Source organism: Cyprinus carpio, chromosome A15, assembly GCF_018340385.1.
Source record: "Cyprinus carpio isolate SPL01 chromosome A15, ASM1834038v1, whole genome shotgun sequence".
NCBI classification, from domain to species: Eukaryota; Metazoa; Chordata; class Actinopteri; order Cypriniformes; family Cyprinidae; genus Cyprinus; species Cyprinus carpio.
The window spans coordinates 22,652,890-22,722,746 of NC_056586.1; the positions used below are offsets into that span (position 1 = coordinate 22,652,890).

Sequence of the window (69,857 nt, forward strand, 5' to 3'; positions counted from 1 at the left end):
TTAGCACTTTAACATTTCAAATTGTTGCCAAGTCAGAATTTCTCATTTTTGTTTAAACTTAAGTTTCAGTTTTTCATCTAATATTTAAACTTTATTTTATTTATCAATTTTTATTAATTAATTAATAAAAATATATAAAATAAATCTATTATTAATTAATTATTTTATATAAAAAAAATAAAAGCTGATGATATTTCTTTGGCTCACCAGTGTGTGTGAAAACACACTTATAAATAAAAATCCTCCATCTTTTTTCCTTTATTTTTCTCTTTATGGTGGCCAGTTAAAACACTTTGACTCACCAGTGTGTGTGAAAAGTGCTGTATAAATAACTAGCCTTCATCACACTGGGCTGGATAATTGTTCCTGTGGAAACCCTGCAGAAGCTCTCGTCGTGTGGAGAGAAGGGCTGGATCTCACCAAATACAGAAAATGCATCTGAATATCATCATCTGTGTGCAGTGTTATCTGATGATGCAAATCAACCTCCCACACATCAATGAAGTGCTCATGTAGCTGTCTGTCTGTACCTGAGTCTGCTTCAGTTTGTCAGTCTGTCTGTGAACTAACACTGTGTGTGTGTGTGTGTGTGTGTGTGTGTGTGTGTGTGTGTAGGGATGAGGGAACTGTCTCCTCCTCCGCTGAATCTGAAGCGTCTGTACGGAGAGACTCTGGAGTCTGAGCCCATCTTACTGATCATCTCTGCCGGTGCGGATCCGTCTCAGGAGCTCCTGGAACTCGCCAGTCAGATAGTGGGCCGAGAAAAACTCCTGGAGTCCGACACACCGTCACTCACACACACACACACCCACACACACCACACCCACACACACACACACACCACGCATGCCGCACACATACTCACAACGCACGACGAACACACACGCACCTCACACGACACGCACACGCACACGCACACACAACTGCACAGTCACGCACGCACACCACACGGCACACACACACACACACATGCTGTTCACTACACACACACACACCACACACACCACACACAACACCACACACACACACACAACACTACTTTACACACACAACACACACACACACACACACACACACACACACCACCACGCACACACTCACACACCACACACAACACACACACACACACAGTATCACACCACACACACCACACACACACACAACACCACACACACACTCCACATGGCACACTCACACACACAACACACACACACACACCACACACACACCACACACACGACACAGACACCACACACACACTACCACACACACTCACATAACACACACACACACATCCACACCACACCAAACACCACACTCCAGTACACACACACACACCACAGCACACACACATCACACCTCACACGACTCCACAGACACACACACAGCACACACACACCCACACACCTAGCCACACGCACACACCACACACACACACACACACACACCCACACACACACCAACCCCCCATGCGATTACTATCAGCCATATTACCACCTCAGGGATTATTAAAGGTGACATTTAAATAAACATGTAGACATTAAAATATAATAAAAATAACAAAATTATTTCAGCTACTTGCCAAGGTGACATTTAAATAAACATGTAGACATTAAAATATAATAAAAATAACAAAACATTTAAATAAACATGTAGACATTAAAATATAATAAAAATAACAAAAGCATCAAAATTGCTAAACCTTTAAATAAAATTAAAATTAAACCATAAAATATGAAAATGAAATCTAAAAGATTTTTAAATGACTTTAAAAGAAGTCTCTTCTCCTAAAAAAAATAACTTTCAAATAACTGTTTTCTATGTGAATATATATTAAAATATAATTAATTCCTGTGATGCGCAGCTGTATTTTCAGCATCATTGCTCCAGTCTTCAGTGTCACATGATCTTCAGAAATCAGTCTAATATGATGATTTGCTGCTTAAGGAACATTTTTGATTATTATCAATGTTGAAAACATCACATATTTTTGGAAAAAACTATGAATCATTTTTTTTCACAGGATTCAGAGATGAATAGAAATTGAAATCTTTTGAAACATTATATATGTCTTTACTGTCACTTTTGGCCAATTTAATGAATCCTTTTTGACTAAAAGTATTAATCTCTGTAATAAAGCTGGCGATGGGTCAGGGTCAGGCTGACGTGGCTCTACAGACGCTCAGAGAGTGTGTTCGCTCCGGTGAATGGCTGTGCTTGAAGAACCTGCACCTGGTCACAGCGTGGCTCCCCCTGCTGGAGAAGGTCTGAACTCTCTCTCTCTCTCTCTCTCTCTCTCTCTCTCTGATTCATTGTGAAGTCTGTCTTTGTTTGTTATCTGTGCTGTGGAATTAATTACAGCTCAAATGACTGTTGTTGTAAAGCGAGAGTGAATCTGTGTGAGGAAGATTACTTGCAGATACTTTAATTGCTTTTTGTTTTAATTTCTCTGCTCGTTCTCAAAATGCAAGTGTGTGTGTCGTGTAGCGCTGCAGATCTGTAATGGGTTTGGAGTCGATGAGATGAGGCTGTGAGAGAATGAAACACATGCACGCACACACAGGAGAGACTGTTATTGGTTTGATGCTTTGCATTTATCGATTTAATTCATTGTAGTGAGACATCTAATGTGTGTGTGTGTGTGTGTGTGTGTGTGTGTGTGTGTGTGTGTGTGTGTGTGTGTGTGTGTGTGTGTGTGCAGGAGCTCAACAGTATGAAGCCCAAAGCCGGCTTCAGAGTCTGGTTGACTGCTGAGGTTCATGCAAAGTTCACTCCCATACTGCTCCAGTCCAGCCTGAAGGTCACCTATGAGGTCAGTGTGTGTCAAATGTAATGTATTCTCTTTTTAATGAACCGTTATTGACTCTTAAATCCCAAGACTGAACTTTTAATGCTGCATCAACAAAACTTCATTAAACATTATTTTTTAGCATGCTTCTTATTCAGTAATCACAATAAGCTTTGTGCTCATTACTTTTGATATCAAACAAAGTCAGATGCTGTCAATTTTATCACAAAATTCAAACAAAAAATGTCATTTTGATGCAGTTTCTGGGGGCCTTAAAAGGTTTAAAAATCTTAATTTGCCCTTCCAGGCATTTAAAACATCTTAAATCAGAGCAGAAAGTCTTCAGATGGCATTAAATGTTGCATGCACCGCAAAAAAAATAAATTATCTTCCTCCATATTTTTGTCTTGTTTTCCAATACAAATAATATCTGAATATCGTTAAATCAAGAGACTTATACTTGAGATGCAAAACGAAGATATAAAAAAATAGAAAACTAAAACCATAAAAAGAGTAACTTGAATAAAAATAACTTAAAATGAAGATATGAAAAAGTAACCTTATTTTATTCAGTGTTTCTTATTTTGATTTACTTCAACTTCATGTATTAAAACAACTAAAACATAAACTGAAGTAAAACTGAAACACGTAGATATATAATAAAAAAAAAAACTAAAACTAATAAAACTGACAAAAACACTTATATTTGAACTAAAATTAAAATGAAAACAGACAATATACAAATAAAAACTCATTCAGAATAGTCAAAAACTGTAATAGTGTAACACTGGTTGGAAGCTGGATTCTCGTTGCAGACGTTTGCATTTAGAGAACATATTGATGTTTTGTGTTTTCTTTAGCTGGTCTTAATAAGGTCTGAAAAAGCCTTAAATTTACCTTCTTACAACCTGCAGAGACCCTCTTTAATGAGGTGTAACAGAGCACTGTAGCCGTGAACCGATCTTGTCTTCCTCTTTACTGCTAGTTAAAGCACCAAATAAACATGAATGAACATCAGAAGGTGCTGAACGAAACTTATTCATGTCTCCTGTGATCAAAAATCAGTGTTTCAACTCTGGAAAGAGGTCAAGAGGTCAGCTTGTAACGTCACATTAACCTCAGGAGAGACGTTCAGTGTCCATATCAAATCAAATCAGAATCTCAACATAAAATCAACTCAAACAGAAATCCATTAATGATAACGTACGTATGCGTTCACCTGACTTTTTTTTTTTGTGTGTGTGTGTGTGTGTTCAGGCTCCTCCAGGCCTCAAGAAGAACCTGAAGCGCACGTATGAGTCCTGGAGCGCGGAGCAGATCAGTAAAGGCGGTCACCTGACTCGAGCTCAGTCGCTCTTATGTCTGGCCTGGTTCCACGCCGTGTGTCAGGAGAGACGCAACTACATTCCACAGGTACACACACCCGTCACATGACAGCAGACATCGCTGGAATTCACTCTCGGATCTGTTTGGGCAATTAATTCAGACTCTTTGAAGAGCTCCGTTTAATTAACTGAAGCTTCTGCTTTTCTCTTTTGTAATGTCTCTCGCTCACTTCATCTGTCTCTCTCTCTCTCCTGAAGTCTAATAAGCTGCGTAGGAGAAAACTAATTCATGGTGTCTCTTAAAAGGGTTCTGTGAAAGAAGCAGGATGTTTCTTGCTCCACAGTTAAATTGAATGCCATAAATGGTATTATTTTTATGATTATGATGTCACATAGGCTTCTTAACATATGGCCACATTAACACTAGTACTCAGTGATTTGATGTGATTATGAACTGTACATAGAGGTCAGGCAGTTAGCATCATGAAGATACAGTAGCAAAGAAGAGAAGTTTGGTGCAAGAGATGTTGGCTAACAGTGTTTGTGGAAAATGAAACGCTACAGAGTCGATCGTGTGCCTTCTGAAGGAAAAGGAAACCAAAGCTTTATAACAGCCGTTATTGGGAAACATGGTGTTATTTTCAGCAGGCATCTCGACACCCAGTCATCACAGCAGGGGTGCAGATTTCTGCCTCTCCAGGAATCATGGGACTTTTCTGTTCGGTAGATTTTACAGTGATACTACTGTAGTCAGATTTCACTAGTGCTCTCTCTGTACAAAAATTTAATAAAGTGTGTGTGTGTGTGTGTATGTATGTTTTTATATAATATATATATATATATTATATATATATATATATATATATATCTATATATATATATATTATATTTATAATATGTGTAGAAATATTATATATTTATTATTTTAATTATTACATAAGTGTCTATTATTTATATAGTAAATTAGATAATAAATTAGATAATAAATCAAGCAAGTATATAAAAAAATAAAAAAACGTATAAATTAAAAAAAATAAAATATATGCATAATTTAAGAATTATAATTATTATTTGTTTACTATTATAATAACACATTTTATTCTATAATAATATTTTTTTTTTTCATTTAATTATTTTTTTCATGTTTTCAACCCCCCCCCAAAAAAAAAAAAAAATATATATATATATATACATATAAACATATATATATATATATATATATATATATATATAATATATAATATATATATATATATATATATATATAAATTGTTGAAATATAATATTATGTGTAATACTTGAATATTGACTTACCAGTACTTTTAATATCAGAGGTATTTTTCTTTCAAACATCTGCTTTTATTAAATAATGCCTGTTCTGAAAAGACTGGGAACAATTTAGAGCCAAAGAAAAGATGAATGACTTCACTGCGTCCATGGAATTTCATGTCAAGCTTTTGAAAAACGACTCCATATTCAATCACGATTATGAGACTTTGATCTGAGTTTCTGCTGCACAGGCTAAATGAATAAAGATGAATTAAACTGATGATGATGAGGATGATGAGGATGTGTTTGTGTTGCACAGGGTTGGACGAAGTTCTACGAGTTCTCTCTGACATAACAGACAGCCTTCATATAAATCACCGACCGTCTGAATGAATGTGTGTGTGTTTGTGTGTGTGTGTGTGTGTGTGTGTGTGTGTGTGTGTGTGTGTGTGTGTGTCTGTGTAATCTACAAGAACTCGTCATCTGAGGGTTTTTATGTTTTTATATGTATTTGCATGTATTTACATGTTTTGGTTTGAGATTGTACTATAGTATTTTCTTTGTGTGTGTGTGTGTGTGTGTGTGTGTGTGTGTGTTTTGTGTGTTGTCAGTGTGTCAGGGTGGGAAGGCGTTTCACTAGTGGGAATTCGGCATGGTCTGTTTGGAGAAAATACTATAAAAAAGAACAAAACTCGGCGGCCGCATCGATAACGTGTGCGACCTGCGAGTCCTTCGCTCCAACCCACATCACAATCAAAAAAACACACACCTCATCGATAACGTGTGCGACCTGCGAGTCCTTCGCTCGTACCTACAGCAGTATTTTAACGCTCAGCTCCTCTCGCAGTCGCACACACACTCACGTGTCAAGAAAACACACACTTTCCCGGCTCAGATAACCCTGCCCAACTCCTGCAGCATAGCGGTTAGTGATCGTATACAGACTGCTCTGTGTGCTGTGTAGCTCATAAGAATTCAGATCTTATATCTGTGCATGCTTTTGGACTGATACTACCCACAGTCCTTTGCACTAGTGGATTAAAGTCTCCCCTCTGTGTGTGTGTGTGTGTGTGTGTGTGTGTGTGTGTGTGTGTGTGTGTGTGTGTTTAGGATTATCGTGCAGTGGTGGACGCTCTTCCTGAAGACGACAGACCCAGTTTCTTCGGCCTGCCTGCAAACATTGAGCGCTCTGCACAGAGAATCATCAGCTCACAGGTGTGTGTGTGTGTGTGTGTGTGTGTTTCTGCAGAGGTCATGAGGGGTCAGAGGTGTTTTGAGAACATTGTGCTGAGCAGGACATTCCTCAACATCAAAGGAGTGTGTGTGTGTGTGTGTGTGTGTGTGTGTGTGTGTGTGTGACTGTTGTTCTTTCCTGTGGGGTGGAGATCATAATGCGCTGACAGACAAAGCACATTCACACACATGGGTTAGTTTCACCATATTTCTGAGGACATCTCATTCTACTTTAGACATTATTTTGAATCAGATTATCTTGAAATGTTCTCAGTCAGTTTTTACTGTATTTGTGAGGATTTTTTCAAGTAGATTCGCATTTATTAAAGCAAGCAGCAGTGTTTGCGAGGTAGTGAATGAGAAGTTTTAGCTAAATATAGGTGTTTGGCTAAATTTAGCTATAATAATAATAATAATGTTTTATATAGTATTTTTAAATAATTTATATATATATATGTATGTAATCGTACCATATTTTAATTTTTTAAATAATATTAATTAAATAAGAATTCATAAGTATTCACAGTTTAATTTCCTTCTATTTTTGCAATGTTGTTATTAACTAAAACTAAAATATTAAAAATGGTTTCAAACATTTGAAAAAAAATCTTTAAAAAAATTAGTATTATTATAAAATTAGAAATGTTGTAAAACTGAATTGTGTAAATGAAATGCAGCAACTCTGTGTGTTATTACATGCAAAAAAGATGACCAATATGCAAATATGAAACCGCGTGATGATGTCGTTGTCACATACTAACAAAGTTCAACTATAAAGTTTTCAAACATGGATTGAATGGATTCTTTCGGTTGAGTGGCTCAAGCTGAATTACTTATGGTGTTAATTGTGGTTTTATGCTTGTGAAATAATTAAAAATATTAAATTTAATGCTTGCGATGATTGACTGTGCAAAACTCACCACCATAAATCTGTGTTCAGAGCTGTTGCCAGGGCGTCGCTATGCGGTTGCTACTGGCTGCATGAATATCCTGCTTTTTACTGAATGAAATACGTGAATCACTCTTATTCAGCTCACTGTCGCTCGCACACACACACACACACACACACACACACACACACACACACACACACACACACACACACACACACACACACACACTCTTTGTCTGTTCAGACTGTTAAGCTGCACTCCTATTTGTCATTGTCAGGTTTAGACTGATCTTTCTCACACACACACACACACACACACACACACACACACACACACACACATACACACACACAGAGAGCTTTAGAGACTGTGTGTTAGCTCTTGTAATGAGACCAATTTATCATGTGTAAGAGTCGCCCACACCTTCACTGCAGTTTGCTCCAATCACAGAGAGATGGAGGATAGTGTACAGTCAGATGTACTGCGCTCACCTCACCTCAGCTCTCTCTGTGTGTGTGTGTGTGTGTGTGTGTGTGTGTGTGTGTGTGTGTGTGTGTGGTGTGTGTGTGTGTGCAGGTGATCTCTCAGTTGAGGATTCTGAGCAGGTCTGTAGCAGCTGGCTCCAAATTTGACAGAGAGATCTGGTCTAATGCACTCTCACCTGTGCTCAACCTCTGGAAACGCCTCAACCAGGTAACGCATCGCCAGTTTAGTGTCATAATATAATTATTATATATATTTATATATAATCAAATATATTTTTTATATCTAATATATTTAAATATTTTTTATATTTAATATATCATTTTATATATACATTTATAAATAATTGTTATTTTAGTTTTTTTTAATAATAAATAATAAAAAATCATAATTTATTTTCCTTCTATTTTTGCAGTATTGTTAAAATGGAAACTGTTAAAAATTATTTCAGTAATATATATAATATATATATATATATATATATATATATTGTTTGCCTTGCTAACTAACTAGGTTCACATTGAAGTACCAGAATTACTAAAATTTAAAAAGAAAAAATGCTAAATAGAAAAAAATGAATAACAACGAGAAAAGCATGTAAAATTACTAAAAGATTAAATAAAATAATAAAAGATTAAATAACATCTGAAAATAACTCATTCAGAATATGAATAAATAATCTCTTTGACCCTTGCAATTAAAAGGGCTGTTTTTTTGCTATTGTCCCTTTACTGAAAGATGTGAAAGGAGTTTTCTGTCAGTTCAGTCTTGTTTTTATGCGCTCATCCTTCAATAACAGCCTATTGTGACAGATTCATAAAACAAGCAGAGCTGAAATGTGCCACTCAAATGCATCCTGTGAAGTCGTAAACACAGTTTTATCTCCGGGCAGACAGATACAAGCCTGTGTAGATTCACTACTGGACATTGAAAAAAAAAAAAAAAAAAATGTATTTTGCCAATTTGATATGCAACAGTCAGGTTCCACCAATTGTTTAATGTGCAGTATGCATTAAACATTCCGTAGGCGTGTCTTTATGCTGAGTCTAGATTGTGATTGGTTATTGATTCCTGCCGCTCTCTGATTGGCTCTTTCCTCTTATTCAGGGTTCCTCACTGATCCATCAGAAGGTGGCTCCCCCCAGCGAGGGCGTCGGCTCTCCCGTTCTCTCATTCATCCAGCTGGAGCAGTTTAATGCGGTGCGATTGGTCCAGAGCATTCACCATTCGCTGGCCTCGCTCAGTAAGGTCATCAGAGGCACGTCCCTCCTGACCGCTGACGTACACAAACTGGCCACTGCGCTTCTGAACCAAGAGGTGAGAGTGAACGCCGGCACCTGCTCGATTAATGAAGCAATACAATATGATCATTTTGTGATGCTGGTTCCAAAAACAGTGTCAGTTTTGTTCAAGCATGTCACACTTTCTCACAAAATATGATGCATTTCGTAGCATTTTTGCTGTTGACAACTATTTGTTAGGTGAAGATGCTTTGTATTTTTTTGTATACAGAAAAACTGCCACAAAGACTCAATTCTTGTCTCCTCTGAGCCACAATACAACAGTTTGTCCAATTCTCAGCCCATGTTCACATGCATAACTTTATCTTATGCATAATTCTATTCATAATTTTAAGGTTAGAATTATGAGCAGTGACAGAAGAAAATGCAAACATGAGCCAGATGAAAAAAAAAAGATGGCACAATATTCCACTGATTAGTGAAATACACACACACACACACACACACACATATATATATATTAGTAATTTTGTTGTTTTTTCTTGTCTTATTTTATTTATTAGTTTTATTTGTTTCAGACCATTTTTATTTTAGTAATTTTTTATTTTTTATTTTAATTAACACAGATGTTTTATATATATATATATATATATATATATATATATATATTAATATATATATATATATATATTTTTTTTTTTTTTTTTTTAAAATAATTTTTTTTTTTGTTAATGCTAACAATGCTGGATCATGACATCTTGTAGGAAAATGCACACATGTGAAACAGTATCTTATTGTATTAAAGAGAAAAAAGATGTTTCAAAATCGTACCAATTAGTGAGAAAAAAATTTAAATTAAAATGAAATATAAAATATATAAATATTTAAAGTAATTTTTTTTTTATTATTAGTTTTTTTCCCTTGTTTCTTTTTACTCTCTATTAATTTAAATTTTTAGTAATTTTGAGTAAATAAAAATGTGCACTGCTTATTGATAAGTGTATTAAAGCTGATACATATATATTTAAAAATATATATATTTATTCTTATTTTGTGAAAAAAAAAACTCTCTGATGGAAAGTTGTATTGACATTTTAACATCTTTCTCTGTCTCTCAGTGTCCGTTGAGTTGGCAGAATAAATGGGAAGGCCCTGAAGACCCGATGCAGTATTTGCGAGCCGTCGTGTCCCGAGCACTCGCGATTCAGGTAAACAAACTCCTGCTGTTGATCCAGAGGGCTGGAATGTGTTTGACCTCCTCCAGGTGTTCTCCAGTTTGTTTAGCCCTGTCTGTGAGAGCGTTATGATCCTAGAATGCGGGAATGCCACGAAGGAGCCATGTTTGTTCAGGATGCACCTGGCCTTATAAATCGCTGGCATATTTTCCTGCTGTAATAGGGCCACGCAGAGCGATCATCTGACCTAATGAGTCTCTGGAGACGTTAACCCGCACCGCTGTGGGTCTCCCGTCAGGCTCAACAGCAGACGCCGCCGCGTATGTCGAGGCATCTCTCATTGTTTTCCGAGCGTAAAGCCGTCGGAATGTAGGCCGCAGTGACTCATCTGATCATATGAGGGTTTTTCCAGCTCTGTGAAGCTCGTGACGTACCGTTTCTGATAACACGGGGTCTCAGCGCTCCGATGCCCGTATTCCTCAATGCAGTTTGGTGATTGAACAACTTTTCTATGAAGCATCATGTCATGTAGACATATAAAAATTCACAATGGTAGGTTATTGACTTTATTGTATTGTTACTGCAATAAAGCCACGTTAACTAGATTGGACCACACTGGCTGATAACCGATTAATCAACCGATATTCTTTTTTAAATGGATACTGTATCAAAACTAAAACAGTGCTTTATTTTATTACAAAGACACACCAAGTACTTTTTAAAATATTATGCACATTAACAATGATTTGGGACAAATATAATGTAATTTAATGTAAAACTGTGTGAATGGCGCTCTGCGGCGCAGCAGGATTTCTCTCGGCTGAATGAACACATCAAGGTGTTTTCTCATGTCACAGCTTTAAATCTGCAACTTCACTCGCTAATAAATGCATTCAAGTGGCCAGATAGATATAAACTAACACAAATTAATTGTAACAGTCATGACATTAAACATGTGGGTCGGACTTGCGTGTGTTTTGATCACACTGTTTAACCGCTTGAGGTTTGCATCCTCTCAGCCTTCATGCCAAACATACTATTTCTCTTTCTGTGCTAATGCAGCATCTAGTCAACAAATTAATTACTTTATAATGAAATGAAAACAGGAAACGGGAAACCTATCGGCATTGGATTTATAACATATAGTTCCAAAACCGATAAATCGGTCGACTTTTAATTATTATTATTGTATTTGATATTATTATTGTTTTTATTATTATTATTATTATTATTATTATTTAATATTTATTATTAAGAATAATTATAAAATATATTTTTCATAAAGAAAATAAAAAAAAAATGTTGTTATATAATAATAACAAGAATAAAAATAATATAAAAAGTAATAATATAACAAATACAACAATATAATAATAATAATAATTATTATTATTATTATTGCATTACAGCAGTAGTATTGAAATCTAATATTGTAATTTTATAAATTTAAACCGATAACAGTTTTTTTATTTTATTGTTGTTTTTATACCATAACAGCAATAATTAAAATTCTAAATTATTTAAAATGATAATAATTATAATTATTAGTGTTATATATTATTATTATTATTAGTATAAGTCGGAGTAGTATTTAAATAAAAATATATTATACATCGTGATTATATTTGTAGTAATTTCTTTTAATTTCCTTTAATAGTGCCTTTTATCTGATTTAAAAATATTTTTATTACAGTATTTTACTGTAATATAGTAGAAAGTTAACTTTATTATATCAGTTATGAATGTAAGAATGATAACTATTATAACAAATAAAAAAACTCTATTAAAACTCTATAAAAAAAAAAGGCTGCATATTCTTTGTGTAGAATGTGAGCTGGACATGTTTTCACGAGCTGGAAATGAGCCACCGTGTCCACAAAACACCTGTCACGTGTGTCCGATCCGGACGCCGCTGCTGATGTGAGTCAGTTTGACTGTAATTAGTCCTGCGGAGCGAGCCGACAGAAACACTCCTCATGATGAATGTGTTTCTTCAGCTGGGCTGATGATGATGATGATGATGGTGATTTGATCTGCTCCCTCCGGCTCTGAACTCAACCAAACAGCCCTGTAAACCAATGAAGGAGCAAGGCTGAGTGTTCTTGAGCGGGACAATTTAGGTGAAAGAGTGTCAGAGCTTTACACTATTATAGCAATTCTGAGTTCAGACTTCCTCCACAGTCCATTCAGAGCAAGTCTGAAAGTCTTGGAGTAGCAAAACAGCATTTTAGGCTCCGAAATGATTCTGAAAACTAAGTTATGATTGTTTTTTGTTCCAAGAAACTGTCTGCTGTAGGCCTTAAGGGTCAAATTTGGCCCCTAAAATGCTTATAAAACAGGTTTGCGAATGCACAGACTGACCAAAATGAAGGTCATCGAGGTCTGCATGCCGAAACTCACCCCGAGATGGACTGTAATCGACCTCGGGACGGATTCCTCTAACAGATAATTGTATCTTATCCGTCAGCGCTGTTATGACGCACACCTGCTCCAGCGAGTCGAATTTCCACAGCAGCAGCTGTTTACAGAGATCTGTGAAATCTGTAAATGTGAGCCGTCGATTCCCGACGAACAGATCTGAGCACAGCACACACCTGCAGAAACACACCGACTCTAATAAACAGGAAATCGAGCGTGTTTGTGTGAGAAAGTGTTCTGTTAAACACAGATCTTGCTGAAGTGAATTTGAAAGACAATATAATCTGTAATGTGACGCGTTTCTGAGTTAATTCGGCTGGAGATAACAGAAATTAATTTTAATTTTAGATGCAGATTGTTTGCTGTTAGTATTATTAAATTAATAAATGTAAACTGTTTTATTTAATAATTATTTTTAATGAATTATTTATTTATATAAATGTATTAATTTATAATATAACAGCTTAGGCCTATTCATACACTACACAACAATTTTTTTTTTAAAAAATATATAATAAAATAAAAAATATAATAAAAAAAAAATAATAAAATATAAAATAAAATAATAACAAAATCATCAATCAGAAAAAATATTTAAAATGTTAAAAAGTGTCAGTAAAGATATTTATAAACATTGATAATAAAATTAGATTTCTATTTCAAATAAATGCTGTTCTTCTGAACTTTCTATTCATCTGTGAATCCTGAAAAATAAAATGTATCAGTTTCCACAAAAATATTGTGCAGCACAACTGTTTTCAACATTGATAATAATCAGAAATGTTTCTTAAGCAGCAAATCATCATCATATTAGGATGATTTCTGAAGATCATGTGACACTGAAGACTGGAGTAATGATGCTGAAAATACAGCTGCGCATCACAGAAATAAATTACATTTTATAATATATTCACATAAAAAAAAACAGCTGTTTAATAATATATCACAAAATTACTGTTTTACTGTATTTTTGCTAAAATAAATGCAGCCTTGTTAAACAGAAGAGACTTCAAAAAACATTAAAATATCTTAGCGACCCCAAACTTAAAGATGCATATATTAAAGTTCACACAAACAGATGATAACGTTCTATTCATTCTAAGCACAAAATTAGTTTTTATTGTTCATCAATACTGAGTTTTATTACTGTAACAGTTGCACAAAAACACGCTGAGCGTACAGTATGCTGATGTCTTAAATGTGCTACTGATGAACAAATACAGTAAAGATGGACACATAGAGAAACTGTTCTTAGAAAGACGCAGCGTGTGAATCTCTGCCATTCTGAAGCGTGACGTCCCGTGAGGAGAAGCGGCAGGTGCAGGGAGAGATTTGAGAAGGAAACAGCGATTGTTACTGTACAACTGACTCCAGCAGCACTCCAATCACTTCAGTCATCACACACACTGATCTCTGTGTGTGTGTGTGTGTGTGTGTGTGTGCGCAGGGATGGGTGGAGAGGGCCGAGAGGGGCGGACTGCTGTCGGAGATGCTGGATCTGTCGGAGCTCTTCCACCCGGACACTTTCCTGAACGCGCTGAGACAGGAGACCGCCAGGTGAACACACACCTGTGAAAGTGAACTTGAGGAGACTTGTGCACGGGTTATTATAGTTAACTAAAACTAATAAAAAAACAAAACAAAAAAAAAACAAATATGACATGAAATGAAGTTTAACTGAAAAAATTAAATTAAGTACTAAAATAACTAAAGCTAAAACAGAAATACCAAATGAACTGTAGACATATTTAAAAATAAAAACTAATAAAAATGACAAAACTACAACAACTGAACTGCAAAAACCTTAAAACTAAAATGAAAGCAAAAAATATTACAATTCAAAATATCAATAGAACTATAACAGGATCGTGATACTAAAATAACACTGACTGCTAAACTAAGTTTAAAGAAGTAGTTCACCCAAAATGAAAATATGCTTAAATGTGCTCACCCTCAGGTCATCCGAGATCAGGATGAGTTTGTTTCTTCATCAGATTTGGAGAAATGTAGCATTGCATCAGTGTCTCATCAATGGATGCTCTGCAGTGAATGGGTGCCGTCAGAATGAGAGTCCAAACAGCTGATAAAAACATCACAATAATCCACAAGTACTGAAATCACTGGACTTAGTGTTATTATGGATTATGGACTCGTATTTTAGCCGGGAACGATTGTTTAAAGTTAAATCATCTTAATGATGGATTTGTTTCTTACAAACACGCAGCTTTTCATTAATTGATGGACTGGAGTCGTCACCTACACATGCTAAAATAAACGTGATAAAAGGTCATTATTCTAATAAACACCTGCTGAACTGAAACCTCGAGGTGACTTACTGTACATCACCTGCACACCTGTTAAACTAAACTCAGCTACTAATCTAAATCACATACTGCTGCTGCACTAAAATGAGCTCATTTACATAAAGAAGTCTTAAAGCTACGGTAACAAAAACAGCCTAAAGTCCCTCAAATTTAAATATTTGTTGAATGTTTTTCCTTTCCCATTTCACTTTTGATTCAATCTTAATTTAATTGTTTTACATACATTTTCATCATTAAACAGAGACGGTCTGATCTCATGAATTCATAAAACTTAACTGAATAATTAAAAAAAAAAAAGTTTCAAATGAATCAAATAAAAATTAAACTTAATTGTATATATTAAAACTTATATGTAAAAATCTCTTGTTTTAATAGTAATAATAATATTAATTTAAAATATGAATCTATATTGTTATTATTAACAATAACTATAGTAGTAGAAGCATTACTAATACTGCTATTATTATTACTTTGAGAAGTACATTTTTTTGTGGTTTAATAAAGACTGATGCTAGTCTGCATCGCTGTTTGAGTTGAATTAATGTTACAGCCCTAATTTTGATTTATTTAGTAATGGAAAATTTGCTCAATTCTATACAGTAAATTCCATTTTTAGATCCCGATTCTGCGATTCCACCAGTTTTTTGTGCATTGCAGAAATCACATCGTTAAAAATAAGATTGCAGCTGAACTTCGGGGGGGAATATGAAATGCTTTGTTTGAATGTGGTGTTTCGGTCAGGCTGATGAGCTGCTCTATGGACAGTCTGAAGTTTGTCACGTCCTGGAGGGGTCAGATTGCTGAAGCTAAACTACAAGTGAAGGTAGAGAAGCGCATGTTTAACAGGATTGAACTGAGCTCTGCCGGTTGGTGTTTACTGAACTCTCTCTGTCCGTAGGTTGGCGGCTTGCAGTTGGAAGGTTGTGTTTTTGACGGAAAGCGTCTGGCTGAGAGCCATCACGACTCTCCCAGTGTGTCTGCCGTCCCTGCGTGTTACATGGCCTGGATCCCACAGGTAACACACACACACACACACTTTCTCTTCTGGTGTTTTCAGTGAAGGCTGTGTGTTATAGAGTGTGTGTGTGTGTTTCAGAGCGCCGTGGGAAGTTATTCTCCGGACGAGTGCATCTCTCTGCCCGTGTACAGCAGCGCTGAGCGTCAGTGTGTGGTGACGAGCGTGCAGCTGCCGTGTGCTGGAGATCATGACACATGGATCCAGAGCGGAGCGGCGCTCTTCCTCAAACAGCAGTAACACACACACACACACTGGGGCGTTTATAATGTGAGCGCTTTATATGCTCACCCTACATGTCTTTAGCTGCATATCGTGGTGTTTTTGTCATGATTGCTGCACTAAAGCTGCTTTAATCAGTCTGGTTGCGGGTATTTATATTATTAAATAAAATAGTTTTTCATCAAGATCCATCACTGTCTCTCCATTTATTTTTAGTGCAATTTTAGTACTTAACATTGCAGCATGTAGCATGTAGAAAGAAAAAAAAAAAACATACATACATATATCTAACTGCAACTCTCTCAGAAATAAATCAAAAAAAAATATAACAAATTAAACCAATAATTAAAAACCTAATTAAATCAGTAATGAAAGAGACAGAAATAAATTGTAGAAAATACAGATATTTAATACAAATACAAATAAAAGGGGGAAAAATAAAATAAATTTAAATATAAAATAAATTCATAACAAATACAAACAGGAAATAATTTCAAAGATGATGTGTGTTTCTTATTTAATATTCTTTTTCTTATTAGTGTTATATTCATTAACTAAAATTAAAACCATAAAAATTAAATAAATATTAACTGAAATAAAGTAAAATATTGTTAATTTTTTCATATAGTCGCAAAGGCAACTTTTCACATTTAATTATTTAATTTAATTTGATGCACTAAAATAACTAAAACTGTAATGAAAATGAATAAAAATGGCAAAAACAACAAAATTTCTAAAACTTTAACATTAGAATTAAAATATGAATCAAAACTGTAATATCTCAATGAATTGAAATTGAAAATTTCCACAACAGTATAGTTGCCAGAGTGTTCTGAGTTGTTGCTATGTGGTTTCTAACCGTCTCTTGTCTAAAAAGCCCAACGTACTATAAGTTTTGCTCATTTTGGGAACGATTCAAAAAGAAGATTGTTGCACACTGCACACAATACATCAATCACACTGGACATCAGAGCTCAAGTCGAGCACATTGCATTGTGGGATACAGTATGTCACGCTGGCTGTTTGCTGCACATAATGACAAATGTAGTTAATCATCTGGATTCAGTGCTGTGCTTCGTATCCATACTACAGTTATAGTTTGTGTTCGTGTCTGAATTATTTACATGAGGGATGAATGTTTTGTTAGGTTTCATTCTGCCAGCAGTGTCCTGTTTAAGAATCTCACTGCTGTCTGCAGCGTTAGGATGAAGAAGTGTGTGTGTGTGTGTGTGTGTGTGTGTGTGTGTGTGTGTGTGTGTGTGTGTGTGTGCGCGTGCGAGTGTGTGCGTGTGTGTGCGAGTGTGTGTGTGTGTGTGTGTGTGTGCGAGTGTGTGCGTGTGTGTGCGAGTGTGTGTGTGTGTGATTCTGCCCTCATCGGTTGCATCAGACTCTCACTGTTACCATGGAAACCATTTAGCGAAACAAGAAAAATGGCTGAAACCATAAAATACAACTTTATTTCTATATTAGTTCTGTTTTATATAGATTTTATATATTATAATCTTTTATGTATGATTTTTATTTTATTTTATGTTATTTATATTTGTATTATTTTTGTTGTAATATTTTTTTTTCTTGTTTAAAATAGCGTATTTTAAATATATTCATATTTTATTTATCATTTTCATATTTTATATATTGTTTATATTTTTCATGTTTGTACATTAGTTTTAATTTTTATGTAGAATTTATATTTTATCATTTATATAATAATTTATATAATTGTATTAGTTTATATTTTATACATTATTTTTAATTTTTTTATATGGAATTTGTTTTAATATTTTTTTATTTTTTTTATTTGTAAATTTTAATTGTAATACCATCTGTTTCATCTTTAACCTTGTACTCTTAACAAGCAGCACTGTGGTATTGCTGTAGTACAGTGATGGTGATTTTATGGCTCCGGCTGGAACATACTGCTGTTGGAAAGCTTTATTTCAGCATACTGGTGAGTGTGCAGTACATTAGTATTCATCTTCCAGTGACGACCTTTGACCCACACTCACGTTAAAGAGGTCACCTGCCCTCTGGACCCATCTGTACAGCAGCAGGTATGACGCGTGACCTTTGACCTCTGTGATGCGTGTGAGATCAGGATGCAGATGATGGGCGTTGTGTTTCTCCTCTGATCCTCCTTTTCCTTTACACCCTCATTCACTCCTGAGGAATTTCACCATGCTATTAGAGTGTATCAGATGGTAATACTATGGTATTTAGAAATATACTGTGGTAGCACTAGGGTACTTTTTGTATATATATATATATACATCTGTACAGCGCCATGGTTTTTACCATCTCTGTACTACGGTACTGCTGTAGTGTTGATTTATATGAGACCCTTGTCTGCGTCACACACACACACACTCATTTAGACTGACATTATCTTGTTTCCGTGTCTCTTTTCTTGAGGGTGAGTCGTGAGATCTGATTAGTTGCCCTTTTGGTGGAGGCTTTTTACAAACACACACACACACACACACACAAGTTTTGGAGCTTCTTGACTTTTCAGATGGAGAGGCTTTTTATCCGCACATCAAAGGTCAGTGTGTTTGTGTGTGTGTGTGTGTGTGTGTGTGAGAGAGAGAGAGAGAGAGAGAGAATACTGGATTCTGGTGTGGAATTTAAAATCCAAACTGCAACATAAATCAAAATGCTGACCTTTAACTCCCCCCCCACACACACACACACAGTGTCCACCTGAAACTGGACAGCAGTACTTCAGAGGTACTAAAGGTGTTACTACTGTATGATGTCCAAAAAACACTATTACCATGGTAAATATAGGGAAAAACATGGCTGATCAATAGTAAATGTAAATAAAAAAGAAAATAAAAAAGGTATCCATTAATAATGTAAAAACTACATGATAATTAACATGAAATGTAAATGTAAAGAAAAAAAACATCATGGTTCCATAAAAATGTAAAAAAAAATAAAATAAAAATAAACATGGTACTTCCATAATGAATGTAAATATAATTTTAATAAATCATGGTACTTCTATGGTTTTTATACAAAATTTGGTATTTCCATGGTAAATGTAATTTATTATTATTTTTTTTAATAAAATAAAATGTTAGTTCCATGATAAATATATTAAAATGTGGTATTTCCATGTTAAATGTAATTAAAAAAAAATAAAAATTGGTTCTTCCATGATACGTATATATAAACATTGTAGTTCTTTGGCAAATATAATAAACTTAATATTTCCATGGTAAATGTAAAGAAAAAAAAACATGGTAGTTCAACTGTTAATGTAAAAATGGTAAAAAAAAACAAAAACTAAAAATTTTTAATTTTCAGTGCTTTTATGTAAGTGATAATTGTTGTATAAGCTTGTGATTGTCTAATTGGACTTGAATTGAACCTGTGTGTGTGTGTGTGTGTGTGAGTGTGTGTGTGTGTGTCTCTTGTTCTCACACACACACAATCAAACTGCAAAACAGGAAACAGAGCAGAGTTATGCCGTGTGTTAGGAAACAGACCTGCGGGCCGAGTGTGTGTGTGTTGAGATGATTTTGATTGATTCTCTTCATTAATTTCTCTCTTCCTGTCATGGTTCATTTTTCTCATGGCTGTCTGTCAGCGGACGCCCGCAGCGCGTCTGATTTAAATACACCACAGAGACGTGTGTTTAGAGAATCAGTCCGGCCAGAAATCATCATCTGCTCACCTTAACTTCACTCTAGACCCACAGAAGAAGATGTTGAGCTGAATGTTCACGCTGCTCGCTTTCATAACGGACGGGAAGCTCAACATCTCCTTCCATGTTCCTCAGAGGAACTCCTAGAGGTTTAGAAGCACATGACGGTGAGAAGATGATCAGATCCGTCGTTTGGGAGTGAATTATTCCGCTCATGTTTAGCTGCAGGATCTTTATGTAATGTTCACAGATGGAAAGAAAATGAGAAATGAGATGTCAAATGAAGAAATCAAGAGAGAAAGACACAAACAGATGGAAAGGCGTGTCTCTGCTTGTGTAAGATGGGAAGTCTCACTGTCAGAGGATGCCATCATTTATTTAGTACGTGACCTTGTGAGCGGTATGCAAATTTACAAAAATAAGTGTTCTTTATTTGCAATGATGGCTCCATGCATAACCCTTCACGTCCATGGAAACAAAAGGTTCTTTATAGTGGAAAAAAGGTTCTTCAGGTTATTCAGATTTACTTTACACTAAAGTGTAAATGTAAAAATAAAAAAAAACATGGTACTTCCATGAAGTTTAAATAAAAAAATAAATAAAAGGTATTTCTAGGATAAATGCAAGTGTAAAGAAAATGATAGTTCCATAGGCAAATATAAAAATTAATATTTGGCATTTCTATAGAATTGACATGTATAGCCATGCATAGTAAAAAGATGGTATTTCTATAGTAAAAAACATGACAATTCCATGGTAAATGTAAAAACAAACATACAAACAAAAACATACTTTTATGTAAGTGATAGTTGGATAAGTTCTTTCTATTGCACAAAAGGTTTTTTTTATAATGAAAAAGGTTCTTCAGATTAATCAAATGTTCTTCACAATGAAGCCGCATATTTTTATGTTTTATTTATATTTTAAATATTTCCTATATACGTTCATATGAGAACCTGGAGATTTGGTTTGGTCCTCACACGGCGCATGTGACCCATCAGATATAACTATAAAAAATTATTTAATAATAGTGAGAATATTATTGCACTTTATTATTTATTTAATAAAATAATAAACTAAATATAAAAGTGTGATAATACAATTTTATTTTAAAATAAAAAGGGAGTTTTAAATACAAAAAAAAACAATTAATATAAAACAAAAAAAAAAAAAAAATGCGCTATTATTATTATTTTAATTTGAACCTTAATTATTATTTTTAATTTCAATTATTTTAATTTTTCATTTTCAAACTTAAAATCAGCATGCTTTTATTTTGGCGGGTTGCCGGCAAGTAAGCATATGCGCTTCAGGGTTTAGCGCTGCTGACTGTAGAGCATCAGTGAATGAAATATCACAGTTTTGCATTGTGCTTTGAAAACGTTAGTCTAGATTTATGCTTTCAGTTTGAATAGAGATCTTATACTGTACAGTTTGTCGATCTAAAATTGTAATTGTGCATTAACAGCTGTAAACCATGTTGGTACGCAAACGCGCGCTCTGAACTAATTTACACAGCGCATTTCTTATTTTAGTCGCGCATGCGGACCACTTATGTGCACCCCTTATATATATATATATTTATACACTACCGTTCGAAAGTTTGGGGTCAGTAAGACTTGTAATGTTACAGAAAAAAAAACAGTAATCTGCCAAAATGTTATTACAATATGAAATAATGTTTTCTCTTTTAATATCCTTTAAAATATCATTTATTTCTGTGATGCAAAGCTGAATTTAAATCAGCCATTACTCTAGTATAAAGTGTCACATGATCCTTCAGAAATAATTCCAATATGATGATTTATTATTAGAATTATCAATGTTGGCAACAGCTGCCAAATATTTTTTTTGGAAACTGCGATACTTTTTTCAGGATTCTTTGATGAATAAAAAGTTAAAAAGAACAGCATTTATTCAAAATAGAAATCTTTTCTAACAATATAAATCTTTTCTATCACTTCTTATCAATTTAACACATCCTTGCTGAATGAAAAATTTAAAAAGAATAAAAATTTACTGACCCCCAAACTTTGGAATGATAGTGTATATTGTTAAAAAAGGTTTCTATTTTAAATAAATGCTCTTCTTTTTAACTTTTTATTCATCAAAGAATCCTGAGAAAAAAAAAGTATCACAGGTTCCAAAAAATTATTAAGCAGCACAGTTTCCAGCACTGATAATAAATCAGCCTATTAGAATGATTTCTGAAGGATCATGTGACACTGGATTAATGAGGCTGAAAAATCAGCTTTGCATCACAGCAATAAATTAGATTTTGATGTATATTAACATAGAAAAACTTTATTTTACATCATAATAATATTTCACAATATTATATTTTTTCCTGTATTTTTAATCATATAAATGCATGAGCATAAGGGAACAAATTTTGTTGTAGGAACTAATTCTTTGTGGCCACAATATATAAATATTTTTCCTGCGTGCTATGTGCTGGAATCTGTGTATATGTGTAAAAAACATGATGAAATATATACAATGATTAAAAAAAAAATTAAAAGTATATATATATATATATATATATATATATATATATATATATATATATAGATATATATATATATATATATATATATATATTTCTTATATTTCTCATGTAGTATTTACAAGAAGTACAAAAAACTTGTTGATTGGATGTTGAGATGTGGGCGTGATTCTTATGCAAATCAGTGTATGCAAATGCAGAGGCGGGGTTTCAGCAGTTGGCTTTTATTTTGTAAATTCTTCTTAAGATGTTTGTGATGTGATTCAGTGATTGTATCAGATGGTAATACTATGGTATTTTGAAATATACAATGGTAGCACCGGGGGAATTTTTACTTTGTGGTAATTTAATGCCAACTGTTTAAATAATAACATGTACAATGCTAATATATTTAGAAAACAGGGTGATTTTTTTTCATGCTGACCTTAATAGTTTAGTTGTCACATGACCTCATTATGTGCATGTTATAGTTTTGATCTCAGAAAAAAAGAAGATTATTTTACATTTTTAATACATGCATTTTAAATTTTAATCTCTGAACTATTGGCAGTCCGATCAAATAATGAGTCAAGATGATGTAAAAAATAACTTATTATTCCAGGTTCGCAGTGCATTGTGGGGAAAATACAGTTTTGTACAGTACATTGCATATCTTGCATCCTGGAAATGTGTCACAGTACAGAAGTAAAACGCTGTTTCATGATGACTGTAATGAATTCTTCAGCAGAAATGTGTGTCAGATTGTTAGGTGTGTGTGTGTTTAATGTATGTCTCATGGGGCCTGATGTGTGTTTCATCACCCCTCTCAGCATTTTATCGCTCGATCCCTCCTTTTATTAACGTTGATGCAACGCTGATGAAATCTCACACACACACACAATGATGTAAACGGCTGAAAAGCTCAGTTTCACAGGGAATTCTGGCTGAAATGCTGAACTGTAGAGTCTCAGATGAAAGTTTAATGTGTGTGTGAGTGGCAGCGTGCAGCCGTGATGTGACAGATCCCCCCCCACAGAGGTCAGAGGTCACCTGACTTTCACATCCACCCACACCTGACCTCATTTTCTCCATCTGTCTGCAGCGACCACACCTTGAACCGCTCACTCGTTCATGTGAAAATATTAGTGTGATTCCTCTCAAACCGTAATGATAAAAAAGCTGTGAGAATATTTCTTATTTGTTGCTTTTATACTCATTAGCACATGCACAACTTTGTTCTCATGAATTCCTTAAAGTTCAGTACATCAGCATATCAGATGCTGTTTATTACCAGTGAAAATAATTTACTCCTATCAGTTTGTAAAGAATCTGTTTACAGTAATGAAAAATTATAATGGAAGTCTATGGGGAAAGTGTAGAGGAGATTGTTGTAGTATCACACAGCTTATTATAGTCTTTATTAATATTGTGAATTTTTATATTTTATGATTTCATTTTTTTTTTATTTCAGGTAATGTCGATCTTTTTTTTCTTAATTTCATTTCAGTTTTAGTAGTTTTAGTCAACTTAAACTGATAAAAACAAGATAAATGTTGCTTTGACAACTGGCAGAAATGTAAAAAAATATATATTTTCATGGAAAATATTTATGGTTTTAGTATTAGTTGACTATAATAACCCTGTGAATAAAACTTGTATTTTTGTGAAAGCGCCTACATCGACCCCAAAGGGTTAATTCTTCCACACTAAAATGTCTAAAACTCCTTCATTACTGATTTTGCATAATTTTTACAAGTTGGAGAGTCATAATCATGACATCAGGTGCAGGGTCATTATCATTTACTAAAACTAAAAACTTAAAAGCATTACTTAAGATATGTAATAAACATTAACTGAAATAAAACATAAAAACATTAAACTTTTTTTTTTCACTTTCATTTAAAGTTGAAGTACTAAAATAAAACTGAAAACTTAAAAATGATATAGACATTAAAAAATAACAAACAACAAAATGGTGCAAGATGGCGATATAGTTTTTTTTTTTTTTTTTTAAGCTACAAAATGACGACAGACTGTGCATCAGATGTTTCTGCTGAATTTTTATTCAATTTATATGAAGTGTAGTAAACTGAATTGTTATATAATTTTAAATACTTGTATTTTGTACATGCAACTTAGTTTATTGGAATTTTTTTTTTTTAAATCATTTATTTCATGTGTTATGTTTCCATCACCCTGTATTTATGTGCATGTAAGTGATGGAAATGCCAAATTTCTAAAAAAGAGAGGAAGAAAAATCCATTGGCAAAAAAGTTTTTATGCTCGCTTGAGGTTCAGCAAATAATAGGAAAATGAAATGCATTTGCCGAATAAATTCAAATGTAGTGAACATTTGACCAAATTTCAAGAAGAAATATATACTTAAGCAAACTTTAACATTTGTAAAAGTTTAACCATCACTTTTAGAGCAGTGCATCAAATTTGTTGTATAATTAATGTTTTAATAAAGCAAAAACACCTGCCAATGGGTTATGAAAATTACAACAGAGAATAACATTATTAATAATAAAAGTAGAGAATACCAAATTTATCACTCATACTTACGACTTTCTGGTGCCATTCACTCGTAAATGAATGCATTAGTGACGTTTGTGAACCTCAAAGAAAGGGAAGAACGGAAGATAAAGAAGCTTAAATTATAGCATAAATATTCTATTTAAAAAAAGACCAACAAACCTCAGACAAACGTGACAAAGTTTATTTATTTTGGTGCTTTTGTGACACGATACATGTTGAAAACGGTGGAGCTGACAGACTTCTCAGATAGCACACGTACGTCTGTTAAAGATCGCTTCATCTGGAAAGCCTCTGCTGTGTATAAACGTCTCTCAGATGTCAGTTTTACATGCATTTCCTAAATCATAAACATCTTAAAGGCATCTTCTAAATGTCTATTTGACATCTGAAACGTGGTATAGATGTATTACAGATGAGCAAACACTGTAAAATAGACGTGATGTATGTGTGCTGTCAGGGTTCAGACATGCGCGTTGGCTCAGTGGCACGAGAAACTCTCTCTTCTCCACAGAGGAGAAAGAATCATTGGTTTCATTTTGCGTGTCAAAGTTTTAAAGCCTTGCAATTAAAGTCTAAATCCACACAGTCAGCATCCGTCCCTGCGGCGCTCCTGTACAGCAGAGTGCGCCGCCGCTAAATTAAACTCTGATCAGGGAACAGAGGAAAACCTGCGGATTTACAGCGAGATGAAGGAGAGTCCGGGGGTGCACTGCTGGAGAACATCATCACGGATCACACTGAACCGACAGAGAAGACGGAGAACATCATTTCATCTGAATAAATATGTGAGATAATTATATGAGTGGAAACGTGTGTTATGAAGTGCTTTTGTTGGCTGATGAAACATCAGCAGACCACTTTCATCTACAAGTCCTGGAGCTGAAGAGTGTGTGTGTGTATGTGTGGTCCCTTTTGTTTTCATTTGTTTAATCATGAAATCTGACAAGAACATGTCCAGCCCATATTTAAAAAAATAATAAAATATTTTGATGGAAGAAAATTTGTCATTTTTTAGGTCTATTAAAAAAAAAAAAAAAAAAAAAAAAAACAAAGCTCCCAGAAGAAAAAATACTGTAAAAAATAAAATAAGGTACTTATATAAAAAAATGGTAATATTTATTCACTGCCATTGTGCTGATTTAAATAATAATGGAACTACTTTTCTGAGTAAAAATAGAGAAATGAGAATCAAAAAAGGGCCACCACTGAGAACGAAAAACACAAATTCAGTAATGTTTCTGTCTCAGTTGAGTAAAAAATAGATAATCATAATAATAAAAACTTTTCTCATAATGCAAAATTTATGTAATGACTTGGCTTATGTAATGACTATTATTTCTCATAATAGTGACTTGAGAGAAATCACATGACAGTTTCCTGTAAAAATGTCAAAATTTCTCGTAATAATGACTTGAGAAAATGTAATGCAATGACTGATTCTCGTAAAAATTCAAAACTCATAATAATGACTTGAGAAACTTCATGTAATGACCCAAAATTTCTTATGATTTTAAATTATGACAAACTTTCTCGTAAAAATTCAAAAATGTATAATAATGACTTAGTTTCTTGTAAAAAAAAATTAAACTTTCTCATAATAATGACTTGAGAAAAATGTAAAACTATATAGTAATTACTTGGTTTCTAGTAAAAAAAAAAAGAAAAAAAAGTATAATGACTGGAAAAAAATTCATATAATGACTTAGTTTCTCATTAAAATTCTAAACTTTCTCATAATAACGACTTGAGAAAATGTATGTAATGACCCTGTTTCTGGACAATATTAAAATAATTTTCATAATGATTTGAGAGAAATTTACGTAATAATGCCTTAATTTCCTGCAAAAAAATAAAATAAACATTTCTCATAAAAATAACTTTTCATGTAATTTTATGTAATGAACTTTCTCTCATAATAATGACTTGAGAAAAGTCATGTTTACAACAGTAACTCAATCATGAGAAAATTTCACATATGACATGCTAATCCATTGAGAAATTTTCATATGAGTCAAAATTATAACTTACAGAATCATATCTTCAAGGTGGAAACAGGCTAAAATAGTGGTTAAATGAGTTTATTTGTCATAATTGATGCAAACAAAAAAAATATCAGACCTAAAAGTAGGCTTTTTTAAATCTGATTTAAACTTCTCACACAAAAAAGAGAATATGAAAACAAAAGCCACATGAAATGAACATATTATGAGATTCATTCATAGAAATATGCTCAGACAAGAAAGAGAATATGAAAACAAAAGCCACATACAACAGCATGATCACAGATATAAAAAGACAAAGACAGTTCTTTTAATAAATAACACTGGATTGGATCAGATCGGTGAAGGATCCGCCCCCTCAGGGAGCTCTGACTTCTAATTGGTCTCAGAGAGCAAAAGCCTCATTAATATTCAGTTACATTCCACTGGTGAGTTCCACGTGACTTTACTGGACACAATAACATCAAAACCATAAAAATAAAACAGAAACAGAGAAGCTACTGTACATGTCAGAGAGGCTCCCAACTGAAGACGAGTGTGTGTGTCTTGTGTTTTTGTTTAGGTGGAAGTATGACCTGAAGATGTATGTCTGAATGGAGTACAGTGTGTGTGTGTGTGTGTGTGTGTGTGTGTGTGTGTGTGTGTGTGTTCATCGCGGTGGTCTCGACTGACACACACAGTCACATCTCTCATGATGCTGCAGGTAAATCTCCTCCAGAACCCAGTGAGCACGTGTTTTCTTCCTGTAGAAATTCGGACCTGGAGAAAACTTCAGCACCTGACAACACACATATATATTTATGCAATATTAAAAGAGAAATTCAGTAAATTATGCTTTTACTATAACAACTAAATGTAAGAGTCAAATAAAGTTAGCCTTTTTTTTTTTTTTTTACATAAATGTAAACAAATAAATTCAGGAAAAAAATAGTTATTTAACAATTACACAAAAATTTAAAAAACCTATAGCAATGAAACGAAAATGAAATAAATTCAGCAAATTTTGTTCTTTAAATGTAAAATATGCTTTTAACTATCACAACTAAATGTAAGAGTCAAATAAAGTTAGCCTTTTTTTTACATAAATGTAAACAAATAAATTCAGGAAAAAAATAGATATTTAACAATTACACAAAAAAAAACTATAGCAATGAAACGAAAATGAAATAAACTCAGCAATTTTTGTTTCTTTAACTAAACATAGAAAAATCTAATAAATTCAGCAAGTTATGTTCTTTAAATGTAAAAAAAAAAAAAAAAATTGTTCTTTAACAACAATGTAAAAATCTAATTCAGCATATTTTATCTAAACTTAAAAATACATTTACATTCAACTAATTTTGTTCTTTAATAACAATGTAAAAAATCTAATAAATTCAGTTAATGTTGTTCTTTAACTATAACAACTAGATGTAAAAAATTAATTCAGTAAATTTTGTTCTTTAACAATTAAACTTAATCAAATAAATCCAGCACAAAGTTGGTTCTTTAACAACTAAATGTAAAAATCAAACTCAATTTTATTCTTTAGCTATAACAACTAAATGCAAAAAAAATTAATTCAGCAAATTTTGTTCTTTAGCTGTAACAACTAAATGTAAAAAAGCAAATTTTCTTTAACAACTAAACTTAAAAATAAAATAGATTCTGCAAAATATGTTCTTGATGACTAAAATAAATTCAGTTAATTTTTCTCTACCTATAACAACCAAGCATGTTCATTAAGAAAAATATTTATAACTAAATTAAATTAATAAATAAAATATAGAGAAAAAAATACAGAAATAAAGTAAGTGATCATGAAATAAAAAAAAAGAATAAAAATAAAAAACACAATGGAACTTAAAAGTAAGGCTCTGGGTTCAATGGGCAATTTAAAAAAAAAAAATCATTTTATATAGTAAACAAAAGTAACAGCAAACATTAAAATACACAATGTTTTCCAAGTATTTTAACTGCACTGTCGCTCTAAAAATAAAAAACTGAAGAGCAAGTCGAAATGATTTTCTGTGTTAAAGGATATTATGTATCATGTGCTGTTTATAGAATTAAACCCGGAACATTCCATAAGAATGACTAAGAGTTTGTTACAATGTTTATTCCTTATCAAGATAAGTCTTTGACCTCTAGTTGTGTCTTATGTTGTGTGTGTGTGTGTGTGTGTGTGTGTGTGTGTGTGTGTGTCTGTCTCACATAAGTCAGCACTGACAGCACAGCCAATCACATTTAGCAGATGTTGCCGTGGGTAACAGTCTGTTATTCTCCAGGACAGCAGCACAATGACAGCTCTGTGACAGCTGTCAATCACTCATGCTGATGTCAGGTATGTATAAGCAACTACATCTCCCAGAATGCCTCAGACATCCCATGAGGCTTCACTCTGATTATTAACACTAGATTGGTTCAGGCTGAAATCTGACTAAGTTTGTGAGTCTTCAGTTAATGGTGTTAATATATTATGAAGTTCAGCAGATATTATTCAACAAATTCAACATTTTATTTTGACTTCCAACGTTCCTGCACTGCTACTAAATCTACGGCACATGAAGTTATGTTTTCTCATACATGAGTTATGAGTCGTGTGACCAGCACGAAATAATAAAAACACAATAAACTGAGGTCAGACTCTATATATTGCATTGTTCTCGCTGGAGTCAGACGACAACAAACACACAGTGCTGAGTGAGTCACGAACACACAACTCTGACGAGGCACTGCTCTGAGATAAGAACTCACTAATCTACGTTATAAATCTTTTAAAGACATTTGAGAGACTTACATATCTTATATAATTTTATCTTATATGTGACCCTGGACCACAAAACCAGTCACAGGGGTCAATTTTTTGAAATTGAGATTTATACATCATCTGAAAGCTGAATAAATAATCTTTCCATTGATGTATGGTTTGTTATGATAGGACAGTATTTGGCCGAGATACAACTATTTGAAAATCTGAGGGTGCAAAAAAATCAAAATATTGAGAAAAGTGCCTTAAATCTGTCCAAATGAAGTTCTTAGCAATGCATATTACTAATCAAAAATTAGGTTTAGATATATTTACAGTACAAAATTTACAAAATATCTTCATGGAACATGATCTTTACTTAATATCCTGATGATTTTTGGCATAAAAGAAAAATCAATAATTTTGACCCATACAATGTATTTTTTTTTTTTGTTTGTTTTTTGTTTTGTTTAAATTAAGGACTAATCTGAGTGTGCACCTGTTTTCATATGATCAGAATTTTGTTGGTAATAAAATATATTATTTATATAAACATTATATTAATAATTTTTTTTTTTTTTTACAAAATATGCATAAAAAAAAAAATTGTACAAAATATGCATTCAAACGCAAATTTATTAAATATAAAATTATAAGTCAAACAAAAAATCTATAAAATAATTATAAATGAATTTAAAAGCAATAATTTTCAAACATATGTCAGTCACTGTAAAAAAAAATAAAAATAACAACGGGAAATTTAATTCAACATTATTTTGTGGAATAAATTATTTGCAGCACAAATAAATAAAATAACTATTAGTAGTAGTAATAATATTAGTAACAATAGTTATTAAAATTGGTAATAATAATTATTAAAAATAATAATTTCTAGTTTTAAAAAATAATATTTCAGTAACATTTAACAAGAGTTAGTTAGCATGACGTAATAATTTAAAATATTGTAATTAAAAAAAACTTCAAATGTTTAAAATGTAACCATGTTAAACATTTAAATTATATTAGTTATATATACTTCTTATATCATATTATATTATATTATTATCAACTTTGGCAGTCCGAAACCATTAATTAATAAAAAACATTAATTAACAAAAACCTATACTGAACATAGTAAACACTGGTGGGGAGGGGGGGGGGTACACATAAAACTAAAGAAAATGCAACTAAATTGAAAGGCCAAGTTTAAAACAAAATATATATAAAACCTATATCTCTATATTGTCCTACACAAAGAAATGCTATTTCTTATGATTCAGAAACCATTTCTAATTAAATCTGAGGGTGTGTGTGTGTGTTTTATCGTTTCAGAGCATGTGTGGTGTGGACAGCACACTTTACTGCTGTCATCAGTTCAGATGAAACAATACCATATCAAACACTACTTTCTCTTTTTTTTTCTGCTGCCATCAGTTCAGATGAAACACTACTGTCTCTGTGTGTGTGTGTGTGTGTGTGTGTGTGTGTGTGTGTGTGTGTGGATGTCTGTGTGGACTGTGTGTATGTGTGTGTGTGTGTGTGTGTGTCTGTCTGTCTGTGTGCACGTGTGTGTGTGTGTGTGTGTGTGTCTGTGTGTCTGTGTGTGTGTGTGTGTGTCTGTCTCTGTCTGTGTGTGTGCACGTGTGTGTGTGTGGTGTGTGTGTGTGTGTGTGTGTGTGTGTGTTGTGTGTGTCTGTCTGTCTGTCTGTCTGTGTGTGTGTGTGTGTGTGTGTGTGTGTGGTGTGTCTGTCTGTCTCTGCCTGTCTGTCTGTGTGTGTGTGTGTGTGTCTGTGTGTGTGTGTGTGTGTGTGTGTGTGTGTGTGTCTGTCTGTCTGTCTGTGTGTGTGTGTCTCAATGGATCTCATGTGTCATTTGCTGATAATCTCACACAGAACAACATATGTCACATTGGTCACAACTGATCAGAGGAAAACAGCAGCAGATGGAGAAACAAGTACAAACAGACGGAGACAAGGAAAAATAAAGTGTGTGTGAGCTATAGGATAATGGAAAGCGAATGGATGGAGAGATACGCTGCAGTTTCAGGACACAATATTCAGTGTGTGTTTGGAGCTGATAAGCAGAGAGAGAAACACACATTCGGCAGACTCCACAGGAAACACACACGCCACTTATGACAAACACACACACACACACACACACAGAATTCAACATTTCATGTCTACATAAGATGCTGTGTCATGTCTATAGCACACCAGTACACACACACACACACACACACACAAATGCTCAAAACTTAAACATTTCATGGTGAAACACTCACTCTTGCGTCGATAAAAAAACAACAAAAAACATCACCACCTGCTTTGAGACACAAGAGCAACATCTAATTCATGAATAAGCTGATTCTTTTCAGTGAATCGGTTCACAATTTTTCACTAAATGATTCATTCAGGTCAGTCTGAAGCGACTGCGGTGATTCTCGAATCAACAGCTCATTGAATCGATTCAGTCATCTGTTTAGAGTGACTCAAAACAAGCCAAGAAGTGGTTTATCGCCACTGAAGTTATTAATTCTGAATTTAGTATTGTATACTGTAAATTAAAACCATATTTTATACATTTTGTCCATCCATAAAATAACACATCTATCTATATCTACAAAATCTATTACTGGAAATACATTTTAACTGGAATAATATTAAAAATTATTTATTAAACTAAATATTAAATATTAAAATGAAAATTTCAGCAATTATTTAATTTCTCATTTTCATTTGGTTTAAATAAACTAAACCTAATGAATAAAAATAAATAAAAACTACAGATACATTTTTAAAAAGGCAAAACCAAAATTACAACATAACTAAACTCTAACTAAAATATTTACAAAAACTAAAAAGTTATGTATAAGATATATATATATATATATATATATATATATATAATATAATATGTGTGTGTGTGTGTGTGTGTAAAGAAGTTTCTTATGATCAACAAGGGCTACATTTATTTGATCAAAAATACTGAAAAAAAAAAGGAGTTTCTTCTGCTCATCAAGGCTGCATTTATTTGATCAAAAATACAGAGAAAAAAACAGTAATCTTGCAAAATGGTATTACAATATAAAATAATGGTTTATATTTTATTATCTATACTTTAAAATATAATTTATTTCTGTGATGCAAAGCTGAATTTCCATCAGCCATTACTCCAGTATAAAGTGTCACATGATCCTTCAGAAATCATAGAATTATCAATGATGGCAACAGTTGTGCGGCCAAATATTTTTTTGGGAAACTGCGATACTTTTTTTCAGTATCACGGGTTCCAAAAAAATATTAAGCAGCACAACAGTTTCAACACTGATAATAAATCAGCATATTAGAATGAGTTCTGAAGATCATGTGACACTGAAGACTGGAGTAATGATGATGAGAATTCAGCTTTGCATCACAGATATAAATAATTTTATAATTAATAAAAAAAAAAAAAAATATTATGCATCATAATAATAATACACAACAATAATACATTTTCCTGCAATTATTATCAATAAAAAAAAAGCCTTCATGAACAGAAGAAACAAATTCAAAAAAAAAAAACATTAAAAATCATTCTGATCCCAAATTTTGACCGGTTGTGTGTATAAATACATATATAAAATATAAAAAAAATATTATAATTTTAAGTGGGAAAAACACACTTTACTAAAAAAAAAAAAACGCCATTTCCAAAGTAATTGATTTGTGTATTTCATCAACCACTGGACTCAACCAATGGTGTGAGTGTGGGGGCGGGACATCTGTCTGACCAACCAATGGTAGACAGAGGGAGTGTTTGGAAACCTGTTTGGAAACAGTCATTTATCAAAGTGCATTGTGGGATACCTCGTGTAGTTTCGTGACGGTTTTTCCGGAGCCGCAGCTGCAGGAGTTCCAGTTGTCGGTGCCGCAGGCGCAGTTTCCCCCGCAGCGCTGCACCAGAAGGCATCGTGGGAAAAACACGGCGTTGGTCATCTTCAGCTCCTCGCGGAGATTCACCGAGAAATTGCGCGGAGTGCAGCTGTACTGCTTCACATCGTCATAGAGACGGTCGAGATCAACTGAGAGGGAAAGAGAGCGAGATGGACAGATTTACTACATAACTAAAAACCCAGAGACTGTTAAACCATAGTAAACCTGAAACTACATCCTGATGCTAGTGAAAACAAGCAGACATAAACCCTAACAAACATGCTTTCCTCTTAGCAAAGTCACTTAAAACCTACAATGTTTCAACTCTGTCAGGGCCGCAAGGTCAGTGTGTGTGTTTGTGCTCAGTGAACAACATTCCAGTGTGTTGTTTTGGATGTTTTTTCTCACTTATGACTCACATAATCACAATCTGTTGTGGATGGACAGAGAGGAAGGGAGGTATAAATGAAGAGACGGGAGGAAATCACCTGCGTCTGCTTCATAAAAACATAGTGAATGCTTAACGTGGCCTGTCTCTGCGCTGTCTGTCTGTGTGTGTGTCACGCAGAACTGAGTTGTAAATGCCTTCAAAACTCAATTCCCGAATAGGATGCAAATAGAAGATAGTTATTAAAATATGAATTTAAGGCAGCAGAATTGAAAATGAATTCAAGAAAATTTATCGTATTTTATAGTAATACCATATGTATATTTATATGTATAATAAAAAATATACAGAAAAATACATAGAAATAAAAATAAAAAGATACATATATTAAAAAAAAAAAAAATAAAATATTAATAAAAAAAGTAATTTGCCAGAATCATCTAATTTACTCCAAATAAATACATTTATTAAATAACAGAAATAAAAGTTACATTTATGAACTATGACTTCCTTTAATGGTGGAATACTTCTATAAATATTCTAAAAATAATAATAGGTAAATAAATAAGTAATTCATTTATTTTATTTAATAAATCTAATTTCTAGACTATGACTATGACGATGACTATGAAACTTCACTAATCCTTTAATTTAATCCAAACAAATAAATACATCAATAAATAACTAATTTCTGTATTTGATAAATGAACTTTAATGTATGAACCATGATGGAAGAATACTTAATTTAAATTAATTAATTAATAAATTAATTAATAATGCAGTATATAAAATAAATTACCTTTAATTTATGAACAATCATGGAAGAATACTTCTTTTTACTTCATTCAAAATCAGTATATTCAAATATATTTGATATTAGATGTATGAAGTTACCTGACAATGTGTTTTTTATATTTTTTGCTGCTATATGGAAAAGTCAATTACAAAAAAAAAATATATATAATAATAATAATAATAATAATAATAATAATAATAATAAATCAACTAACTAAAATGGTTAAGCTGATGTACATCAAGGAAACAAATCATTGTGCTTTATTTATTTAGTATATTTTGTATTCAAAAATATTTCCTGTCATTCAAATTCCAAATCGTGAGTGGTAGCCAATTCAATTTAAAATCAAGCTCATTGAAATGAAATCGAGATAATTTTACAAACTGAACGTGTGTGTGTGTGTGTGTGTGTGTGTGAGAGAGAGAGAGAAACTCACGCTTGTGTTTACGGTTGGTGTGGAAAGTTCGTGGTCTGTAGTAGTGTGTGTGTGTGTGTGTGTATGTGTGTGTGTATGTGTATGTGTATGTGTGTGTGTGTGTGTGTGTGTGTGTGTGTGTGTGTGTGTGTGTGTGTGTGTCTGAGTGTGTGTGTGTGAGTGTGAAAGTGAAAGTGAAAGTAAAAGTTAAAAAAAAGTGAAAAAGTGAAAATGACGTGACATTCAGCCAAGTATGGTGACCCATACTCAGAATTCGTGCTCTGCATTTAACCCATCCAAAGTGCACACGCACAGCAGTGAACACACACACACACTGTGAACACACACCCGGAGCAGTGACAGCCATTTATGCTGCGGCGCCCGGGGAGCAGTTGGGGGTTCGGTGCTTTGCTCAAACCACAACCTTAGGGTTAGGAGTCAAACTCTCTAAACATTAGGCCACGACTTCCCCAGTGTGTGTGCGCGTGTGAGTGAGTGTGTGTGAGAGAGAGAGAGATGCTTGTGTTTGCGGTTGGTGTGGAAAGTTTGTGGTCTGTAGTAGTGTGTGTGTGTGTGTGTGTGAGTGTGTGTGTGTGTGTGTGAGAGAGAGAGAGAGAGAGAGAGAGAGAGAGAGAGAGAGAGAGAGAGAGACACTCACGCTTGTGTTTGCGGTCAGTGTGGAAAGTTTGTGGTCTGTAGTAGTGTGTGTGTGTGTGTGTGTGTGTGTGTGTGTGCGTGAGAGAGAGAGAGACACTCACGCTTGTGTTTACGGTTGGTGTGGAAAGTTTGTGGTCTGTAGTAGTGTGTCTGTAGTAGTGTGTGTGTGTGTGTGTGTGTGTGTGTGTGTGTGTGTGTGTGTGTGTGTGTGTGTGTGTGGTGTGTGTGTGTGTGTGTGTGTTCCTGAAGTGTGTGTGTGAGTGTGAAAGTGAAAGTGAAAAGTAAAAAGTTAAAAAAAAAGTGAAAAAGTGAAAAATGACGTGACATTCAGCCAAGTATGGTGACCCATACTCAGAATTCCGTGCTCTGCATTTAACCCACACATATCAATAGAAAGCGTCAGAGGTGGAAAAAAAAACACTGTGAACACACACCCGGAGCAGTGACAGCCATTTATGCTCCACGACCCGGGGAGCAGTTGGGGGTTCGGTGCTTTGCTCATACCACAACCTTAGGGTTAGGAGTCAAACTCTCTAAACATTAGGCCACGACTTCCCCAGTGTGTGTGCGCGTGTGAGTGAGTGTGTGTGAGAGAGAGAGATGCTTGTGTCTCGTGTTTGGGGTCGGTGTGGAAAGTTGTTGTTCTGTAGTAGTGTTGTGTGTGTGTGTGTGTGTGTGGTGTGTGTGTGTGGAGAGAGAGAGAGAGAGAGAGAGAGAGAGAGAGAGAGAGAGAGAGAGACACTCACGCTTGTGTTTGCGGTCGGTGTGGAAAGTTCGTGGTCTGTAGTGTGTGTGTGTGTGTGTGTGTGTGTGTGAGAGAGAGAGAGAGAGAGAGACAACGTCACGCTTGTGTTTTGCGCGGTCGGTGTGGAAAGTTCGTGGTCTGTAGTAGTGTGTGTGTGTGTGTGTGTGTGTGTGTGAGAGAGAGAGAGACACTCACGCTTGTGTTTGCGGTCGGTGTGGAAAGTTCGTGGTCTGTAGTATTGTGTGTGTGTGTAGAGCTGCTCCAGGTCTTCCTGCCAGGTGAAGGGGTTCATGTGTCTCAGTAACTCCTCCACCGTGCTGACGCTGGCGATGTCGTTGTCCAGCGCGCTCGCAGACAGTGGTGTGTCCGTCCCAGAAACCTCTCTCAAATCCTACAGGGACACAGACGTAAGACGCAGGCTGTATAATCACACTGTCCTGCACCATTACCTCTCTTTATCACTGTTTGTGACAGAGCAACGTGAACATTCTGCTAAACATAAACACCACCATATAATAACCAAAGAAAAAATCACATAATACTTTTATTATTACGACATTATTTACCACCAAAAACCAATTAACAAGCCAATGTTTAATCATTCTAGAACTGTGTAATACTCACTGACATCACTGTAACTGCTTCCCAGTTGGTCAGAGACGCGAGAGGTGTGCTGTCCTAAAAAACAGACACAGATTTCAAACTTAACTTCATTAATTTTCCACAGAAATTTTCAATATCAGGACCAACAAGACCATCAATTCAAGTCCACTGTTACATAGTAATAATGAAGAGAGAGAGATGGACAGAATATAAACAGTGTGTTCAGTAGGGCTGCACGATTAATCGCATGCATTTGTCTGTCACGGTAAATGTCTGTCACCTGTTTTCAAACGGGAGCGGCAGTTAATACACAGAGCCGTACTTCACTGACAAGCTACGCAATATTCTGTTCATAATTGAGATTAATCGCATTCGATTATGAACACGATATTGCGTAGCTTGTCAGTAAACTACGGCTCTGTGTATGAACTCCCGGGCATTTGAAAACAGGTGACGGATATTTACCGCTAATCACGGAACCGGCTTTACTGATGAGACACGCATGACAAATGCATGCGATTAATCGTGCAGCCCTAGTGTTCAGTACAGTGTTTGTTATTGTATATTGTATATACTGTATATATCATTGGTATAAAAACATTTTTGTAAATATGCAAGATAATTTAAAAAAAAAAAAAAAAATTAAAACTAACCTATAAACACTGGTTGAAAAACGAAAATGAAATAGCTATTGAGGTAGATACCTTTATTTATTAACTTTTTTATAACAAAAAACATGATAAAACATGAATAAAACTAATATTTACTAAATTATGAAAATGACGATTTTCCCCCTGCAGGTTACTTTAAGAAATAAAAAACTATACAATAAAACCTATGGCTGAAAACAATATCATAAGCACAGTTGTCCATACTAAAACTGCAAGTATTATAACATTGAGAGACTAAAAAAGAAACTAAAAATTAAATTTAAAATGTCCATAAAAATCCCTAAAGTAAAGTAAAGTTGTTGCTGAAACGAACTAAAAATAAATAGAAGTCACTTGAAAACATCCATATGCAGTGAACACACATTTTAAAAACAAATTTGAAAGCTGAAATTAAATAATGCAAAATTAAAACACACAAAAAAACTGTGGTTGAAACTAAAATGAAAAACTACAAGCATTGATGTTGAATATTGAAACATATTTGTATAAGATAAAAAAAAAAAATAATAATAAAAAACAGTTCATAACCCTTTTAAATTTCTATATTCTGTGAACACAGACACATTTTAAAAGCAGACATAAAATAACACAAATATAATCAAAATCTAAAACCTACTTTAAAAAAATCCTGTAGTTAAAAAATGAAACAAAATGAAAAAAGTACTGTATAGCTCCCAAAATTAAAACTACAAGTATTAAGAAAGACACCTTTAACTAAAATTCTGAGACTAAAAGAAACTTCGATAAATAAAAATGAAATAAAAATAAGACCATTAAATAAAAACTAAAACAAAACAGAAATTTGAGAAAATTTTCTAAGTGCAAAAGTCTGACATGACTCTGTTTTTCTCTGCAGTTTACTTTGCAACCTCCATATGCTATGACAATACACTTCCCTGTGCTGCTACTCTCATTACATAAATCTGCTCCTGCGGCAATGCAAACAATAGAAGGAGGTCAGAGGTCACGGTCGATCTGTTATGATGATGTTTCCCATCAGAGATAACGTCTCTACAGCCTCTGATGTCTCACACACACACACACACACACACACACACACACACACACACACAGAGAGAGCGAGACCTTCTGCTCGTGTCCTACAGAGACGTCCGGAGCAGAGCGGGAATGTGGAAATGTCAGGAATACCGCAGATTCAGGGAATTACACATGACGGATCAGACCGAACAAACTGCCACCCCTGAACCTGAAGTCCAGCAGCTGCAGGGTTCAACCATGTGACTCTGTTTACTTTCTAAATATGTTCCTGGACTCATTGTGCGGGATTCATAAGTGCATGCTGTTTTGAAAAAAAAAAATCAAAATGCAATAACTTGCTCTACCTCTGAAATTACGTTTGGGCGGAGAAAAATAATATTATAGCAAAGAAATGCATGAAAAGGCTGTTATTCAGAATGAATGCACAATTTTAGAGCATCACAAGAATAAATTACATTTTAAAATATATTCAAATAGAAAAAAGTTATTTTAAATTGCAATCATATTTCACAATATTATGGTTTATACTGTTATTTTTAATCAAATAAATGCAGCCTTGGTAAGAGACTTAATATATCAGTTACCAACCACAAAACTTTTGATTTATAATGCTAAATATATGACATTTATGGTAATAATTTAAATGTTAGTAATAATTTACCTTCAATAAACAGCATGAAATTCCATGAACCAAATAAAAATTCAGCATAATTTCCCCCTGCATATTCAGTTATGAAATTAGATTAACTTTAGTTTACATAAAAGTTAAATAACACTTTAAAACAGCAGAATGAAATCTGTTGAAGTTGATTTGGGAATTGTGACATGGATTTTCTCCAAAGAACTCGAATATATTGAATTCATTTCATGGCTTAAAAATGCCTTCGGCAGAACACAAATAAACATCTAAACTACATCTCGTCATGCATCATTAGTTCACGACAAAGAACATCAAAGATGCGAATCCTAAAAACATTCAAGGAAAGTTATCTCATTATAATTAAAGACCTTGAACAAAAAGGCACAATTATGATCTTCAAACATCCATTAATCCCAAAAGTAAAGCTAAACAAACATCACTGTTGGAAACTGAACCGTATTTTACAAGCACATGAAACAATGCTTAAAGAAGGTCTATGAAACAAACAAACTCATCATGTTCCTGTAGAGCAACTCTCCACATCTGTTTGTGCCATTAACTGACACCAATGGCCTTAAAAGAATCGTCATCTCAAAAAAATTTACATTTTCTAAAAATGTGCTCACCCTCAGACCATCCTAGATTAGAATGAGTTTGTTTCTTCATCAGGTTTGGAGAAATGTAGCATTGCATCAGTGTCTCATCAATGGATGCTCTGCAGTGAATGGGGTGCCGTCAGAATGAGAGTCCCAAACAGTTGATAAAAACATCACAATAATCCACAGCACTCCAGTCCATCAGTTCACATCTGGAGAAGACAAAAGCTGAAATAAATCCAGCATTAAGACGTTTTAACTAAAATATGAGTCCATAATTCATAATAACGCTTCCTCCAGTAATAAAGTCCATCTCCTGTTGCCTCTCACATCAAAATCCACACACATTGGGGCTGCACAATTAATCGAATTTATAATCATGATTACAATTACGAATGCAAATAACATAATAGTTCAGAGGCACAACTACACAAAAAAAATACAAAAAAGTCCACTTCATTCTGTGCTTAAGTTGTGTTTTTTCTTTCTACATATTATCTTAAGAGTTTTTTCCCCATTGTTTTTATTTTAGATTTAATATAACATTATAATACTATGCATTTTTTATTTATTTCAAGAAACCAAACCAATGTATACTTGACATATGAGACTTAAAGGTGCACGAAGCCATTTTTGAAAACCGCTTTTGACCACAGTGTCGGACCGAGTCCCAAAACACACTCGCAGCCAATCAGCAGTAAGGGGCGTGTCTAGTGATGATAGGGAGAAGAGAGCGAGTGCACAGGACGGATATTAGCAGATCGACTATAGAGAGAAGATTTCGGAGGAACAAAACATTAAAATGAAGGGTTGCGATCAGGCAAGAGGCAGGTTTCCAGCGGTGGAGAGAATTCAAGGGAATCAGACGCAGTGATGCTGATTTTGCTTTTTCACACAACTATTCTGTGTTGGCTTTTGCTTGAATATGCTGCGGGCATAGAAGACTCCGCCACCAAAATATGGGCGAGGTTAGTGCACCTTTAATGCTATAGAAAACTCTTTCAGGAAGAGTGTTTTCAGCTTGTTTATTTTCATATAAAAATGTGCCATGCATTTGCTTCAAACAATGGTATAAAGCTATTCAAAGCTTCAATTGTGATAATCGTAATTAATAATCGCAATTACAATTTTAAAGGCAACAATCGACATTTATGATATTTATCATAATCGTGCAGCCCTAACCCAGATATTTGTTTAGAGCCGCTTTGGCTTGTAAACGGTGCTTGATCTGTGCAGATTTCTCTCCTGATTCAGACCAGACCAATGGAGGAAGCGTTATTATGGATTATGGACTCATATTTTAGCTGAAAACACCAGTTTGAAGTTAAAACACCTTGATAGATTTGTTTCAGCTTTTGTCTTCTCCAGATGTGAACTGATAGACTGGAGTCATGTGGATCACTTGTGGATTATTGTGATGTTTTTATCAACTGTTTGGACTCTCATTCTGACGGCACCCATTCACTGCAGAGCATCCATTGATGAGACACTGATGCAATGCTACATTTCTCCAAATCTGATGAAGAAACAAACTCATCATCTTGGATGGTACATTTTCAGCAAATTTTCTTTTTTGGCTCAACTATTCCTTTAATGATTCTTTGTGATTCTGGAGAATCTTACACTGATTTTAACAAGAACAAAGTCAAAACATGTTGTTAGCTGTCATTTCTCATTATAGAGTTTTTCCACGTACATGTGATAAAGACGGAACTAAACTGGGTGGATCTTTCCTCATTACATCAGTGTTTTTACTGCAGTAACACACTCACACGTTCACACCGAACACTCACTTCAGTCACTCTCACTTTCTTGTACTGTCGCTCACACCTCTTTTCTCTCTTAGTCTGTCTTCTTCTGCCTCAGAAACAAATGTCTTAATTAAGCCAAACTTTTGTGAGTTCATCTAAGGTAAAAAAGCATTTCAGGTAAGAAGCTGAAATTGAAGACGCCACTTAGTAACCACACGGAACACCCTAGCAACCGCTTAGCAACACCCTGGCAACCATCCACAGCTCCTTAGCATTGCGCCAGCGAGTTTTGCACAAGACCCAGTAAAAAAATAAATGCTTAATATGAAGTTTCATCACATTCATGTCCAGTGCAGGAGTCTGTCTTCATTCTGTTTCCCAACATGGAAATGTACAAATTTACAGATTTACACACAGAGAAAACATGCATATTTATGCTGACAGCTAGCAGCCAATTATTGCCATTTTGGCCTGTGTGGAGAAAAAAGCCATGAGGCAGTCGTAAAGCAGGATGGCTTTAGTCCCAATAAATATTTCTCACACCATCTGCTTTCGTTCCACCATCCGACAGCATCCGCTTTTTAGCGTGTGCACAAAAGCTACAGTAAATAAACCTGATATGAAACGAATAGTTCTTGTTCTAGACTAACTATTAATTTTACATGATTTGTGTGTGTGTAATATTTTATATTATGGTAAGATTTTTTACTCTTCTGCCCATTAAGGTTGAGTTTCTTTGTTTAAAAAAAAAATACAGTAAAAAGAGTAATATTGTAAAATATTTTTTAAATTTCAAATAAGTGTTTTCTATGTGAATATATAATAAAATGTAATTTATTTCAGTGATGAACAGCTGTATTTTCAGCATCATTACTCCAGTCTTCAGTGTCACATGATCTTCAGAAATCATTCTAATATGCTGATTTGCTGCTCAAGAAACATTTCTGATTATTATCAATGATGAAAACAGTTGTGCTGCACAATATTTTTGTGGAAACTGTGATGCATTTTAATTTTCAGGATACTTTGATGAATAGAAAGTTCAAAAGAACAGCATTTATTTGAAATAGAAATCTTTTGTGAAATTATAAACGTCTTTACTTTAGCTTTTGATCAATTTAATGTGTCCTTGCTGAGTAAAAGTATTCATTTCTTTCAAAAATAAAACTGTACTCATCCCAAACATGTGATTTAACAAAAATACACAGTTTAATGTGAAATGTTTATGCAAATGTTTCATATAGGAGGTTAATTATGCTGTAATCCAACCAGCAGTGAAACTCACCAGCAGTGAATAGCAGATTTTGAATCCTGGTTTTGCTACGAAGTAATCGTCCGATTTAAAGGTGATTTTGATGAGATTTGTTTTGGATGTGATCCGTGACGGAGCTCTCTGACCACACCAGCGGCCCCAGATGATGGTGCTGGTTTCAGAAATATCCTCAACTTCCACATAATCATACCTGCAACACACACACACACACATCAGTACATCACCTGCACAGGTAAAGCATTTACACCTGATCTGCAGATGCTTTGATTCTGTTCCTCAAATATATCAAATTAATACGATTATAATATCTGAAGTGATTTCTCTATCACAATTGAATATTTTAGTATTATGTATCAGCTATTATAGTACTTATTTATATTTTTAATTAGCTGTCATTTTTAGATTTTAAGTTCAGTGTCAATTTTAGTTTGTTTTAGTAATTGTGTTGTGTGCTTTTGTAAGTTTTATTATTTTTCTATTTAGATTTTATTTGTTTATATTTCAGTTTTAGTAATTTTATTACATCTACTTGAACTTAGAAATGTTGCACTGGCAACAAACTAATTTACTCTAATTAAAGTTCTTCATCTAATATTTATTTTGTTTTATTTCAGCTTTATAACAAAAAAGACCCACTTTAATTTATTATAAGATACATAAACATAAACAGCAAATGCAGTAGTTGGTAATGTGAGGTGACATCATGCTTTTATCTACTGTATATCACATAAATTATTAGTTTTTTCACAGAAATGTATATAATACATTGTTTATTTGCTGTCCTCGTTTCACTTCATGTCTCTTTCTCATCCTCTAAATTCACCTCATCTCTCATCGTTTTTTTTCCTGCTTTATTTTTAGTCCCAATGTCTCGAGGGTCTTTATAAAGTATCAGATTCACAGTAAAGCCTCTAACCTCAAGGACAAACCCGTAACCCGAGAGTCACTCCACACAAGCTGCGGTCAGATCCTCGCTCTGATTGGCTTACTGCTCATTAAATATTCATATCATGTTTTAACTCTTCAGGCCTTTATTTCTAGCCCAGAAATGCATAATAATGAGAACCACAGGAATCTGTGAACCAAACCTGTTATTCTCTACCACGTGTTACAACATGATTTAACATTTTAGGACATGTGCCTGGAGCTCCTGGATCAACATACATATGAATGAATCATATTTATAGCTTTGTTAAGGGCGTATGCTTGTTAAACTGATAAATATTTTCTATATAGACCATCCCAAAGAGTCAAAATGACACTTTCTCAACAGTTTAAACCGATCTATTTCATTATTCATGAACTCTTCCATTCCAAAGCTCCGCCCTCACCGTCAGACTCCATTCTCCACCTACACTTAAGTCTTAAAAAGATCTAATTCTTTATTTATGTATTCAATGATTGTGAAGCTCCACTTTCACCTGAAAACTCCATTCTCCGCCTCTACTTAAAACTCTTTAATCGATCTAATTCATTTTTTCATAAACTCATGCAACCCGAAGCTCCGCTCTTACCTGCAGACTCCATTCCCCTTCTCCACTAAAACTCTTTAATCGATCTAATTCATTTTTTCATAAACTCATGCATTTGAAGCTCCGCCCTCACCTACAGACTCCATTCTCCACCTCCACTTAAAAGTCTTAAATCGATCTAATTCATTATTCATAAACTCATGCAACCCGAAGCTCCGCCCCCACCTGCAGACTCCATTCCCCTTCTCCAATAAAAGTCTTAAATAGATCTAATTCATTATTCATAAACTCATGCAACCCGAAGCTCCGCCCCCACCTGCAGACTCCATTCCCCTTCTCCAATAAAAGTCTTAAATAGATCTAATTCATTATTCATAAACTCATGCATCCGAAGCTCCGCCCTCACCTACAGACTCCAGTCTCTTCCTCCACTTTAAAAAGATTGAAATCTTTATTCACATACTCATTCATTCTGAAGCTCCGCCCTCAATCGAAAACTCCATTCCCCCACTTAAAAAAAAAAATCTAATTCATTAGTCATGAACTCATCCATCATCCGAAGCTCCGCCCCCACCTGCAGACTCCATTCCCCTTCTCCAATAAAAGTCTTAAATAGATCTAATTCATTATTCATAAACTCATGCATCCGAAGCTCCGCCCTCACCTACAGACTCCAGTCTCTTCCTCCACTTTAAAAAGATTGAAATCTTTATTCACATACTCATTCATTCTGAAGCTCCGCCCTCAATCGAAAACTCCATTCTCCACTTAAAAAAAAAAATCTAATTCATTAGTCATGAACTCATCCATCCGAAGCTCCGCCCTCACCTGCAGACTCCATTCTCCGCCTCCTCCAGTCCAAACTGAGCATCGAATTCCAGCAGGATGCGCGTGTGTGGTGGCGAGAGCAGTTTCCATGACAACAGCAGGTTGCGGGGGTAAGAGCTGGGGAAGCGCGGGCTCTGGACGTGACCTCCGCCGTTGACCATTATGACCTCTTCCTTCCGGTACAAGTCTGTGAGGCGATTGCTGTCTGTTACTGGCCACAACTTGGACAGGTTAGTGTGTTTACTCTCGGAGACAAACAAACACACACAGATATACACAGATACAACACATAAAGTTTAGGATGCGTTTCATTTCAGTTCGTCCCAGTTCAGTTCGGTAAATTCAGGAAAACAGACCAATTAACTTCTAATTCTCTTGAGGAAGCAAACTAAAATACCTACTAATACCTGAACCGAGTTCACTGAAATGGACCACAGAATCTCTGACAGAACACAAACACACACAAACATGAGTAACACAAGAGAAGTAAATGGCGACAGGTCTACAGAAAAAGACAGGCATGCTTTTAGCCCACAAAAGTAAAATATTAAAAAATAGCAGATGTTATGCAACAGGAAAACAAAGATCATTTAAAGTGACAGTTCATGAATCTTTAAATCAGACCAAACATCACATCTCATCAAAATAAAAAAAAAAAAAAACACAAATCAAAATACACTAAACTAAAGATAACACAATGATACCGAACCGCTGTCAAAATGATGCATCCATGATGATGTTTTCATTTCCAAAAGCTCCTTGACTCAGGACCACCACAGCATTCACACACACACACTGATTACTGATCCATGCATGCAGCAAACACTTGTGATTATGTCTATACTGCAGGAACAGGGCCACTATCCATCACCATGACAACCTGCTGACCAATGAGCTTTTAAATGAACTTAAACAGAAATAAGGCCATTCTAGCTTACACACACACACACACACACACACACACACGCACACACTACTTGCTTATGTCACTTCTATAAGTGTGATACTGACAGTCTAGCAGCTTTGAGTTTAACAGCCTCATTTACACAATCTCACACACACCGTACTTCTTTAACACCAATTTGCTTCAACTTTCTGAGAGCGAATACACACTTACTGTACATACAAACTCATCACACACAGTTCCAAAAGCTCTTAAAGTTTGTCGTGTTAAAGGATGAGCTGTCGTCTGTTATTGTGAAGAGCTAAAAACATCAGATTTAACGCTCATGACAGGCATCAGGACAGAAGAAAGTAGGTTATGTTTCTAAACGTACTGTCTACTGCCTACAGTACACACTTCTAAGTCAAAACCTCACTAGAAACAGAACCTCATGAGTAACTGATTTAGAATGCATCACAATAATCACAAAAGCAATTAACAATAATCTAGTAAGTATTAAAAATACACAGCACACATTAATTCGGTAATATGCTCAATTTAATTGAACTACCAGTACATTTATTTAGGTAATATGGTACATTTTTTATTTGATTTAAAGTGTTTTATCATCACGTTCTGTTTTTAAGTGCATTACAAGTATAATTAATTAGGTAATATGGTCAATTTGTAACTTGATTTAATGTGTTATATCAATAAATTCTGAAATTAGGTGAACTACAAGTATGTTTAATTAGGTAATATGATACATTTTTAATTTCATTTAATGTGTTTTTTATCAGTTCTGTTTTTAAGTGCATTACAAGTATATTTAATTAGGTAATATGGTCAATTTGTAACTTGATTTTAATGTGTGATATCAATAAATTCTGAAATTAGGTGGACTACAAGTATGTTAATTAGGTAATATGATACATTTTTAATTTCAATTTATGTGTTTATCATCACGTTCTGTTTTTAAGTGCATTACAAGTATAATTAATTAGGTAATATGGTCAATTTGTAAATTTATTTAATTTGTTAAATCAATAAATTCTGAAATTAGGTGAACTACAAGTATGTTTAATTAGGTAATATGATACATTTTAAATTTCATTTAATGTGTTTTATCATCACGTTCTGTTTTTAAGTGCATTACAAGTATATTTAATTAGGTAATATGGTCAATTTGTAACTTGATTTAATTTGTTAAATCAATAAATTCTGAAATTAGGTGAACTACAAGTATGTTTAATTAGGTAATATGATACATTTTTTATTTCATTTAATGTGTTTTATCATCACGTTCTGTTTTTAAGTGCATTACAAGTATATTTAATTAGGTAATATGGTCAATTTGTAACTTGATTTAATGTGTTATATCAATAAATTCTGAAATTAGGTGAACTACAAGTATGTTTAATTAGGTAATATGATACATTTTAAATTTCATTTAATGTGTTTTATTATCACGTTCTGTTTTTAAGTGCATTACAAGTATATTTAATTAGGTAATATGGTCAATTTGTAACTTGATTTAATGTGTTATATCAATAAATTCTGAAATTAGGTGAACTACAAGTATGTTTAATTAGGTAATATGGTACATTTTTACTTTGATTTAATGTTTTATCATCACGTTCTGTTTTTAAGTGTATTACAAGTATATTTAATTAGGTAATATGGTCAATTTGTAACGATTTAATTTGTTATATCAATAAATTCTGAAATTAGGTGAACTACAAGTATGTTTTGTGTTCCTGTGGCTCAGTGGTAGAGCATTGCGTTAGCAGCGCAAAAGGTTGTGGGTTCGATTCCCAGGGAACACACATGCTGGTAAAATATGTATAGCCTGAATGCAGTGTAAGTCGCTTTGGATAAAAGCGTCTGCTAAATGCATAAATGTAAATGTAAATGTAAATGTTTAAAGTAATATGGCACATTTTTTAATTCAGTTTAACTAATTTTATCATAAAGGTGTGGTATAAAGTCAATTACAAGTACATAAAGTAATATGGCACATTTTCAATTCAAAGTGGCTTATCATTAAGTTCTCGTATTAAGTCAATTACAAGTATATTTAAATGGGTAATATGGTTCATTAGTGGTTCATTGTAATTCATTTTATTCATTTAGTTCTTGTATTAAGTGAATTACAAGTATATATTATAATATCTCCAGCTTTTGTCTGCCCAGTGTTATTACTGATGACTAAAAACTATCCAAAAACATTTTCAGTTTGAATACATATTCAATGAAAAACTTAAATTAAATGAAAGTTAAAACTGCTGCATTGGCAACTTACTGAAATAAGCTTAAATTGTAGCACTAAAAATTCTAACTGGAAATAAAACTAAAACTGAACTAAAAATAAAATGGAAATATATTATATTAATTATATATTAATTAGGTTAAATGTAACTAATTAGTATAAAAAATTAATAAAAAAAGCTAATTCAAAATATTAATAAAACTCTAATAATGTACAAATATTACTAAAATAACGCTCTCTGCCATCCTGTATGAATGGCTTTTACTGAGCTTGTTGCAATGCATTATGGGGTTACCAACTGTGTGCTTTAGAATCATTGAAAAGAATTTGGTCTGTGATGATTAAGTCTTTCATAGCAGTAAGAATAAATAAAAAAATAATAAAAAAAAAAAACAACAAAACTTTACAACATCAAAACGAACATTTTTGAATGTAACAGTGTTGAAGTGTTTTACAGACATATTTCTCCATCTTCCACTGAAGAAAAAAATAAAACACATCTAGACTTGCATTCATGTGCAAGATCCTGAATAATGGCTGACTCTGGTGGGTGGGTGGGTGTGTGTGTGTGTGTGTGTGTGTGTGTCCCACAATGAAGGTTATTCTGGCCAAGAACTGCCTACTTGGACACTGTTCATTGTGTTTTAATGTGCCTTTTAGGGTCAAGTTTATCAGAAATAGATGATACCACACTAACATACTTACATAAAAATAACAAATTCAAACAATACTATGATAGCGACCATCAGTGGCTGTAGGAAAAACAAGAGAAACTCTTCCACAAGTATCAGATATAATCTCATGATGGTGGAAAACATTCCAAGAACTAGTTACAAGAACTAAACAGTAACCTATGCATTGGGGTGAAATATGACATATGTGACCCTGGAGCACAAAAGCAGTCTTAAGTCTCTGGGGTATATTTGTAGCAATAGCCAAAAATACATTGCATGGGTCAAAATTATTGATTTTCTTTTATGGCAAAAATCATTAGGATATTAAGTAAAGATCATGTTCCATGAAGATATTTTGTAAATTTTCTACTGTAAATATATCAAAACTTCATTTTTGATCAGTAATATGCATTGCTAAGAACTTAATTTGGACAACTTTAAAGGTGATTTTTTTTTATATATTTATATATTTTGATTTTTTTGCACCCTCAGATTCCAGATTTTCAAATAGTTGTATCTCGACCAAATATTGTCCTATCATAACAAACCTTTCATCAATGGAAAGCTTATTTATTCAGCTTTTTAGATCTTGTATACATCAAAATTCTGAAAAATTGACACTTAAGACTGGTTTTGTGGTCCAGGGTCACACTTCTCAACAGATAAATCCATCTGAAGACAATTTTCTAGGACAGGAGTTCAGAAAGCATGTGTTTCTGTTGACAGCTAGAGGTCAGAGGTCAAACACAAGCATAAAGCTTTATGACTCATGAGTGTGTGTGTGTGTGTATGTGTGTGGGACCCTGCTGTCAGACAGTTTCAGCTGAACTTACAGAAGCATCAAGACACGACACACTCAGACTCCCACCCTGAGGACGTGTGTGTATGTGTGTGTGTGTGTGTGTCCATCTATTTGTAGTTTCTCTCACCTCGCGTGCTGTTCTGTGCTTGAGTGAGAGATCATGCTGAAACTGTTACACAGTTGGAACCCAAAGCAGAATCTATTCCTGGACGTCTAGAGCCCCACATTATATCAGCACACTCCTCTCAGTTTATTACTGCACTAACATTCTATTGGAACGTTTGTTCTTGTATCCATAGCAACCAGATGTTCCATCAGAATTTATTGTGAAGGATTAACAGACTCCTGTATCTGCCGCCATGTCTCCATTTCCAGTCAATTAAACTGTTTAAATATATATTTTTAATGGTTAGTTTGATGGGTTTTAAGATTTAAATAAATATTTTGCAAAAAAAAATATAGGAATTTCACTTCTTTAAAAAATCAGGGTTGTTATAGTTAACTGAAACCAATAAGAACTGAAAAGGCTTTTGTGTTCGGAAATTATTATGGATTTAACCAAACCACAAATTTATGCAATAAATCGAGTCTTTCATTAATTTCAAGTACACATTTATTTTGCTGTTCAGAAGTCTGCTTACTTTTTGCTATTGGGATAATACTGTACTGTTTGAGCTACTGTAATCTAACATAAACAATATGCTCTAATTGACTGACTTTGAATCACTTTGCGATGTGTTTTCACTTTCCTGCATTAGGCCTTATTATATCGCCGTGTTCCTGGGAGGATTTAGGAAAGGAAAGAGTTTAAGTGGCTGTTTATATTCCTTACAAGGCGTTGATGTTGAACAGTACAAACATATTACTGCAAAAATGAAAACTCACAGGAAACAAGCCTCCAGAACACATGTTCAACACAGATAATGAAGCATTTATATGTGCATTTCATTATTTTTGTATCCCTAATCACATTCTTCTTAGTATGTGGAGAGTGTTGACAGCACACACACACACACACATCAGGGCATCGCTTGTGTGAAAGTAAATCAATTAGTGCTCAACTGCAGCGTAATGAAACGCAAGCCTTCAACGCTCCAGCCAGCTCTTATTAACACACGCTGGATACCGAACACACTCACATCCACTAAACACACCCGTTCTGACATCTCATCTCTCCGTTTCTTCTCTTTGTGTCCTTTACACACACATCAAATCCTCCACCCCCTTGTGTTTTAGTCACATGACATTTTATTGAAACAAGGTAACATACTGCACATCCACGCTACCTAAGCATTGCCATTGCAGAATGGGAATGCTAATCGACAGTTTTCTCTTTGGTAGCAATGCATGCTATAACTTGGAAGAGGCCTATATTTTTGTTTCCAAATTATTTTTTTTTCTCAAAATCTGTGTTTTCTATTTTCGATTTGCAAAACACTGAATGACAGGCAAACAAATCCTGCAGTGCTTAGAGTATTTGTTCTATTTTTTCCCTCATTAACACCATTGTTTCTGGAATAAGACAACGTTTGCATGCTCTAAAATCAAAGATGTAGAGATGTCTCATCATGCAGACATGCAGCTCACAGATTTTCGATTTTGTGAGGGAAACACTGAGCTAATGGACATGAAACACCCAGTGCTGAAACATGCCCTCCCTGACACACACACACGTCGAGATCAAACGACTTAATCACACAGATCTGCGACTGAGGGCTCTGTCATTATGTGTCTGTCAAGGTTTATAACTAGTTTCACAGTCATGGATTCCCCATCACACACACACACACACACACACACACACAGTGAGTAATTGGAGCCTGATGTGTTTTCTGTTAGAAATGATGAATATGTGCTAGCAGACAGCTGTGTGTGAGATACAGACAGAAATATGCTGAGTAAAGACGTACCTTCCTGTCTGCATGGAAAAATGACAGAAAACAGGCTGCAGCACACGACTAAACGGAAACACCTTCAAACATTTACAATACGGACTTTTTTTGTTCATATAGCTACACATACAAAATCAGACTACCTCCAAAAGACACACACACACACACACACAATGCAACAGGAACAACAATTCCTTCCACAATCCAAGAAGTGTGTGTGCATTATGGGGAATCCCATACCAGATTCCTCATCACTGATGGCTGGGTGTGAACTGGGACACCCTGTGACTCAATGCCCTAAAATAACTATTTCAGCTGTTTTAAAAAACACACACTCTCGCTCTCTCTCATCGTCCACTGCTCAACAGTTCTGTCAAACACAGCAGCGTCATCAATCACCAATTACCCTCGCACACCTGTAGGAGATCGATAGGTGTGTAGGATAAACAACCAAAAACAGGTCAAACATCACAGCAAAATAAATACAAAAATAAATCCTGCACACAATTCTTACTTGCAAATGTATTAAAAATAGATTTATTCACAATGTTTCAGTCCTATGACCTTCATCAGGCATATGCAGACAATTCCCTTTAAGGTAAAAATGTCAAAAGCACACAAAATTTTTTTAACTAAAATGAAAATGAAAACAGAAAATACAAAAATGGTACTAAAATAAACTGATTGCATGCAATTTTTAAGGTCTCATTAATTGTTATTATAGTTAAAACTAAACCCATAAGAGAAATACATTTTTTGTTAATTGAAAAAAAGAAAAGAAAAAAAAAAACACTTGTTTTATTTTAGCTAGTTGCCAAAACATTTCTCAAAATAAAAAAAAATAAAAATAATTTATGGTTCATTTAAATAGTCTTGCAGTGCAATAAGTGAATTATTAAAAAGTACAAACTACAAATTATGCACTGCAAGACTTTTTTAATCAATTATTCATAATTATAAAATAAAAACCCCAAAGATCCCAAACAGTAAAAATCATAACGTTGGAAAAATCAATGTTATTGGTCAACAACCCTAATATTGCCAGTTGATGTCTGAACATTCACTGCAGGCGTCAACACACCTGTTGGAGAACTAACACACACACACACACACACACCTGACCTCAAAGGTCCCAAAAAATCAGATCAAATCTTAATTCACATTATATATTATTGATACAACCACAGTCTAATCTGTGGTTATACTTGTGAACATTTACATTTATGCATTTGCCAAAAGCACCTTACATTGCATTCAAGCTTTTCATCAGTTTATGCATGACCTGGGAATGAAACCTGTGACCTTGTGTTGCTAGCATCACACTCTACTGTTTACTACTGCTACAGGAATACAGGAACTGGTTAAGTATCCTCTCATCTCACTAACTCAGTGCAGATCAGGCATGTGACACATGAGCAGAGACGAGAGCTGCAGAGCAGACCTGTCATAACACGCTTCAGCTGATCACAACATCAGCCAAAACTGAGGAACACATTCATGCCCGTTCACATCCACGGTGACCACAGAAAGCATTTGCAGCACTTCAAAATGTCTGAATGTCATTCACCAAATCACAAAATATCAAGGCAAGAGCTCTGAGCTGAACTCGTGGCACTTGTCTGAAGCGTTTTGCAATGAATTTTAAGCAACTCCTGTCAAAGTATTTCAGCTAGAAAATGTCTAAATGTCACTGCATTGGATAATAAAATACAAGTGACATTTATTGTAAACACAGACAGCACATGCATTTTTTTTACATGCACAGTTTTGCATGGTTTGAAATGATAAAACAATAGATCTGGTGTTGAAAATGAATGCACAAAGCCACTTTGTGCTTGGTTAAAAAGCTAACATGGAATTTCTCAGAACTTGCTTAACGTTTTGGCAAGGTTCTCTCAAAGCTATGAACAAATTTTAGTGGAATGTTCATTCAGCGTTATTTGTTCTTTAATAATGTTATCAGACCGGTAGCACAAAAACATCTGTACAAATGTTTTAGTTGAACTTTCATCTAACGTTTATTAAATGTTACAGAACGTTCAGAGAACATTCGAAAGCAAAGTTCCCATATTGTTTGCACAGTAATAAAATTGAATGTTCCCTTAACGTTCGCACAGCCAAGAAAAAGAAAGTTTTTAAAACATGCATCATTAAAAAAAACAATAGATCGTTCATGGAATTTTTTTTCTGAAATGTTTTAGTTGAACATTCTTTAAACGTTTAACATTCTTTAAACGTTGCCATTGTTACTTTTGAATGTCCTCTGAACATTTTAAAACCTTCCCATACTGTTTGCAAAATGATCAGATGGAACGTTCACTTAACGCTCGCACAAACGAGAAAAAAAATGTTTTAAATATTAATCGTTAAAAATGTTTAAAACAAAACTTAGTTCACAGAATGTTTTTCTTAAGGATTCTAGTTGAATGTTCGTCAGACATTCTTTAAATGATGTTACTTGTTTCAGAACGTTCAGAGGACATTCAAATGTGACGTTTCGATCAAGTTTGCAAAATCTGACTTTTGCATAACCAAGAAAAAACGTTTTCAGAGAACTTTCAGAAATAACGTGTTCATAACTTAAAGGGAACGTTAGTAAAACGTTCTTAGGACATAGATTGTTAGCTTGGTACTAGAACATATTGATAGTTAGTGTGATGAACCACCTGCTAGCTAGGACACCTGTGTGAACTTAAGACTTCATACATGCACTAAAAAATTGATTCATAAGGCAATGAGATTTGAAAAAGATTGAAAATGGGAGCTTTTGAGCGCATATGACACTCGTTTTGACATTTCTAATGGTCTTAATACTTCTGGGTTCACTGAATCTTCCAAACTCACCACTGCTGCGTGTGTTTGAAGTCCTCAGCGCTTTGGAGGACATCACCTGGGCCTGTGTGGCGTAATTCTCACCGCTCAGCACCGCCATGAAGGAGCACACGAGCAGCCACATGATTTGGAACCGAACCGTCCGCTGATCCGTGATCCAGAAGCGCCGCATGGACCCGGAGTTTCCACCGCAGCGCAGAGCGTCCGCAGGTCCGAAAAACAGGTTCATATAAACCAAGCCGCGGAATCCAAAACCTCCGACTTTATCTGCTTGTGTCCCGTTTGACCCCGAGCTTATAATTCCAACAGAAGGCTTTCCATTCCTTGAACATTTACGGAAACCCGAGGACGCGAGAAAAGTGTCCTGGCAACAATAACGCGCGCGGTGCCGAGGGATTCCCAGAGTTCACACATCAAACTCCTGCTGAAAGATCGGGTTGGTGCGCTGCTGAGAGATGGAAGGAGAAAGAAAGGAAGCCCAGGAGGGCTGGTCCCCTTTCATCCAGTCAGGACGAGGAAATAACGCCCGTGGGGCGCGCTTTACTGCGTGTTTGCTGGAATACTTTCCCTCGGTGCGTAACGCTGCCACTCTTTTCCTGTTTGTTTCGGCGCAAGGCAAGTTTTGAGTTTCCCCGAGGAGAAACAACAACGCACGGGATTCAAACATTCAGCAAACTGCAGGCCATGACTTGGATTCCGTGTTCAGTGAATTATAAGAGTGTTTCCAAAGTATAATGGGAAGAAATATAGTTTAATAAGTGCTTGCTTAAGGGCTTCCTCATGAACAATTGCACCTTATCAGATGAGGTCATTTCCGCTCTGGCATCTGAATTATTGGCTGTGTTTGCTATGGAATAATAACTTGCTACTTTCTACACTGTATACTGCATACTACTTAAGTAGTATGTGATATACGCACTATGCAACGATGAACGATTCCGCAAGTTGCGTTCAGTTATCAACTCCGAATTCACATATTTTGGCCTGAAATGTTCCATTACAGTTTGAATGTAATATTTATATATAAAAAAAAATAATAATTATTATCTTAAAATTCACATATGTTGGGCCACAGTTTTATGTTAAAGTTTGAAAGCAATATTCTTAAATTAAAATTATCATCACAATCATTACATAATTAGATAATAGATGTAATAGATTATTTAGCATTTTTAATTCTATGTTAAATTTACTGATGTTAAAATTACAGTACTGCTCGTTTGTCATTGGAAATGAAAGGTCAAGTTGAGCACAGTGCATTGTGGGATAGTATGTTTTATATTGCACATTTTGTCAGATGTCATTTGGGTTCTCAGTGCATACAGAAATATTTGCGATTTCTGAATTTGTATGCATTTATAGCCATTTCCATTCCATTTTTTGAATAACGTACAAAATCCTAGAATTTGGATGCACACAATGCATTGCTTTGGTCATGTAAACATTCCATTAAAGCATAAATCTCATGCGATTCAAACTTATTTTACTAAACGAAACACTGGCTGCAATAACATTTAGATTGGAGATTATGAATTCATAAAGTGTCAATGTGTAAATATTTAATCTGAATCTAAATATAGATTTCAGCAGGACACAAGAGATGATATCATCCGTAACAATGAGGGCAAATGGATGTGACTTTTACGTGGCAGGTTCTCACATACATTTAGTGCAAAGTCTGAGGAAACCCCGCAGAATTCAGTTCTACGCTTGAGTGAGGGTAATAAAGCTGGTCTGATCCAGACTGTGCCCGCTTTTCCTGGCCCGGTCCTGTTCTGAGCTCAGGGTGTCACGATTTATCTCCTGAGGGATGCTATGTGTGTGTTTGTGTGTGCTTGTGTGAGTGAGGTGTCGTGGGTAACCAGGGCCAGTGTTCATAATGTTGACACAGAAACTCTAGCGTACATCCTGATGTTTATCTTCATGTCTTTGTATTTCTCTCTCTCTTACACACAGTTTATCTAAATGTGTTTGTACAGGAAACAGCCTGTTTATATTCTCCCTTTGCGCTTAACACACGTTTGCACAGCTACATTAAAGGACATCACATCTAATTAGTGTTTTATCTAGGAGTTACACGTGTACTTTTTTATGCTTTTTGCTCATACTCACGTTTCCAACACTTCGTATTAAACATCCCACAGTGTTTATGCTTCAAACATGAATAATTCCTTAAATCAGTCTCTTTTTACTTAAACCTAACAACCACTGAGAACAACCTAGCAACCAGAATATTTTAGTAACACCATAGCAACACATTAGCAACACACTGACAACCATTAAGCAATGCGCTGAAAACCACTCAGAACACCCTAGCAACCAGAACAGTAGCTGCATAGCAACACACATAAGAACAGCTTAGCAACATCATAGCAACACCCTAGCAACCATTAAACAATAAACTGAAAACCACTCGGAACACCCTAGGAACCACTGTGAATATCATAGCAACCAGAAACAATAACCACATAGCAATGCACTTAAGAACATCTTAGCAACATCATAACAACATCCTGGCAACCATTAAACAATGCACTTTAAAACCATTAAACAACTAAGAATGCCCTAACTCAGAACAACCTAGCAACCAGAACATTTTAGTTACCCCATAACAACACCTTGGTAACCATTAAACAATGCACTCAAAACCACTAAGAATGCATTATCAACAAAACATTCTAGTAACTGCATAGCAACACCCTAGCAACCAGAATTATTAGTAACCACATAGCAATACACCTGAGAACACCTTAGCAACATCATATAAACACCCTGGTAACCACTATGCAATACACTGAAAACCACTGAGAATATCCTAGAAACATCATAGAAACACCCTGGCAACCATTAAGCAATGAAAACCAGAAACCAGAACATTTTAGTACATTTTAGAACATTTCACCATAGCAACCACTAAGCAAAGAACTGAAAACAATCAGAACACCCCAGCAACCACCTTGCAACACCATAGCAGCCAGTTATAACAACCCTGCAACATGCATACTGTAATAACATTCAGAATTGCATAGCAACGCCCTAGCAACCATTAGCATTGTGGTGGTGAGACATGCACGCTCAAGCACTTCTAATGTGTTCAAAATCCTCTTCATCAAATAAAAAGTTTTAAATCTAGCTCTAACATCCTCTCCCTCTCTCTCTCTATTGTCCTGAAAGAGTTAATGCTCATACAGTCTGGAATGATTCCTGGACTCCCGCAGCATTCCGCCACATTCCATGGGATTCCTCAGTGGCGACATCATAAAGACGGCGGATGACAAAGACGTTCAGTGTGGCACTGAACAACTGCAAACTCCTAATTATTCACATAGAGCAACACTCACACATGCTTTAACAGGGGAAAATGTGCTTAATTGCCACGAAAATAATGACACAATGCAGGATTCATTTGTGTTAAACAATATATAATTTATTTATTTTTTAATTTGTTTTTGTGACATCGTTGAGTGAATCTTGTGCATCCAGCCATGAGCTCCTTCTCTTTTAACACATAAAGAACACACAGTAGGGGGATGGTTTTATATCAGAAGTCACATGATCAGTCTGGTCTGTATTTTTATTATGGGTTAAAGCTCCTGAAGCCTTTAGCAAGATAATTACAGTTAAAGTGTGAAATTTATTCACTACTAAAGAAAATTACATTTGTGTCTCCCCTTCCATCCAGTCCCCTGTCTTGCTTTAGTTGGACAAACAGATATGAGATTATACATTATAAAATAAAATAAAATGTGAGTACTTACTTGGGATTATAATGATAAAAGTGATATAAAAATATATGAATAATTATTTGGAAATTAAGTAATTGTGAAATGTGAATTATTTCACAAATAATTAATATTAAACTATATTAATAATACTTAAAATACTAGATATATTAGATATATTAATAAATATATATTAATAATATTAGAAATGAGAGGTTATAAAAATAATATAAAAATTAATTAATGTCTTTTTAAATTAAATTAAGAAAATTTAGAAATATAAGATTATATTATAAAAGTGTATTATATAAAAATATATTAATAACTACTTGTAAAACAAGTAATTATGAAATATGGGATTATATTATTTTAAAAAGTATATAAAATATATTAATAATTATTTGGAAATTAAGTCATTATAAAATGTGAAATATTTTAAAAATAATTAATATACAAATATATTAATAATACTTAGAAATGAAATAGGAATTAGGAAATTAGAGATTATATTACAAAATAATATAAAAACAAATTAATGACATGGAATCGTGAAATATGAGATTCTAAAATTATCAAAATATACGAATAATTATTTGGAAATCAAGTAATTATGAAACATGACGTTATATTATACATTATATATATGAATAATTACGTAATTATGAAATATGAAATACCATTAAAAATAATTATATAAAAATATACTAATAATTGCTTGGAAATATGAGATTATTTTATACAATTAATAAATATATAAAAAAGATGGCAGCATGCAACACTGAGTAGGAATGCTAACATATCTCTTTCCAGGTACAACTTTCACCTGACTAACAACATCTGGATTAACAATGACAGACAGTTGAAGGAAACTCTATCGCCCCCTTGAGTTCTGAGGTTTATTAGTGCATTGACCAGTGTGCGTCTTTCTGGCCTAAGCTTTTATTGCACGGTACGAAATATAAACAGAACTTACATTTATTGCATACAGACCCAAGAGCTGCGCGTGCGTGTTTATAAGCTATTTTTAGTCCCACACTCATTCATTTTTATCTTCCCATCAAGATCATTTTCTCTGTGATTTATGATCAGCCAGAGGTGCGGTGTCGTATTAATGTGAGGTTTGAGTCCACCCGCAGCGCGCGCGTGCAGCAGGATAAACACGAGTCCTGTACCGCAGCGGTAATTCTGTCCCGCGTTTATAGAGTCGCATCTCCTGCTAGATAAATCTGACAAACGGCGGGGGAAGGTGAGAAGCTCAAACCTCATCTGAAGAGCCATTCAGACACGTGCAGCGAGTTATTGATCGAGAACAATGAGTGGATTTGTATGGTTTCTGACGTCCTGATGGGCGATAAAGATCTGTAAATAGAACCTGTTTTGAATTTCCCTCAACACTATGCAAACTCGATTAGATTAATGTGAATAAAAAGTATCTCGGCTCGCTGTGTGTGTGTGTGTGGTTATCACATTAGCTTTATTCAATCAGATCTCACCTGTGTTCCTGCCAGATGGCGGGGAAAGTGCTGACTATGTAGCTAACTTAAACACACACACACACACACAGAGAGAGAGAGAGAGAGAGAGAGAGAGAGTCTTCAGTCGCTCTTCAGCCTTAATTAGATAATTCATCAGTCCATCATTTAAACTGGCTCATAATTAACATTTTTAGGACTGGACACAATGCAACTGGCTAAAACTCTTAATTAGTATAAAACTTAAGACAGGACTTTGGTTAAAGAGGCATCTTAGGTTGTGTGTGTGTGTGTTGGTGCAGTGACCTTGAAGGTCTGTAAATGTTCAGCTTCCCTCTCTATCCATGACTCACACAAACCTAGTGTGCGGCCTACCTAGACAGCGTTTCTTAAGGCTTCTTAGGTGCACTGAAGATGCAAAGGCTGTTCAAAAGGTAGACGGTGATGTCATGCTGCCTTTCTTATCACTACATTTTAAAGCAACATCGTATTTATCCCATGCATAATGCAATCCCAGAATGGATTCCGATGAGCTCAGTATCCATCCTAGATGAGTCGGTAAGATTAAAGAAAGAAAGAAAAAAAGAAATGAATTTCGTTCAGCAAGGATGCATTAAATGTCACAGTAAAGGCGTTTATAAAAAATAATGTTACAAATAAATGTTGTCCTTTCGAACTTTCTATTCATCTGTGAATGCTGAAAAACAAAATGTATCAGTTTCCACAAAAATATTGTGCAGCACAGCTGTTTTCAACATTGCTAATAATCAGAAATGTTTCTTGAGCAGCAAATCAGCATATTAGAATGATTTCTGAAGATCAAGTGACACTGAAGACTGCAGTAATGATGCTGAAAATTCAGCTGCGCATCACCGGAATAAATTACAGTTTAACTTAATATTCACATAGAAAACTTAAATTGTAATAATATTTCACTGTTTTTACCATATTAATCAAATAAATGCATTAAATACAAAAATACACCACCCATACAATACAATACAGCAGAGCCGTCGAAATATTCAGAGTGATTAAAGGAATGATTCAGGTTCAATACAAGTTAAGAGAACAAGCAAACAAATAGCATTTACAGTAATGAACTTCCAGAAAGATTATTCCAGAAAGAGGAACTACAAAAAGCATTTGTCAGAAATGTGGAATGATGTGGAATAGATGTTTGTTTTTTTAATTTACAGGTAGATTCACTGGGTATTTGCAGCTAATTAGAGACATATTTAGAAAAATTTTATAGTGTTATTAATTAAGCGAATAAACTGTGACGTATATGACCCTCTAATGGTTTACTGCTTTAAAACTAAAACTAAAGCTAAAACTATTAAAAAAATATTTTTGTTAATTGAAATCTGAAATAACATAACATAAAATATACATTTTATATGAAAAACCTAAATTAAACGAAAATAAGAAATGCTACTTTAGCAGCTAACTGAAATATTTATTATTATTATTATTATTATTATTTTTGGTTTAACTACTAAAATTACTTACTAAATAAAATAAAAATAAATGTAAACTATTTAGAAATATAACAAAAAAAAAATTAAAGCTGAAAATAAAAAATAAAATAAAAAATAAAATCTAATTTAAAATGTTAACAAAAATACAAGAACATATAATTAATACTAAAATAACAACATTATGGTTAAAAGCATAATTTTTTATTATTAATAATTTATAAAAATATTACATATACTGATAATATAGTGTTAGCACATTTATATATATAGAATCCAAATGATACATATTCAAAGGCATATTCCATATATAGCATATTTTAAAAACAATAATTCCACTTCAAATTGGAAGATAATAAAATACACCTGCGACTGCATTTTCTGCTTCATTGCTATTTAACCACATCTAGACTAATGAACTATGCTACATTACATGGTGGAAGAATTGTTTATGATTTTTTTTAATGATAAAACAATGTAACTATTTATTGTAATACTTAAATTATGGATTGAAATGAATCAAAATAGTGTTTTTTTATGTTATTATTATATCAGCAGTTTTATTAAAGCAAAATGTCATATTTTACTGATTTTACCACCTTCAACGTGATTTTACTCCCTCAACCATGTTAAAATCACTGTAATGCATGGTTTGAAATGAGATTTTACAGCTTTCCAAGATATAAATCTCCATCTTCAAATGTTCAAAAATTGGGATAATTTTACATACAGTAAGATAAAAGGCAAGACAAGGAGGAAGAAGGAGAGGGAGTCCTGTGACAGCGGGAAGCATCAGAAAGCATCAGCGCTTTGATCTGTGGTCTGCTGTCTGTGTGTGTTTGTGTGCGCGTCTGTCTTTTCTCATCTTTTGTCGTGCAGAAGAATCAATAGAAGGATGATCTTTATCGCACAAACTTCACAGAGATGACAGAACAAAACAGAGGCACAATGCTCGCTTGCTCAGTCTCTTTTCTACTTCAGTTAATTAAAGCGGCGTGTGTAACGAGTTTATGTGCTTCACTCTAACTGAATTAAGCAGAGAGATAAGGGTCCCTCTGAATGCAGACAGTCTCTGCACTAAGAACCACACACACACAGCGCTACAATAGGACACACATCAGTGTGTGATCTTTTCTTAGATCTGTTCTTTATTCAAAGAGCGTCCTACTGCAGAAAGACTCGAACTGCCCCGCCTCCCTCTATCTCTCTTTCTACGGATGGAGGGAAGAACAGAGAGAAAAGAAGTTGCGTTCAGATCCACAGGGTCCCTGCAGAGCGTTCACTGCTCTCTACACACTGAGCACAAGAACGTTATCAAGCACACATAGATCTCAGGGGTTTAGATCTCATGACACCATAAATACACACAAAAATACACCTATATATATATATATATATATATATATATATATATATATATATATATATATATATATATATATATATATATATATATATATTAAATATAAATTATTAAAAAAATTAAATTGCACCCTCAGAATCCAGATTTTCAAATAGTTGTTTCTCGGCCAAATATTGTCCTCCTAACAAACCATACATCAATGGAAAGCTTATTTATTCAGCTTTCAGATTATGTATAAATCTCAGTTTTGAAAAATTGACCTTTATGATTGATTTTGTGGTCCAGGGTCACATATATAGAAATGAAATATGTATTATATATATATTTAAAATATTGTTAAAAAAATTAATTTGTAAAGCCCAAAACTTTTATATTTGTTTGTTAAACATAAAAATATTTGTATTATTTACAGGTGCTTCTCAATAAATTAGAATGTTGTGGAAAAGTTCATTTATTTCAGTAATTCAACTCAAATTATTAAATAAATTCAATGCACATAGACTGAAGTAGTTTAAGTCTTTGGTTCTTTTAATTTTGATGATTTTAGCTCAACCAATTAGAATATGGTGACATGCCAATCTGCTAATCAACTTAAAACACCTGGAAAGGTTTCCTGAACCTTCAAATTGGTCTCTCAGTTTGGTTCACTAGGCTACACAATCATGAGGAAGACTGCTGATCTGACAGTTGGTCTGAAGACAATCCCTTCACAATCATTCACAGGGGGTAAGACACAAACATTCATTGCCAAAGAAGCTGGCTGTTCACAGAGTGCTGTTTCCGAGCATGTTAACAGAAAGTTGAGTTGAAGGAAAAAGAGTGGAAAAAAAAGATGCACAACCAACCAAGAGAACCGCAGCCTTATGAGGATTGTCAAGCAAAATTGATTCAAGAATTTGAGCGAACTTCACAAGAAATGGACTGAGGCTGGGGTCAAGGCATCAAGAGCCACCACACACAGACGTGTTAAGGAATTTGATGAACCACAGACAATGTCAAAGGCGTCTTACCTGGGCTAAGGAGAAGAAGAACTGGACTGTTGCCCAGTGGTCCAAAGTCCTTTTTTCAGATGAGAGCAAGTTTTGTATTCAATTTTAAACCAAGGTCCTAGAGTCTGGAGGAAGGGTGGAGAAGCTCATAGCCCAAGCTGCTTGAAGTCCAGTGTTAAGTTTCCACAGTCTGTGATGATTTGGGGTGCAATGTCATCTGCTGGTATTGGTGCATTATGTTTTTTAAAAACCAAAGTCACTGCACCCGTTTACCAAGAAATTTTGGAGCACTTCATGCTTCCTTCTGCTGACCAGCTTTTTGAAGATGCTGATTTCATTTTCCAGCAGGATTTGGCACCTGCCCACATTGCAGAAAGCACCAAAAGTTGGTTAAATGACCATGGTGTTGGTGTGCTTGACTGGCCAGCAAACTCACCAGACCTGAACCCCAGAGAGAATCTAGAGGCATCGTCAAGAGGAAAATGAGAAACAAGAGCCCAAACAATGCAGATGAGCTGAAGGCCACTGTCAAAGAAACCTGGGCTTCAATACCACCTCAGCAGTGCCACAAACTGATCACCTCCATGCAACGCCGAATTAAGGCAGTAATTAAAGCAAAAGGAGCCCCTACCAAGTATTGAGTACATGTACAGTAAATGAACATACTTTCCGGAAGGCCAACAGTTCACTAAAAATGTTTTTTTTTTTTTTTTATTGGTCTTAAGAAGTATTCTAATTTGTTGAGATAGTGAATTGGTGGGTTTTTGTTAAATGTGAGCCAAAATCATCACAATAAAAAGAACCAAAGACTAAAACAACTTCAGTCTGTGTGCACTGAATTTATTTAATACACAAGTTTCACAATTTGAGTTGAATTACTGAAATAAATGAACTTTTCCATGACATTCTAATTTATTGAGAGGCACCTGTATTTTATTTATATTACTATACATAATTTCTGTTTAGTGTTTTTATTCTGTGATGAACTGTTTGCTCTCCTCTGTTTCAGTGTGTGTGTGTGTGTGTGTGACAGTAATGTTCAGTAATAAACCATTTGACCATAATTACTGTAGACGCAATCATTCCGTCCAAAGCATTAAACATCGTTTAACATAATCAGCTCATTCTGCAAATGCCACTAATTACATCGCCATGACACGCTGTGTGTGTGTGTGTCATTATTTAGATTCTCAGTCCTGTAATACAGTGATGAAATTCAGAAATCCTTCAGGCTCAAACGTTTTATGTTCTGTAACGCTGATTAGATAAAGCACATAGAAATTAACATGATGTGTTCTGAATGAAATCTTTTTGTCCGATAATATTTTATACATTAGTATCTCTCTCCCTACAGGACAGAAAAATCTCAAATTGTAAAATCTCAGATATGTTTCCTAGACAACTTTTAGATTAAATGAAGACTCATTTGTGGGGATTCTTTTGAGATACATCTGAGTAAAAACTCGTCCAAGTTACGAATGAGAAACCTGTGAGCAATAAAAACATTTTCTCTGTGTTTATCTCTAGTTCTTTATTTATGCATGTGACTCTGCCAGTTTCCCATTAGACTGAAGCATTAGGCTGTTTTAGATAAAAAGGCTGTGTGATAGATGGCTTTTCTGTGTTAATGTAAAGCTACATGCTGACAGGACTGTATTTTTAATGTGGTAAGCTGATATTTCTAATGCATTATAGCTGTAAGGGCTCCATGAAAGTCCTCCATCTCTGTCTGTCTTTCTCTTCTGATCCAGAACTAATGTGTAAAAAATACCACAATTACAGTACAATAGTGTGTGTCATGCCATTTGCTATTTTTGTGGGGTGCAAATATATTTTTAAAATGAATTTTTTATCAAAGTATAATAACTTTCTCCACCTAAACTAAACAGTAAACTTAAATTACAGTCAAACAACAATACTCTGATGAAAAAGTAGGTCACTTCACTACAAGCTGCTAAAAAATGTATCTATATTGTCAATTTTCTTCCCTTTCATTTTTGTTTTAGTCATTTTGTTGTGTTTCTGTAATTTTTATTTGTTTGTTGTTGTTATTATTTTACAGTTTTATAAGCTATTTTGTAGATCTTAGTATTTTAGTACATCAAATTAAACTGAATGAAAATGAGAAATATTGCCTTAAGAACTACCTAATATTTTTTTTTAAATATTAACAAACAAATTATTGTTATTATTGTAACGTGTATGCTCTGTTTCAACATGGATCACACTCCCCAACATTACTTTTGTTTGGGATGTTGCTAGGTGGTTACTGAGGTGTTTTGGATGTTGGTTGGTGGTTGCTAAGATGTTCTGGTGGTTGCTTAGGTGTTGTGGATGTTTGATAGGTGGTTGCAAAGGTGTTGTGGATGTTGCTAGGTGGTTACTAAGGTGTTGTGGATGTTGCTAGGTGATTACAAAGGTGTTTTTGATTTTGATAGGTGGTTGCTAAGGTGTTCTGGTAGTTGCTAAGGTGTTGTGGATGTTGGTTGCTAAGATGTTCTGGTGGTTGTTCAGGTTTTCTGGATGTTTGATAGGTGGTTGCTACAGTACTCTGGTAGTTGCTAAGGTGTTGTGGATGTTGCTAGGTGATTATTTAGATGTTTTGGATTTTGCTATGGGATTACTAAGGTGTTTTGGGTCTTGCTAGGTGGTTGCTAAGTTGTTCTGGTGGTTGCTTAGGTGTTGTGGATGTTTGATAGGTGGTTGCTAAGGTGTTGTGGATGTTGCTAGGTGATAACTAAGGTGTTTTGAATGTTGCTAGGTGATTAATAAGGTGTTTTGGAATTTGCTAGGTGGTTACTAAGGTGTTCTGGAAGTTGCTAGGTGATTAATAAGGTGTTTTGGAATTTGCTAGGTGGTTACTAAGGTGTTCTGGAAGTTTGATAGGTGGTTGCTAAGGTATTCTGGTAGTTGCTAAGGTGTTGTGGATATCGTTTGGTGTTTGCTAAGATGTTCTGGTTGTTGCTCAGGTGTTCTGGATGTTTGAAAGGTGGTTGCTAAGGTGTTCTGGTAGTTGCTAAGGTGTTGTGAATATTGTTTGGTGGTTGCTAAGATGTTCTGGTGGTTGCTCAGGTGTCCTGGATGTTTGATAGGTTGTTGCTAAGGTGTTTTGGATGTTGGTTGGTGTTTGCTAATATGTTCTGGTGGTTGCTCAGGTGTCCTGGATGTTTGATAGGTTGTTGCTAAGGTGTTCTGGTAGTTGCTAAGGTGTTGTGAATATTAATACTTGGGAGCTAAGATGTTCTGGTGGTTGCTCAGGTGTTCTGGTTGTTTTGATAGGTTGTTGCTAAGGTGTTTTGGATGTTGGTTGGTGTTTGCTAATATGTTCTGGTGGTTTGCTCAGGTGTTCTGGATGTTTGATAGGTTGTTGCTAAGGTGTTCTGGTAGTTGCTAAGGTGTTGTGGATATTGTTAGGTGTTTGCTAAGATGTTCTGGTGGTTGCTCAGGTGTCCTGGATGTTTGATAGGTTGTTGCTAAGGTGTTTTGGATGTTGGTTGGTGGTTGCTAAGATGTTCTGGTGGTTGCTCAGGTGTTCTGGATGTTTTATAGGTTGTTGCTAAGGTGTTCTGGTAGTTGCTAAGGTGTTTATTATAAATATTTGTAGCATCTAATACTATCTGGTGGTTGCTCAGGTGTTCTGGATGTTTGATAGGTTGTTGCTAAGGTGTTTTGGATGTTGGTTGGTGTTTGCTAATATGTTCTGGTGGTTGCTCAGGTGTTCTGGATGTTTGATAGGTTGTTGCTAAGGTGTTTTGGATGTTGGTTGATGTTTGCTAAGATGTTCTGGTGGTTGCTCAGGTGTTCTGGATGTTTGATAGGTGGTTGCTAAGGTGTTCTGGTAGTTGCTAAGGTGTTGTGGATATTGTTTGGTGGTTGCTAAGATGTTCTGGTGGTTGCTCAGGTGTTCTGGATGTTTGATAGGTTGTTGCTAAGGTGTTCTGGTAGTTGCTAAGGTGTTGTGGATATTGTTAGGTGTTTGCTAAGATGTTCTGGCGGTTGCTCAGGTGTTCTGGATGTTTGATAGGTTGTTGCTAAGGTGTTTTGGATGTTGGTTGGTGTTTGCTAATATGTTCTGGTGGTTGCTCAGGTGTTCTGGATGTTTGAAAGGTGGTTGCTAAGGTGTTCTGGTAGTTGCTAAGGTGTTGTTTTGGAATATTTGTAGCATCTAATACTATCTGGTGGTTGCTCAGGTGTTCTGGATGTTTGAAAGGTGGTTGCTAAGGTGTTCTGGTAGTTGCTAAGGTGTTGTGAATATTGTTTGGTGTTTGCTAAGATGTTCTGGTGGTTGCTCAGGTGTTCTGGATGTTTGATAGGTTGTTGCTAAGGTGTTTTGGATATATCATGTAATACATTAATTGTGAACATGCTGATCTATTATTAGTATCATTTATTTCAGATTTAATAAAATGAGACTAATAACTTGTTGAGAACAGCGATGCATCACATCTCTTGATAAACGTTTCACACTCTTTAAGAACGGAAAAGTCCGACCATGAAATACAGACCTGAGGTCAATTTTGTCAGGTCACACGTCCATCTGATCCAACAGAGAGCATAAAAGAGAAGAGGCTGAGCTAAAGGAGTGCTAGTTACATTCCAGCCTGCTTATGGTCTTTATTCACAGAATTTGAACCTTGAACGAAGCCATCCATCAAAACGCTGACGTTGGCGCCACTGGACGTGGAAAAGCACTTTAAAGAACGAGAGCACGGCCTGTCACACACTTTCATCCCACATTAGACTTTAAAAAAGATGGATTCCCCTCCATTTCCCTCCTCTTGTTCCCTGCTTTCTCCTCTTTAGCGTGCATGTGTGTCTCCTGTGTGGCTTCGGCAGATGCATTAGTGAGGGTGTTTGAGGAGATCTCCAGAAATACAGCTGTGCAGCTTCTCATTGTGTTTGCTGTGTGTGTGTGTGTGTGTGTGTGTGTGTGTGTGTGTGTGTGTGTGTGTGTGTGTGTGTGTGTGTGTGTGTGTGAAAACTGTGTTCTGGATGTTGCTCTGTGGTTGCTGAGATATTCTGGGTGTTTACTAAGTGGTTGCTAAGGTGTTCTGGGTATTGCTAAGTGGTTGCTGAATTTCTGTGTTGCTAGGTGGTTGCTAAGATGTTTTGAATGTTTACTAGATGGTTGCTAAGGTGTTCTGGGTGTTGTTAGATGGTTGCTAATGTGTTTTGGAGATTGCTAAGGTCTTCTGGATGTTAGCCAGATGGTTGCTAAAGTATTTTGGTGGTTGATCAGGTGTTCTGGATGTTGCTAGGTGGTTTCTAAGGGGTTTCTAAGGTGTAGGTGTTCTTGGTGATGATTGCTAAGATGTTCGAGGTGTATGATATATGATTGCTAATGTGTTACGGGTGTAACTAATTGGTTGCAAAGATGTTCTGGGTGTTGCTATGGTGGTTGCTAACGTGTTTTTGTATGTTGCTATGTGGTTGCTAAGTTGTTCTGGGTGTTGTTATGGTGGTTGCTATGGCTTGGTGTTGCTAAGTGGTTGCAAAGGTGTTCTGATTGTTGCTAGGTGTTTGCTTACCAGAAAAGTATCAGCACAACTCAACAAGTCACATAGTTTTAGGTTGGACACCGCTTATAATGTCTTACAGGAATATTGTGTGTGTTGAGAATACAAATTAGATGTACAATAAACACCCTCCTCCCGTCTCTTGGTTTGTTTGAGCAGATATGAGATGTTGTTGTTTCACACAGTGAGAAACCAACACACTAATGAGCCAAAACTGGGATCACTGAGCCGAGAATTTAATATTCATGAGTACAATTCCAAACATAATCTCATTCCATGATGATTACTTGCATGCACTCAATTAAAACTGACAAATCATGTTTCATTTGTTCGTTTGCAAACACTCAGATCTCTAACCCAGACATGAACGATTCCCCAAATTGTGTGTGTTGTTCGGGAGAGTGTGCAGATAGTGTTGATAAGTGGTTGCT

General features: G+C 34.7%; 2 protein-coding genes across 4 annotated transcripts in view; one reads left to right on the forward strand and one right to left on the reverse strand.

Moving 5' to 3' along the window:
* Positions 1-16,498, forward strand: part of LOC109103662 (cytoplasmic dynein 2 heavy chain 1-like) — an 82,854-nt gene extending 66,356 nt beyond the window's left edge. The window contains 14 exon segments of the mRNA XM_042771731.1: positions 654-752; positions 2,140-2,265; positions 2,702-2,812; positions 4,046-4,201; positions 5,702-5,730; positions 6,067-6,307; positions 6,493-6,597; positions 8,085-8,201; positions 9,099-9,308; positions 10,351-10,440; positions 14,273-14,382; positions 15,891-15,972; positions 16,048-16,164; positions 16,246-16,498. Coding sequence (XP_042627665.1) covers positions 654-752; positions 2,140-2,265; positions 2,702-2,812; positions 4,046-4,201; positions 5,702-5,730; positions 6,067-6,307; positions 6,493-6,597; positions 8,085-8,201; positions 9,099-9,308; positions 10,351-10,440; positions 14,273-14,382; positions 15,891-15,972; positions 16,048-16,164; positions 16,246-16,404 — 1,752 coding nt within the window. The 3' untranslated portion in view covers positions 16,405-16,498.
* A 10,756-nt stretch (positions 16,499-27,254) lies between these two features.
* Positions 27,255-55,726, reverse strand: LOC109087122 (platelet-derived growth factor D-like). 3 transcript variants are annotated; one of them, XM_042771574.1, is made up of 7 exons: positions 54,902-55,726; positions 45,538-45,742; positions 43,250-43,427; positions 37,329-37,382; positions 36,900-37,095; positions 33,638-33,852; positions 27,255-27,836 (listed from the first exon to the last, which is right to left on the reverse strand). In XM_042771574.1, exons 1-7 carry the CDS (start codon positions 55,116-55,118, stop codon positions 27,708-27,710), a joined length of 1,194 nt encoding a protein of 397 aa, XP_042627508.1. In that variant the 5' UTR covers positions 55,119-55,726; the 3' UTR covers positions 27,255-27,707. The 3 variants fall into 3 exon arrangements, with proteins under 3 accessions (XP_042627508.1, XP_042627507.1, XP_042627509.1); XM_042771573.1 differs by having other exon boundaries at positions 45,538-45,748; XM_042771575.1 differs by having other exon boundaries at positions 45,538-45,724; positions 54,902-55,725.
* Positions 55,727-69,857: the final 14,131 nt, after the last annotated feature.

What these genes read in the sequence shown, in the direction of transcription:
- LOC109087122 (XM_042771573.1), bottom strand. Translation starts at nt 55,118, where the DNA reads ATGAACCTGTTTTTCGGACCTGCGGACGCTCTGCGCTGCGGTGGAAAC. An exon ending in AAATCTGCTATTCACTGCTG is followed by an intron (nt 37,383 to 43,249) that starts GTGAGTTTCACT and finishes TCTGTTTTTTAG; the next exon opens with GACAGCACACCTCTCGCGTC. An exon ending in CCGTCACGAAACTACACGAG is followed by an intron (nt 27,837 to 33,637) that starts GTATCCCACAAT and finishes GTGTGTTGTCAG; the next exon opens with GTGCTGAAGTTTTCTCCAGG.